The sequence below is a fragment of the Arachis hypogaea genome, chromosome 12, assembly GCF_003086295.3.
Source record: "Arachis hypogaea cultivar Tifrunner chromosome 12, arahy.Tifrunner.gnm2.J5K5, whole genome shotgun sequence".
Taxonomy (NCBI): domain Eukaryota; kingdom Viridiplantae; phylum Streptophyta; class Magnoliopsida; order Fabales; family Fabaceae; genus Arachis; species Arachis hypogaea.
In genome coordinates, this window is record NC_092047.1 from 5,825,428 (window position 1) to 5,897,516 (window position 72,089).

General features: G+C 32.7%; 2 protein-coding genes, 3 long non-coding RNA genes and 1 pseudogene across 6 annotated transcripts; 1 reads left to right on the forward strand and 5 right to left on the reverse strand.

Moving 5' to 3' along the window:
* Nucleotides 1-1,713: 1,713 nt before the first annotated feature.
* Nucleotides 1,714-3,454, reverse strand: LOC112726563 (uncharacterized). The gene has a single exon (XM_025775992.3). It carries the CDS (start codon nucleotides 2,880-2,882, stop codon nucleotides 1,902-1,904), a length of 981 nt encoding a protein of 326 aa, XP_025631777.1. The 5' UTR covers nucleotides 2,883-3,454; the 3' UTR covers nucleotides 1,714-1,901.
* Nucleotides 3,455-26,178: 22,724 nt separating this feature from the next.
* Nucleotides 26,179-28,051, reverse strand: LOC112726564 (uncharacterized). Its single transcript, XM_025775993.3, has one exon. The coding sequence runs from the start codon at nucleotides 27,356-27,358 to the stop codon at nucleotides 26,378-26,380; it is 981 nt and encodes a 326-aa protein (XP_025631778.1). The 5' UTR covers nucleotides 27,359-28,051; the 3' UTR covers nucleotides 26,179-26,377.
* A 3,232-nt stretch (nucleotides 28,052-31,283) lies between these two features.
* On the reverse strand, nucleotides 31,284-32,013 carry LOC112729559 (dof zinc finger protein DOF3.4-like; annotated as a pseudogene).
* Nucleotides 32,014-37,576: 5,563 nt separating this feature from the next.
* On the forward strand, nucleotides 37,577-39,948 carry LOC140176947 (uncharacterized). The gene is made up of 4 exons (XR_011868205.1): nucleotides 37,577-37,739; nucleotides 37,831-37,885; nucleotides 37,974-38,102; nucleotides 38,599-39,948. It is a non-coding gene; the product is annotated as an uncharacterized lncRNA (long non-coding RNA).
* Nucleotides 39,949-61,041: 21,093 nt separating this feature from the next.
* LOC112726571 (uncharacterized) lies at nucleotides 61,042-62,837 on the reverse strand. The gene is made up of 3 exons (XR_003165307.3): nucleotides 62,374-62,837; nucleotides 62,132-62,199; nucleotides 61,042-61,382 (listed from the first exon to the last, which is right to left on the reverse strand). It is a non-coding gene; the product is annotated as an uncharacterized lncRNA (long non-coding RNA).
* Nucleotides 62,838-66,845: 4,008 nt separating this feature from the next.
* Nucleotides 66,846-67,767, reverse strand: LOC112726569 (uncharacterized). Of its 2 annotated transcripts, none has more exons than XR_011869088.1 (2): nucleotides 67,589-67,767; nucleotides 66,846-67,390 (listed from the first exon to the last, which is right to left on the reverse strand). It is a non-coding gene; the product is annotated as an uncharacterized lncRNA (long non-coding RNA). The 2 variants fall into 2 exon arrangements; XR_003165305.2 differs by having other exon boundaries at nucleotides 67,487-67,749.
* Nucleotides 67,768-72,089: the final 4,322 nt, after the last annotated feature.

Sequence of the window (72,089 nt, forward strand, 5' to 3'; positions counted from 1 at the left end):
GACGTGAGACTCAAATTTGAGAGTCAAGATTTTTCATGGTCAAAGACAGGATCATGGCCTAAGAAAAAGGAAGAAGTTAGATCGTGTCAATACAATTCACTCTTTATAACCTATAAATAAAAGAAGTTCAAAAAGATTCAGGAACTTCAATCTAAATATTACACTACCACACAAAATTTTACAAAATCTAAGTCATATTGATGTCAAAGAAAAATATAAAATATCAGTACAAGTGTCTGGAGTCATTTTTATTATATTATTTTTTTATTTCTTCCTTTTATTTCTCTTTTATTTCCAATTTATTTTATTGCTTTGTTTTTTTTCTTTTAGTATTTTAATCTCCTTTTTCATTTATTTTAGAGTTCAAGTTGTTTATCGTTTTACTTATAGTCTTCGTTTATTTCATTTACCGTTCTTCTTGTTATTTATATTTTTATGTTATTTTATTCATTTTCTTCAAGTATTTTATTTTTAAGTTTGTATATTGTCAATTATATATTGTGAGCTTTATCTATTCTCTTGCGATAGAATTTATTACAAGTATTTCGACATAAGTTGATTCAACATTAATGCTAAATAATTCTCGAATCGAGCCTATTCTTTTTTAAATAAGTCATATCTATTTGCAGAATTAAGATTTTGATACAAACTTGATCGATATTTTGTGTCGAGGTCGAAGAAAAAGCAAAATCCAGGCAAAACAAATATTATGCAAATAAATTAAACAATTACATCCATCATATTTTAAGTAATTTAGTAAGATAAATATAATTAATTAATTAGGTAAAGTATGTATGAAATTTATTGTAGTTTTGAAGTGAGTAATATGGTATAAATCCTTACTTTTACTACCAAACACAAATGAATCTCTTTGACTTTGATTTCATTAGAAGTAATTTTTTTTTCAATGGTAAATCTTGCAAGTTTAGGACTAATTCATCACAAATTTAAATTCTATTTATGAGTTTGTTATTAGTCAATAGATATAAAAAATAACATTCGAATCTTCAACACTTGTTTAAGCGGACAAGTGAACCGACCACTTGACGAATCCTTAGGAATCGTAATTCTTTTTTTTGGTAGAGTAATCGTAATTATTTAATAAGTAAAAACTAACCCTTTGTTAGTTTCATAATGAATAACATTTTTTTTTTCGGACCTGAATAACATTCTTTTTATATTGACCGTGAATAAATAGCCTTCAATTCTTGGGCCGAAAGCCTATAATAAATTCCTCTACTTTTGGTCCAGTTCCAACTCAAAACTCAGCTCGTTTTCTCTCCTTTGTTTTTTCAAAACTTCTAATGTTTTTGTTTGGATATTTCTTATCTCTTTTATGTTTGGGTCTGGACTGACTTGTGTTTAGTTCCGAAATTACCCCTATACTGTATTTTTGGGGATAAAGACTCATATAAGGAGACCCAATTATATGTTGTCCAAAAAGACCAATTCAAGTAAAGAGGAAGTCATACTATATACATAGCTTTTGCTTAGTTTTTCTTTGTGTTTGTTTTTGGGCCTCTAACCGTTTTTTTTTCAATATAAACATTTTCTCCGAATTCCGAAAATCATACAACCTTAGTTAATGAAAACATCTTCTGCTTTCATCCCTCTCATTCTCTTTCTCTCGAAACACTTACATATATAGACCCCAAAAAATCAAATCTATGATTACGATACATATCTACTTATCAACCATGTATTGCTGAGAAGTTAATCTTCCAATCACTATCATATCATATAAGATCGAATAGCAATAAAATATCACAACAATGTTTGTGAAAATATCCCGTACTAGTAGAATTACAAAAAGAAAAAAAAAATTAAAAAGAAAAAAGTAAAAGTATGTATATTTGATTTTAAAAAGAAAAAACTATATATATATTTTCCTATCATAGAATTTAAGTAGAGTAAAGAACCCAATGTTGACCGTCGATTTTAATCTTAAGACCATTGACTTTTGCAAATAAGTCAACGGCTCTTCTAACACCTCTATTATCCGCCGCAGTAAAATAATCATGGCCGAATATAATTCCGCCGGGTCGGAGGATTCGATACCCACGGGTTATATCCGACCAAGCAGAGAAGAAGTCATGACCCGCATCTATTTCTACGAGATCCGCATACACGCCCCATTCACATAGCTTTATTAGTGCTGACCCGCTTGAAAAAGGTACGGGTAAAATTGACCCGGTTTTGTTAAAATTTACCGCGTTCATTAAAAACTGGTAATACAGCAAAACGTCACCGTTTACCATCGGGATTTTACTGAACCGGTCTCTGAACCCGGCCCAACCGCGAAAATCATCGATGCACAGAATCTGAGTCGAGAGGCCGAGTCGCTGAGTCAACTCGGCCATGTGTATCGCCGACGCGCCTAAGAACGTGCCAACCTCGACGATGACGCGTGGCTTCACGCGCCTTATGAGATTCTCAAATACGGCACCGTTTGAGCCCCATCCTTTGATCTTCGTCGTTCTCCGGAGAAGAGGAGCGGCGTGCGGCGGCGGGAAGTTGCTGAATGGTGACGTACCGTTGAAGAGACGGTCGACGAGAGTACGTCTAACGAGTTCCGGTGAGATCGGATCAGCGCACCGAGTCGTGACTCGGAACGAGTCGAGCTCTGTGGAGTTGACTGTTACTCGAATAACAGAGTTGGAAGTTGAGTCAAAATCAGAAGAAGAAAAAACGGCATTTAACGGCGTTGACGACGCAAACGGCGGTGCTTGCTGTTGCGGTGGTTGTGATGACGTGGCAGAGGGAGCGGAGAGGTAACCTATGGCGTAAGTTAGCAGAAGAAAGATAAAATACGCCGCGGGCTTTGCTGTTCTGAGAAGTGAAGAGAGTAGTCTCTTATTATTGTTGTGTTGTTCGGTTTTCATGATTTAATTGAAGTTTGTGAGAATTGTTATAGTAAGGTCTTATTTGTTGAATCTGTGAAGAATAAGGAAAGAAACATAGGAATCTACGACGGTGTTGTTGTTGTCGTCGTTGTTGTGAGTAGCGACAACTATTGAGAGTTTGAGACCACAAAAAAGAACGATGAAGATGGAAGATATAGGTAAAGTACTGATTACTGAAGTTGAAGGTAGTTATTCAAATTCTTTCTTTTGTGTCAGCGAATGGTAGAGATCAGATTTCTTTGCTGTTTTGGATTTTTATTTATTCTGGTTAATTTGCATGGATTTGACCATTTAAAAATTAAATTAGGTGGGGGGTAATGAGTAATGCCGTATATGGTTGGAATTAATTATATAGTTATGATTATGATATAGTTTTGATTTTGGAAAAAGATTTTATTTTAATTTGTATGATTATGATACAGTCCTGTTTCCATATTTTTCCTTAGAATATGTAAATGAACATATATGTAGTATTCTATTGTTTTAAATTTTCACTATAGACTATAGAGTTAGGCATATTTGAGATAGAATAAATAAAGGAAAGTAGTTGGTGAATGTGACTGTATTTATCTTCCACCTAGATGCTCTATTTGATTTTTTTTTTTTGAAAAAGAAAATGCATTTATGCATTGGCCTTTTCTTTATCTAATGTGAAATATTTAAAACTTTTCTAAATAACAACGTCTTTACTAAAAAGTTGGATGAATTCAAATATATGAATTATATTAGATTTTATTATATTTAGATAAATCAATTATAATCTTAACTGAAAGTGATTGTAACTGTACCTGATTGAATAATAAAATATTAAATCTTAAATTTAATCTTAGCTAAACAAAATAACAAATTTAAACTAATAACAAATTTATTATATATCTTTAACACTAAATACAAGATAATTGAATGTACACAAAATTTAATTTATTAATTTATCTAATTTATTAATTTGAATATCGTCCTTATTATTATTTCTTTCAGTTACGTATAGTTCATTTGTTTAATAAAATAAATTAATGAAACTGATTAAGCAATCAAAAGAATTAAAATATGAAGAATATCCTCCCCCCTCTCTCTCTCTCTCGAATTTAGTTAATGAAAATGAAATAAATAATATATTATATTATACAATTAAAAAAAATGCAGGCCAAAAGGCGATAGAAATAGAGTACAATATAAGCATTTGGAAATATGTACCAACCTATGCATTCTATTCTCCAGAAATTAAAAAAAAAACCTCATATAACAGTTTTAGAAATGTCCAAATCCAAACCAATTCAAATTAAACAACTCATCTAATCCGATCCAAATCGAAAATATATTAAAACTGCACTAATTCGAATTTGAATGAATTTTATCTTTTGCAAACTACTGGATCGGATCGAATTTCGAATTTACTTTTTATAACCGATCAAATCAAATCCAAACCACACCAGTCACCATGTGCTATAAAATTATTATTTTATTATTATATTCACAATTATATTTATAGCATTTTTAATTTGTTATATATTTTTATATTATTCATGTATTATTATTGAATAAATATTTTATGTTTAAAATGTTATTTATTTATTTATTTTAATTAACCTATAATTTTATTTCTATTATTATGTTATCGTTGATTTTTTAAGATATTGTTGAGACTTATTATGTTATTGTTAATTATTTAAAATTTAATATTAAAATTTATTATATGTATTTAATTTTTTAGTTTACAGAATCGTAAATTCAATTCAATTCAATTCAAACCATTTAAAATTGGATCAGATCGGATCGAATTTTTTTTTTTTAAATCATCTAATTCAAACTGCATTACAAATAAAATTAATGTTCGAATTAAATAAATTTTTGACTCAAAATTTGTCCAAACTGCATTGCCAACACTCTTAACCAGCTCATCTTTAATTTGTCTTCCATCCCAAAAATAAAGCACATAAGACTTTGAGTATGAAAGAGGCAAGTCGAAGCTATTATCTCAATATATATCACATTGTAGCTACGTATCCCTCACCCTAGCTAATATATAAATCAACTTTTAATTAATTAATATTAACCAATTTTTTACTTTATTGTAGATTAACGTTTTTAATGCCTTTTTTTTTTGGGAAGATGAGAGTTTAAAATTTAGAGTTTATAATTTATGATTAAAAAGATCGATAGATATTGACTGAAAAAAAAAATTGTTGATATATAATAGTTTTTTTTAACTATTTTTAACATGACATGCTCATGGACTCTCATAATAATAAATTTGCCGTTGATTTAATCATTTATTAATTATTCACTCTTGATCCTGTTTAATATTGGTTTGCTTTTTTTTTTTTTGGTGAGTATTTGTTTGCTCTTTTTAAAACTCTTGTACTTCCTCTACTTTTCTAAATAATTGTACACTTCGAAAATTTAGTTTGTTCACAAATAGTTATTTATTTGGAAAATTGAAAATTTTATTCAATCCTTTATTTTCTCAACCATACCTCTAAGAATTACATAACTAGTAATGAATTAAAAAAAATATTAATTGGATGTAAAAGAGAAGAAATATAAAAAAATTAATTTAAGATAATTCTATAAAATACTTCTCAATCGTTTTCTTAATCTAGGCAGGGATGGCAGAACTCTGCGAGATGCGAGGATCCTTGTAGAGACTGCCTCAAATGGGGATCCGACTGTGGAGAATTTTTCCCCCGAGAATAGAGATAGGAGACAAAATTCTCCCGAGACAAGCGCGGGACACACACACACACTATTTTTCTCATATATGTGTTTTAGTCATTTCACACACACCCAAAACTCTTAATCCTCATTTGTATAACCATTTTTCAATTCAAAGATCCCTAACGCTGTTTATACTCCATCCAACCTCTCTGCAGCCACTCCCTCGCCACTCTCCCTTCTCACCGTATCCTCACACTTCACGGTGCCATCACCCTCACTGCATTGTGCTCTCTATTTATGGCGTCCCTTTCCGTAACTATGTCGTTGTGTCCATTTTCCTCTCTGATGTCGCGTCTCCTACCTCGTCTACTGCTTTGTCCTCTAGTTCGCCGTTGCGTCCCCCCACTACGTCATTTTGAAAGAAGTAATCATCTTGTCGTTTAGGTTTTTTGTATAAAATCTTGCTATTTTTGTATAGGATGGATACTTACAGCTCTATTCATATGAAAATTAATAATTAGTTAGAACTATCAGATAAATGAGAAATAGGGTCCCTGCAAGGAATGGAGATGGGGAGTAATATTCCCCCACAACGGGGAACGAGGGCGGGGACGAGGAGCAAATCTAGGGGCAGGGATGGGAGCAGGGTGGCATCCCCCGCCCCCGCCCTGCCCATTGACATCCCTAAATCTAGGTGAAGATTTAACAATGAATATTATTTGAAAACAGAAAGAGTGCATAATAGATGAGGTTCACTTGCCTTAGCAATTAATTTGTAGATAAACTATATTTTTTTATCTCAAATATTTGTGATTTTTTAAAAATATTTTTAATATTTACTTTTATTTAACTTATTCTTAATATTTTTGGTTTATTTTAAAATTATCCCTTACTGTTAATTTTATATCTAAAATATTAGGTGCAAAATTAAAAATATTTAAGAATAATTTTGACAAATCTAAAATATTAGAAATAAAATTAAATAAATAAAAATATTATAGATTAAATTGAATAAAATTAACAGTTAGGAATATTTTAAAAAAATCATAGATATAAAAAAAGTATATTTAATTTTATAATAAGTAGTAAGCACTGGTAATTTTAATCTACGTCAAACACTTTTTTTTTTTGTAAAAGATAGGGGTTAATGACCCTAAATAGAAAAAACAAACTAAACAAAAAAAATTAGAAAACATTCCTAATTCTAAAACAACTATAGCTATCAAAAGATAAGCCAAGAGATATATTGGATGGAGGAATATCGAATAAATGAAGACTTAAGGGTAAGTCCTGTCCATTCTTTGTAAGTTGATCAGCGATCGAATTAGCTTCTCTCAAGGTGTGACGCCAAATGATCTGCAGAATGCGATTAGCAAGAATTTTGATATCTTCTACAAGGGGTTACAAGGGTAAAGAAGAAGGCATCCTTTAGAGATAAATTTAATAGCTATAGCTGAGTCAGATTCTACAATGAGATGGTTATACTTCTTTGTTGATGCAATTTGCAAGCCTCTAATTATTGCCCAAAGCTCCGCATGCATGATGGAGCAGCTGCCCATATTACAAGAAAAGCCATTGATGAATCTTCCAAAATTGTCTCGAAAAATGCCGCCACAAGCTGCACTTCTTTTTTGTGCAAAAAAGGAGCCATCAACGTTTACTTTCATCCAATGATTCGGAGGGGTAATTAGCTAATTAGCCTATCATGAGAAAATTAGTGCGTATTCTTTGGAATAATCTTCAAGTCCAGTAGTTTGGTAATTTTCATAATCCACATTTTGATTGACTCCACAACTGCCAAGGGAGAGGTGCCAGCTCCTTCTTCAAAGACCAGTTTATTACGTTAGTACCATAAGGAGGATATAGTCACTCCAAACATAGTGTTCTAATCAGTTTGGTGAGATAGATTTTGCAAAAGCCACTCCCAGATATTCAGGTTAAAGAAGTTTTGAACTTTCTAGTTGGCTTGTAAGAGATTCCAAATGATGGTTGCAGAGGAACAATTGCGGAGAACATGTAGAGCATCTTCAGTAACAAAGTTACATTGATGACACCTTGCATCAATAGTTAAGTGTCTTCTTTTTCGTTTTGTATTCGTCAGAATAGTTTCATGAGCAACCAGCCAGATAAAGGATCGAATTCTTTCGGGGCCATTCCACTTCCAAGCAAGCTTGAAAAGATGATCTGCAGTTCCTATATTATTTTAGAGAGAAGAATAGGGTGATTTCATATTGAAAGTGCCATCCGATGAAGCTGCCCAAACAATCTGGTCTTGACCTTTCTTCGGGGATGGTGGAGAAATGGTTAGAATTCTATTCACCACTGGATCTGGAAGCCATCTTCGAAGTTTATCGACATCCCACTCACCTCAAACCAAAAGGAAGTCTATTAGTCCATCATTTGAATTATAAGGCTGACTTACCTGGGCAACATAATTGTTGAGAGGACTGAGACTTGGCACCCATTGGTGGTTCCAAAAGTTTATATTGTTCCCATCACCAATGTTTCAAATAGAATTCCTTTGAACATCAAACCAAGAAGCATACACTCCTTTTCATATATTTGATTGTTTATTCTTTTTTTTCACTCTTGGGAGAAGGTCGCTTCCACAATTATATTTTGATTGGAGGACTTTGACCCAGAGAGCATCTCTTTTTTCTATAAGGCTCTAGCCAATTTTTATCATGAAGGCATGGTTAAGCTCTTTGGTATGCCAGATACCAAGCCCATCATTAGTATTAGGTTGACTGATAGTCTTCCAATTGAGGAGATAGATTTTCTGTGATTGATCTGTTTCTTCCCAAAGGAAGCTCCTGCATTTACAGTCAATAAGGTTACAAGTAGATGCAGAAAGAATAGAAGTTTGCATAGTATAAGTAGGAATATAGAAAAGGATAGATTTCACCAGAATTGTTCTTCCTGCAAAAGATAGAGTGAAAGCTTTCCATCCATTCAGCGTAGAGTTGAGTTTGCCAATAATCTCATTGTAGGTATTGCAGTTGGTTCTTGTGTAAAGAAGGGGGACTCCGATATATTTTCCAAGATCATCCGTTCTTGTGAAATAGTGTTTCACTAATCTCTTCCTAACATTGTTGCCCATATTATTGGAAAAGAAAATTCGGGTCTTATCATTATTTACTTTCTGCCCGAAACTTGTGCAAAATTTCTCAGGTATCTTGTTGATAATCTCTGCTTGGTCCATGCTAGCTTCAGCAAAGAGAATGAGGTCATCTACGAAGCAAAGATGGGATAGATCGGGGTTATCCCAATTAAGTCGTATGGGCTTCCAAAAGTAGTTTTTCACAGCTGCACTGATAAGGTGGGTGAGACGCTCCATACAAAGAACAAAAATGTAAGGCAATAGGGGGGTTTCCTTGCTGGATACCTCTGGAAGGAAGAAATTCATCCAAGGTTTCACCATTCCATAAGACCTCCATCCTGGCTGTGGAAATGCACGTACAGACCAAATTAATAACGTGAGCAGGGAGTCCGATGTCAACCAGAGTATCTTTTATAAAACTCCATTTGAGCATGTCGTAAGCTTTTTCCAAGTCAATTTTTATAGCCATCCACCTTGTGTTTCCCTTCTTTGTCCTCATGGAATGAATTACTTCCTGCGTAATGATAATGTTGTCAGAACTTTGTCTACCAAGAACAAAGCTATATTGGGTGGGTTTAACAAGATTTTCTATAACCATTCTCAATCGCTTAGCAAGGATCTTGGAGACCACTTTGTATGAAATGTTGCATAAGCTTATAGGTATCATGTGTTTTAGCTTGAGACTGACTCTACCTTTGGAATTAAAGTGATAAGCGTTTCATTAACCTCGCTAATTTTACAAGGTTCAAGAAAAATAGCTTTCACCAGATTACATAGGTCAGGATCGACTTTATCACATTGATTATGATAGAAAATGACATGTATACCATCTCTACTTGGTGCTTTCAGACCACCAATACTAAAAACAGAATTCTTAATTTCCAAGGCAAATACATTATTCCCAATATTGATTAGCTCATCATGAGAAAGAGTAGGAAAATTACCATGGAGAATATATGGACAATCAGAAAGGTCATCCTTGTATAACTCAGAATAGAAATTTGTCACCATATTTTCAAGAGCATCATCATCTGAGATCCAATTTCAATCACAATCTTAAAGAGAAGTCACTTTGTTTCTCCTTCTTCTAACCATAGTGATATTGTAGAAGTACTTGGTATTTCTGTCACCCAAATTAATCCATTTGCACCGAAATTTTTGTAACGATAACATCTCTTCTTGAATAAGTATCTCCTCATACTCCCTCCAGAAATCTTTCTGGAGTTTCTCCAAGAAGATATTATTTCCAGTAGGATTCATGTTAGTTGTAATTTCTTGCAATCTTCTTATGATTTGGTTTTTTCTTTTGAAAATATTACCAAACACCCTATAATTCCAGTCCTTCAAAGCATTTTGAAAAGTAACCATACCCATATTCCAAAACCCCTGCATAATCCAATTATTATTGATAAGGTTCCAAAATCAGGATGAGTAAGCCATGCGGCAGTGAATCTAAATGGTCTCATTCTTCTGTTAGTCGGCATCGAAGACGAGAACTGAAGGCACAGGAGAAAGTGGTCGGACTTGAACATGGGAAGGTGCATTATCCTAGCTTCTGGAAAGGTAATATTTCAGTCCAAATTACCAGACCTCTATCAAATTGTTCCATCAAATTACCTCTTCTCCAGGTAAAAGGCCAACCGAAGTAGCCGAGATCCATTAATCTACAATCGAAGATGAAAGTTTGAAAATCTTCGCAAGCACCTCTGTCGTTATTTTCGGTACCTCCTTTGTGTTCATACTCGTGGAGCAAATCGTTGAAGTCACCCAAGGCATACCAAGGCAGATAAGTATTTAAACTAATGGCTCTGAGAATTTCCCAAAGAATTTTTTGATTAGCGCTCTATGGACTTCCATAGCAAGCTGTTAACAGCCAGAAAGTTGAAACACCATTAGTAACCATCATATGAACAAACTAATGATTATGAAAAATAATGTCTACCTTCCAAATGCCAGGATCCCAAAGGCACCTTATATCCCTTGAGTAGCCTCTTACTTCCTCGATATAACTAGCATCAAAATCCAAATTTCTCCAAACAGCCCTACTTTTGGTATTCTTTTTTCATATCCTTAATCAAAGAAATAAATGTTTTACCTCTAGCACCCTGCAGCTCTAGATTATCAGATTCATTGGACACAACGATAAGATAGATTAGATCACCAGACCTAAGATCAAGTATGGTGGATAGAACCCATTTTCTGCTTTAGATCCTTGCCAGCCACTGGTGCGGAATTTATAACCACAAACTAACCGACAAGTGCACCGGGTCGTACCAAGTAATACCTTAGGTGAGTGAAGGTCGATCCCACAAGGATTGATGGACTAAGCAATAATGGTTAAATGACTTACTTAGTTAGACAAACAGAAAATAGTATTTGAGAGGTCAAAAAGCATTAAACAGAAGACAGGCAAATAAATAAGTTGGGAATAAAATATGGAGAAAGCAGTTAAGGCTTCAGAGTTATCTATTTTCCGGATTGACTTTTCTTATTAATTTATTCTAATCATGCAAGATTTAATTCATGGCAAACTATATGTGACTAGATCCTAATTCCTTAGACCTTTCTAGTCTCCTCTAAAATTCATCGACCGCCAATTCCTTGGTCAATTAATTCCAATTAGGGGGTGAAGTTTAATTCTAGTTATTATGCCACAAAAATCCTAATTACCCAAATATAAGAGGATTATATGTCACGTATCCCGTTAAATCCAGATAATTAGATATTTAGGAGAATATGTTTTCAAGCTGTTGTTCAAGTAAAGAGCTTTTCCAAGTTATACAAGAACTCAATTAGAACATGGGTCATACTTCTGTTCCACCCAAATTCATAATATAAAGAAGGAAAATAATCCTTGAAATATAAATCAGTACATGAATTAAAATAGAAAAATAATAGTATCAATCCATACAATAGACAGAGCTCCTAACCTTAACAATGGAGGTTTAGTTGCTCATGGTTCAGAGTGGGAAACTAGGATTGTAAATTGGGTTGAGGTGGAATGAAAAGTGGAATAATGTTGGAATCCCCCCCCAGAAGAGAAGTTTCTTTTCTCTTTTATATCTAATCCTACTTAATTTAAAATCTATTTTCTAAAACTAAAATAATATCTTTTCCTATTTTCAAATAAAATAAAGTTTAAATCAGAACTAATAGGAATCAGCGTTTTCTGCGTTTTTTGTACGCGGCGCATGTCACGCGTACGCGTCAAGTACGCGCACGCGTCAAGTAAGCGCACGCGTCGCTGTGCATCTTCGCTTTTCACGCGTACGCGTCGCTCCTCGCTGGTCAACTCTTTTAATTCTTATGCTCCTTCCATTTGTGCTAGCTTCCTCTCCATCCTCTAAGCAATTCCTGCCCTATATAGCCTTCTTCTCTTTTTCTGTGGAAGCTCCATCAAATCCAACCAAATGCTACCTAAAATAAACAGAATTGCACAAGACTCAAAGTAGCATACATAGTGGCTAAAAGATAATTAGTTCTTGATTAAACTTAACAAATTAAATGCAAATTCACTAGGAAAAGATAGAAAATATGCTCATGCATTAGCCACCAAATCCCCATTTTTTTCATCAGGTGGTTTGCTGGAAACCGACACAATACCACTTGTCGGAGGCGTAGGGTTACTGGTAATAGAGGATTTCTAATTAAGAAAGCTGTTATTGACAACATGATTTTCAAGCACACAACCAGCCATTATCTTTGCTTCAAAAGTATCACGTTTCTGCGGCTGTATCCGCCTCATATATTCAAGCATTTCCCATTCCATAGCCAAAGAGTTCGGATTTTTATGATGGGTCTTATCTCCTAGTTTCAAATTAATGGAATCGTCTTTGGAGGAACTATTTTTTTCTCCTGCCTTAGTTGGCTTCATGATCTTTAATTTCCTTTAATAATGGGCCCAAATTTTGCATTAGTGGGCCTTTTTTTATTTAGGAATTTTTTCCAACTCCATGTTTAAGGATTTTTTTCACAACTTGATTTGATGGCCCAAGTTCCTTAATAGGCTCACTCCTCATAGGATTAATATTCATGCATATGTTGTGGTAGGGCTCCTCATGCCTATTTGTGTTAGGTGTAGTATTTAATGTTTTCTCAAATAGGATATTATATTTTGATCTACTTTTCATATTTTGCTCAAGATTAATACGAAAACCTTCCTTGTTAATGTTTTAATATTTCCTAAATTGGGCTTCTTTAAATGTTACAATTCTTTTCTCATGCCACTTCCTTAGCTGTTTCCTCACCATCATCCAAGGCTCGAAATTAGGGGCCTCTTGAGTAGTTACCAACTTCCATTGAGAGTCTTGATTTGTCTCCATATTTGACTGGTAATCCGAACTATCCATATTGGGAGCTTGATTGCCTTGATTTTTGTGGTTACCATTCACCATGACCTTGGCTAAAGTCCCGGCACTAGTTTCCGACTGGTGATCGTGTCCTTTCGCTAGAGGGTTGTTACACTAATCGGTTCTATGACCATAGAGACCACAATTAAAGCAAATGAGTTGTAGCCCCTCATATTCAACATTCAGGATGCTCTCCCATGACAGAAATTTTTGGAACAAATTTTTTTGTAAGATCAATCTCCACATAAATTCTGGCAAATCGGTCCCGAGAGTGAATTGAGGTTGTCTTGTCGATCTTGAGCATGGCTTCTATAGCCGATCCAACCCTCCAAACGAAGTAATAGTTATAGAGTTTAATTGGAAGATTCGGGATGCGAATCCAAACCGCAATCTTCCAAACTGCTTGTTCATATGAGAGAAAAAAGGATCTCCATCTCTGGATGATTAAGTAATGTCTTGACACCATCCAGGGTCCTCCACTAAGAGCTTCACGATAAAGGCTGCTCACCATGTGATTTGCACCATTCTATGAATTTCTCTTTAGTTACGTTAATAATTGGATAAGGGTCAAAAAATTTTTCTTCCTCCACGTTAGCTTCGGTTTCCTTGTATCATTTATCCTCCAGATTTGGAGTGGCTTCATCGATGTCTTTATCATAATCAGAAATTTCATCGATTTCTGAGCCAATTGGTTTCAATAAAGAATCCTTATAGGATGATTTCGGTATAGAGACAACTTCATTATGTGGATTTAGAGCTATATCAACCTTATCACTGAGCTGGTTAAGATTCATTTTCTCTCGAGATTTAACTTTTTTCGTACTTTGTTGCACTTGATCTGTTTCTTGAGGAGTTATTCTCAATGAACGTTCATGAGAGACCATAACAAAATTCTTTTGCCTTGATGAAATATTAATTCTCCTAAGTCAAACACTGGATAATACTTTTCTAAAATTAAGCAATAAAGAAGAGTACATCAACCATTGATTGTTCAATCTTCTTTGGCGCTTTTTATCTTTGCCCCTCTTTTGAGAATCATGCAACACTCTTTATACGTTCTATCTATTTCTTCCTGTTCCTACTTTCTATATATATATATATATATATCCTTCAAGATCACAATATATGCAAGATATATGACCTTCCAATTCAACAACAAATTTTTACATATTTTCAGAATACTTTTAATACACATATTCTAATTAAGAATAGCTACCACTACTCTCTTTAGACTTTTTAACTGCAATAGACTTCTTAACTTTTTAATTATAAATTTAGATGGTATTGATACTTTAATTAACTGCAATATATAAATTATGTAGTATTGTATGAAAATTAAATAGTTGGAAAAAAAAAAAGAAAATGAAGAACCTGATGGAATTTTCCGGTAAAACAAATTATATGTAAATGGTGGCGGTTCAAAACTTCTAACAAATGTGTCTTGTATGTTGTAAGATTTGCAACAGTTCAAAAGCGCTGCAAAATCAAAATGAAAATTTAAACAACTGTTGCCAAAACTCCTACAAAAGATACCATTTTTTAAGGACTAGAGCAATGAGCCTGGCATTCTAAAAACCGTTATAGAAAATTGTCATAGGGTATCATTGTGAATCTCAATTGGCAGTGATTTTGTGACCAACTAATCACTATAGATAACAATGGCAGTAGTTTAAAATTGTTGTACATAAAAGCAACTCTATACCTTTTTGTTGCATTATTATGTGTCCTCATCCTCATTCACCTTCTGTAAAGAAAGATTTCAAGTGGCAATTTTTTTTTAATTGTACATTGAGATAATATATTTCAGTTCCATTATATTGTGTCCTTCTTTCTCTGTGTTTCAATACAACCGTACCAAACATATTTTAATTCTAATATGTTCATGTATTTTGTGCATATAAACTATAAAGTATAGACTCTAATCAAATATAACCTAAATCTTAGTTAAACCTTCATTAGGCTGATGGATTTTGTTGAAGGCCAACAAATCCTCCGCTATGTATGTATGTATGTATGTATGTATGTATGTATGTATGGTTATTAAGAGATTGTAATGTTGATTCAACTATGAAATGTTGGTTCTTCGTAGGAATGGTAATACCACCCGAACTCGCGGGTACCCACCCCACCCCTACCCGCTCGGAGCAGATAATTACCCGCCTCGTACCAGGGCGGGTTTTTAGCGGGGCGGATTTAGGTAATACCCGCCCCGCTATATATATAATATATATCATTTTAATATATAATATGTATAATATATGTAAAACAATTAGTAAATGATTAATAATATTGTATTATATTTAAATTTTTACTTTAATTTATGTTATGTATGTGATGATGGTTATATAAATTTTGAAATTTAATTTTATTTATTGAATTTTAATAATTATAGGGACGAGTAGGGGTGGGGCGGGTACCCGCAAGGGCAGGTTAGGATTCAACGTTTTACTACCCGCGAATAGAAGCGGAACGGGTTTTATGCGAGTTGTTATACAGCGGGACAAAATCGAATAGAGTAAAAATCCGCCCCTACCCACCCCGTTGCCACCCCTAGTTCTTCATTCTTCTCTATTATGTTTAATTAGAGTTTTTCTAGTGAAGAAGATTATTTGTCCCCAATTGCATCCTGTTTTATACCCGGCTTTACAATAATGTCATATCAAAACTGCACGCAATTTCAATGATTAACATTTCATATGCTATTTTTTCCCTTTGTCTCCATATTTTTGTGCATATATATATATATCACTAGCTAGGATTGTATGTGGGATTTGATTGATCAAAATAACTGTCACTACCATGTTTTCTAATCTTTTTCGATTAGTGTCACCATCAATCCGATTTTTATCTTGCACTTAATGGTATGTATTCATTGAACAAAAATATAGTAATAACATGTCAAAATATTAAGTCCAAAATTCAGATTCATTATTGTTTACGCCCAATAATTGCCACATGCATGAAGATACATAAATACACAACACATTATTATCAATCCTTCCAAGCTTCCACTGAATTTTTCATTTTTTCCAACCCTCCAAATGGATCTGATATAAATATATATATATATATATATATATATATATATATATATATATATATAAAGTGACAGTAGCATATTTGGTTTTTAGTTTGATTTTTTTTTAGAATTTTAAACATGTTACGTCACTAATTCGTCTTGCATGACAATTATGTGATCATAGATTCTATATATATGATCACTTGATTAGAATTTCAAATAATGCGACTTAATTTATAAAGGTCAATAAGTAGGTATTAGGTCTCTAAACGCGAAAAAAAAAAAAAAAAAGAGAGTATCCCAAGATTCGATTAAAAACTGAAATAGTTAATTAAGGGGGTAAATTTTCTGTCTCTCTAACCAATCTCACGTTAATACTAAATTTTCGGGTCCAACAATTTTTTAAAATTTAAATTATAAATCTTAAATTTTATATTCTATACTAAATTCTAATCTTAAACTCTAAATTATCCAAAAAAAATCTTGCAATTAAAAACAAGTAACGTTAATTATTTAAAAATTAATTTTCTATATCTATATATACAAACATAATAGAGCAATAATATACAATCAAATTAAATACTTCAAAAATAATAATAGAAAAAGTATAGGTACCAATATACTATCTGCCAACTTATTACCAACAATAATTAATTATTATATTTTAAATACATGTATAAAAAGACACATTTAGGAAATACATTTATAAAGACACTTTCATTAAACACAGCTATAAAAAAGACATTTTTATTAGACACATCCGCAAAGACACTTCCATTAAACACAGTCATAAATAAGAGTTGGCAGAAGTTGGCAGAAATACTGTTGGTAACGTACGTAGCGGGATTGATAATAATATTACTCTTTTAGCCTTTTACCTCTTTTTTTTTACAATTCTGTTTCATCTTTCTGCATAATCACATTGTTCTTTTTATACCTTGCACATCAAGAAACTTCACACTTACTATTGGGAATTCAACTGATATGATCTGAGAACCTATAACTACAAAATTTAGAAAGATTTTGTTCAGTTCAAGAGTTCAAATAAACTCGAAATTACTAAGAAGAAAATGTACTTCTGTATCACTCCACTACCTTGGTATAGTTTTTCTCTTACGAATGTAACATATTGCTTTAAGATTATTAGGAATATTTTATGCAATTTTGATCAAATATCCTTTCCCTTGTATAACTAACAAATTTGAAGAGAAATTCAACCTCGTGCTAGAATAATGATCGGCTAAGACGAGCCATACCATAGTAAGCACAATTTGAAATTTAATAATTTATTAAATATATAATCATTTATTACATACCTTTATTTAATAGTTTTTTTTTGGTGGTAAATATGTAATTTTATAACATAAACAAACTCTTTCATTATTGTTTACATACCTTTATATTTATATATCTTTAATACTATATTATTATTTTTTATATATAATAAATAATGATATTTAAATATCTGTTCATACAAAGGAAAAAAGAATTAAAAAAATGAAAGAGACATGTTTGAAAATTTTAATTTTAATTTTCGTATATATATTTTTGTAGTTCTCATCTCTTTTTTTAAATAAAAAAAACCTATCAACCTTCGTATTCACCCTGTCAAATCCTGCAAATTTGGCAAGTTCAAATTTTCATCCTAACCCACTTTACTTTTTTGATAAATCGGCTTGATAATTTTGACCTATTGTCTCCTCTATTCACAAATCATAACAACTTAATTGAAAGCTCTTCTAAATGTTGACCAACCAACTAATCCTAACTAAGCTGATAAATAAGCTAACACTAACTAAAGACCCTTGTGGTGAAAAGGTATACAAAAATGCAGAGGAGAGAATGTAATTCCTTGGAATTATTGAATGAGTGTATTTCGCTTTAGTTCAATTAACCTCGACACATGTGTTGATTCAAGCTTAGTTTGTATCAATGATTTTAATTCGAAAAGCAGATACGATTTTTTTTTAAAGAAATAAGCTCCACCCAAAATTTATTAATTTTAATGTCAAAACTAATTTTACAAGTTTCGGAATAATAAAATGACAATAACATTATATAAATAGGGATTAAACAAACACAACAATTAAAATGAATTCAACTAAACATAATATGCAACTAAAATAATTTGAAGGGTTAAGTACAATTTTGGTCTCTTTAGTTTAGGCTGAAAATTTTTTAGTCTTTAACTTTTTTTTTTTTTTGCATACAAAATCGTTCTTAAAGTTGAACTTAGTTCTAAAATCGTTTTTCGAACAATTATATCCTCAATATCATCATCTCCATCACACCTTCAGAAGAGAGAGAAGTAGAAACTCAGAGAGAAAAAAAAAAACTCAGAGAGAGAGAAGGAGAGAAGGAAGCCTCACCTCGCCCTCGTCCTCGCCTCGCCGCACCTTGCCCTCACTGTCGCTTGACCCTGGCCCTCGCGGCGCCACGACTTGCGTCCTATCCTCGCCGCAACTCACCCTTGCCGTCGCTTGGCTCTCGCCCTCGTAGCACCACGACTCAAGCCCTAGCTTTGCCGTGACTCGCCCTCGCCTCGCCGCGACCCACCTGGCCTTGGCCCTCATGTTCCTCGTCGTCATCGGGTAAGTAGTGATAGTAGTCGTATTCCTCGTGTCCTCTAGTAGTCCAGCGGTGCCTTTATTTTCACAAACAGTATTTCTTTTTCTGGCAACCAAAAAGTACCTTCAAAACCAGCAATCAAGAAAAAATGTAATCTTTTAAAAATGTTAGGTACAAACAAAAATTGAAAAAAAAAACTTCATCTTCCTTTTTTTCCTTCTTCTGCAACAAGTGTTTTAAGAGGAATCACAATCTTCAGCTCCATCGAAGGGATCGCAACCTTTGGATATGAGTTTTGTTAATTGTATTTAAGGATTTTTATTTTTAAATTTTGCTAATGATAGAAAAAAAAGTAGTAAGTTACTAACTTGTATTTGGTAATTAGATTTATGAATTTTTAGTTCTTGTAATTGAAGATGAATTTAGAAATTTCTGATTCATGTAATTAGATCTGAGTTTTGTTAATAGAAGAAGAAGAATTTTAGTTCTGAGTTTTGTTAATGGTTCTGAATTTTATTAATGGAAGAAGAAGAATAATGAGGAGAACAAACCCTAATTTTTGAACATGGATTATTGTTGCTTTTATTAGTTCTTTGATTTTGGTGAAAAATTGGAGGAAAAACAAGTTGTTTGTTCTTCTTGTCAATGGCTAATTTTTTGTTAATGTTTGTTTTGATGATGACGATGATATATTTTTTTTTTTGTTAATGATGATGATTTTGGAGATGAATTGTTATTTTAGTTTTGATTTATTTGAGGTTGTTGTTGAAGGTTGGATTTTCTTATTGCATTCATGAATAGATGGTGATGGGATGGTAGTGAGTGGGGTGGTACAGATATGATAGAGTAGTAGTGGGTGGGGTGGTGGTGGTGGTGAGAAGAGAGAGAGGAGATATTTTTGTCATTTAAAAAATTAATCTGTCTAAAAAGACAATTTTAAAATTACTTGAATTTTAGGGACAATTTTGTATGTAAAAAAAAAGTTAGAAACAAAAAAAATTTTGGCCAAAACTTTAGGGATCAAAATAATAATTAACCCTAATTTAAAAATAAATAGAAATTACTTAAACGTGAATAAAATGATAAACAAAAATAAAGTTTAATGAAAGAACTAAACTGAAAAAAGGAATAAATAGAAATAAACAAAATAAATTTTTAAGTGTGACTTAAAAATTTTGCAAAGATTTAGTTTTTTTCTTTTTTTTTTAATCAAAGATAGAGGGATTTAAACTCGCGACCTCTTAAATAAGTATGAAAAACTATGTCATTTGAGTTATAATTGATTGGTTTCGATTCTTTACTTCTTTTATTTATAGAAAAAGAAATTTTCTTATACTGAATAGTTATTATTCTTTTACTTTATTTATTTTCCAAGATTAATAACTACCCACTTTCTTACGACATCTTAAGAGTCAAGTAATAGTCTCTACATTCAAACTAAAATTTATCCTTTACAAACCAATTTATTTTCCACATATTATTTGCACCCTTTCTTAATTCGACTTATCCCTTTCATACTTCGACTATACCTCTGTATCGTCATCCATATCTTATGGTCGAAATAATTAACTGCTTTGTCGACAGAATGAATATATAAATACACTGGGTCACATGCTTCCTTATATACATATAGTGCTAAGCATAACTAACTTACTACTTTGATGTATAATCTGTTCTTAACCTTCAGAGAAAAAATTGAATGCAATTGCTTAACGACAATCTCAGTTTCAATAGAATGATTTCCAATGATCATGACATTATCCATCTAAGCTAATAAGTAAATGACAAATTTGGATTTTTCTGATAAATAATGAATCATCATATATGGAGTTGGAAAATCCAAATCATTTCAATTTGGCAGAGATAGTAAACATGTCCGTTGGCTTCTTATAGATGACTTTGTGTAGTTTACATACCAAAAATGATTTTTCACTAGTGAAATCTTAAAAGTTAGACATATAAATTATAAACGTATTTTTATTAAAATTAATAATACATATTAAATAAGATAAATTTTAATTATTTTTTTTATTATTATTTTTTTAATAATTATTTGAGAAGATATTATTTAAGTCAAACTGTTTTAATGACCAATTTATTGATAGAGTTAGACTAATAATAATCACTTGAACTATTTGAAATTTAGCACATGCACCCGAATTTGACAAAAAATTATCTCAAAATAAATTCAGTTAAATAGAAAAGACTTTCATTGCATAATTAATATGTATAATTTTATATATTTTATATAATATATGTTTATATCAAAATAAATTATTTTAATAAAAATAACATTGTGTAATATAAAAAACATTTTATGGTAAATTATGTATTTTAAATTTTTAATTACAGAACACCCTTACGAATGGCCGTGGTTGTCCTTGTCGTGATTGTGGGTGTGATGACGTGGATGCAAGTGTGATAATCATAATCCTATAATTCCAACCTTAGGATCTTGTTTAATTTCAATTTAGTTTCTCTTTTATATTAATTTTTCATTTTCATAAAAGATTCAAAACAAAGAAAAAAATTAGATAGACAAGCTAAGGCGAAAACATTTTTATAATGCAAAATCCATTTAAAATAATTTGTAACCGAAAATGAAATTATAAAACAAATTCTGGTGAAATTTTCATCAATGACCGAGTCGAAGATGAATTATTTGATTCCTCATGATGAAATGATTATTAGAAAGAAGGAATATGCTTACTTCATATTCAATTCACAGTTTCATACCCAAATAAGCTAAACATTCTGGTAAAATGTCACATAAAAGAGATTTTCGCTAGCTGGTTTGTAACCTTTTAAAGTAACAAAATTATTCAAATAAAACGACCTCAATTTTCGTACCCATTATATTGAATCAAGTGGCAATTATTTTAATGCGAAAGTTGTTAATCATCATTATTGTGATGGACTAATGTCTTCTCAAATGATGGATTCTCCTATTGGTTTTCGTCTAATATAATAATAATAATAACACCAAAATTAATTTAGCACCCTTGGTTGAAGGATATATGGATAGATTATTTAAAACCCTACGTCTCGTCATCAACAACTAACTCATTAAATATAGTTTAATTTTATAGTATTGTTGAGAGTGATGAAAACATATGATTTGAGGCCTTAATATATCTTGCTGTTTTTCTTTAAAAAAAAAATTGTTTATCTTTTGACACTAGTGACTAATTCTTTTACAATAAGAAAATTCTTCAAGAAATTAATAGATAATTATTAAATATACTTTATTCTGATCGATAAGATTTAAATTTTGAGAAAATTCCACTCCCCTTCTCTCTATTTATAAAATATACATTTTCCTCCCTTATAACTTTTAAAAAATATCTTCTTTAATCCATTTTAATTTTTTTTTGTTAACTAATTTTAACTTTATCTATTTTTCAAAAAAAAAAATTTTATAAAAATATCCTTTAACAAAAATTTTATTTTTTGTCATTAATTTTACTTACTAAAATATCCTTTAATAAATTAACTTTTATTGATTAAATTGTATTTTTACCAAAATATTTTTTAAAAAATTTAATAATTAAATTATTTTTTCTAAGATACCCTTCAATAATTTTTTAATTATTAATTATAATTTTATCAAATTTTTTGTTAACAATTTTTTTATATTTTACTATTAATTTTTCGATATCAATATATATTATTTTAACATAAAATAAAAAATTCTTACCATTGTTAATATGTATAACAATTAATATATATTGATATTGAAAAATTAACAAAAATTTTGGTAAAATTATAATTAATAATTAAAAAAATTATTGAAGGGTATCTTAGAAAAAATAATTTAATTATTAAATTTTTTAAAAATATTTTGATAAAAATACAATTTAATTCATAAAAAAAATTTATTAAAGATTATTTTGGTAAGTAAAATTAATGACAAAAAATAAAATTTTTGTTAAAGGATATTTTTGTAAAAAAAATTTATTTTTTCTTGAAAAATGAATAAATTTAAAATTAGTTAATACAAAAAAATTAAAATGGATTAAAAAGAAAGTTTTTTAAAAGTTATAAGGGAAGGGAATGTATATTTTATAAATATAAGGGAGAAAAGTGTCATTTTAGCATCTCGCAGGAGAAGGGAGTGAAATTTTCTCTTAAATTTTTTTATCACGTGATATTTATTAAGAGAGAATTGAACTACCACATTATAAATAGTAATTATAAAAATATACATTATTAAATATTTATTTTTTTAAGATATATATTTTTGATCTAACAGGTCATGAATTAATCTACTACGGTTCTGAGTTTTATTTAAAAATTTATTGTTGGCTCAATGAATTGCTGTATGCACAAGGAGACAAACTTTAAATAAAATAGAATTAAGTATATAAAATAAATTTAAAAAATAATTAAGAAAAATAGTAATTATAAAACCTAATCTCTATTGTATATTCAAAAGATCCTTACATAAATTGACAAACATTAAAGGTAAAAAAAAAAAAAAAAAAACAGTGATAAACATTATGTGATAAACATTATGTAAACGTGATTAATTGAGAAAGTGGGGTTATACTTTTAAATTGACCTTTTCTTCCTCAATATAAACACAACCATTAGTTAAAACACATAAGTATAACCCACTTGAATTTCTTTTAGTCACTTTGAAAAGACTTTTCTTTCCCATCATCACACACGGTTAAAAGGTGTAAGTTTATCTAAGACACATTACTATGTATAATCATTATTAGTGTTTAATCAAACTATTTTTTTCCCTTAACTATAAGCAACCTCTCTAAGCTACTGTTTAAAACACTTTCAATGTTGAGAGACAGAATCTTCTTTTATAAAAATAAATAAATAAAATTAAACAAACAAACAAAAAAACACCTAGATTTTCTCTTTGAAACGTACTAAATCCAAATTAAATAATGTTTCATAACATGACAAATATTATTTTCAGGGAGTGAAAAATGTGATATAATTTATTTTGGAGGAGTTAATGGGTAGAATTAAAGACCTGCAAGTGATGTCAAATAATCAAAATGTAGTGCATTGGATATCAAAAATAGACTACAAACAATAGAACTTTAATTTAAAAAAAAAATAACTTCTTGAATTTGCTGCATAATTTAAAAATTTTAGATTCATTTTACAAATTTGATCGATTTCAAGCACTTTAGTATTTGGAGAAACTTTACAAAATTTGAAGATTGTCAAAGAATTTATTGGTGTGACCGTTTTTGGTAATGTAGTTGCTGCTAACAATACAGATTTTTCTGAGTTGTGTTTGGTTCTATTCTCTTTTTATCTTGATGGCCATGTCGAAGGAACTTTAGAGTTTGGGATAAGTTATCCCTTTTTTAGTGGAGTGGATTGTATTTTGTTTGGAGTTGTTTGATAGAGGGTGTTTTGTTTGAAGTGTTGTATTGTACTTGATCCTTCTTATACTTTGGTTATGGTTGCGTTGTTTGTTTGGCATCTATAGTGATGCCATCTCTCCCTTTGTGGTCGGGAACCTTGCAAAAATTGATAAAAAAAAATGAGCAAAAAATTAGAAAGTAAACATATTAATCATTGGAGTTTAATATAATAATGTTAGTGTAAAAATTCGACATGGTAAAGAATTCGATCATAGTGTAACAAACGGTCATTCGACCCTTACAAATAATTGAGTCGATGGTATGCAAATCGAAATATCATAACAGTGGGTTATTCCATGAGAACGTTAGCACATAGGGTTCAACTTACTATGCAAAGCGGAGTCGATATAGCAAGTGTCCATAGTCGAGGCATGATAATCACATGTGACGTGATCCATAAGCACCATATCAAACGTGTGGTCTAAAAACTAAGGTAAGAGAAGACGTGAGACTCAAATTTGAGAGTAAGATTTTTCATGGTCAAAGACAGGATCATGGCCTAAGAAAAAGGAAGAAGTTAGATCGTGTCAATACAATTCACTATTTATAACCTATAAATAAAAGAAGTTCAAAAAGATTCAGGAACTTCAATCTAAATATTACACTATCACACAAAATTCTGCAAAATCTAAGTCATATTGACGTCAAAGAAAAACATAAAATATCAGTACAAGTGTCTGGAGTCATTTTTATTGTTTTTTTTTTTTTATTTCTTCCTTTTATTTCTCTTTTATTTCCAATTTATTTTATTGCTTTGTTTTCTTTCTTTTAGTATTTTAATCTCCTTTTTCATTTATTTTAGAGTTCAAGTTGTTTATCGTTTTACTTATAGTCTTTGTTTATTTCATTTACCGTTCTTCTTGTTATTTATATTTTTATGTTATTTTATTCATTTTCTTCAAGTATTTTATTTTTAAGTTTTTATTTTGTCAATTATATATTATGAGCTTTATCTATTCTCTTGTGATGGAATTTATCACAAGTATTTCGACATACGTTGATTTGACATTAATGCTAAATAATTCTCGAATCGAGCCTATTCTTTTTCACATAAGTCATATCTATTCGCAGAATTAAGATTTTGATACAAACTTGATCGATATTTTGTGTCGAGGTCGAAGAAAAAGCAAAATCCAGACAAAACAAATATTATGCAAATAAATTAAACAATTACATCCATCATATTTTAAGTAATTTAGTAAGATAAATATAATTAATTAATTAGGTAAAGTATGTATGAAATTTATTGTAGTTTTCAAGTGAGTAATATGGTATAAATCCTTACTTTTACTACCAAACACAAATAAATCTCTTTGACTTTGATTTTATTAGAAGTAATTTTTTTTTCAATGGTAAATCTTGCAAGTTTAGGACTAATTCATCACAAATTTAAATTCTATTTATGAGTTTGTTATTAGTCAATAGATATAAAAAATGACATTCGAATCTTTAACACTTGTTTAAGCGGACAAGTGAACCGACCACTTGACGAACCCTTAGGAATCGTAATTCTTTTTTTTGGTAGAGTAATCGTAATTATTTATTTTTTTTTTTTTTGGTAGCTATAATCGTAATTATTTAATAAGTAAAAACTAACCCTTTGTTAGTTTCATAATGAATAACATTTTTTTTTTTCGGACCTGAATAACATTCTTTTTATATTGACCGTGAATAAATAGCCTTCAATTCTTGGGCCGAAAGCCTATAATAAATTCCTCTACTTTTGGTCCAGTTCCAACTCAAAACTCAGCTCGTTTTCTCTCCTTTGTTTTTTCAAAACTTCTAATGTTTTTGTTTGGATATTTCTTATCTCTTTTATGTTTGGGTCTGGACTGACTTGTGTTTAGTTCCGAAATTACCCCTATACTGTATTTTTGGGGTTAAAGACTCATATAAGGAGACCCAATTATATGTTGTCCAAAAAGACCAATTCAAGTAAAGAGGAAGTCATAGTATATACATAGCTTTTGCTTAGTTTTTTTTTTTTTTGTGTTTGTTTTTGGGCCTCTAACCTTTTTTTTTTCAATATAAACATTTTCTCCGAATTCCGAAAATCATACAACCTTAGTTAATGAAAACATCTTCTGCTTTCATCCCTCTCATTCTCTTTCTCTTGAAACACTTACATATATAGACCCCAAAAAATTAAATCTATGATTACGATACATATCTACTTATCAACCATGTATTGCTGAGAAGTTAATCTTCCAATCACTATCATATCATATAAGATCGAATAGCAATAAAATATCACAACAATGTTTGTGAAAATATCCCGTACTAGTAGAATTACAAAAAGAAAAAAAAAATTAAAAAGAAAAAAGTAAAAGTATGTATATTTGATTTTAAAAAGAAAAAATTATATATATATTTTCCTATCATAGAATTTAAGTAGAGTAAAGAACCCAATGTTGACCGTCGATTTTAATCTTAAGACCATTGACTTTTGCAAATAAGTCAACGGCTCTTCTAACACCTCTATTATCCGCCGCAGTAAAATAATCATGGCCGAATATAATTCCGCCGGGTCGGAGGATTCGATACCCACGGGTTATATCCGACCAAGCAGAGAAGAAGTCATGACCCGCATCTATTTCTACGAGATCCGCATACACGCCCCATTCACATAGCTTTATTAGTGCTGACCCGCTTGAAAAAGGTACGGGTAAAATTGACCCGGTTTTGTTAAAATTTACCGCGTTCATTAAAAACTGGTAATACAGCAAAACGTCACCGTTTACCATCGGGATTTTACTGAACCGGTCTCTGAACCCGGCCCAACCGCGAAAATCATCGATGCACAGAATCTGAGTCGAGAGGCCGAGTCGCTGAGTCAACTCGGCCATGTGTATCGCCGACGCGCCTAAGAACGTGCCAACCTCGACGATGACGCGTGGCTTCACGCGCCTTATGAGATTCTCAAATACGGCACCGTTTGAGCCCCATCCTTTGATCTTCGTCGTTCGCCGGAGAAGAGGAGCGGCGTGCGGCGGCGGGAAGTTGCTGAATGGTGACGTACCGTTGAAGAGACGGTCGACGAGAGTACGTCTAACGAGTTCCGGTGAGATCGGATCAGCGCATCGAGTCGTGACTCGGAACGAGTCGAGCTCTGTGGAGTTGACTGTTACTCGAATAACAGAGTTGGAAGTTGAGTCAAAATCAGGAGAAGGAAAAACGGCATTTAACGGCGTTGACGACGCAAACGGCGGTGCTTGCTGTTGCGGTGGTTGTGATGACGTGGCAGAGGGAGCGGAGAGGTAACCTAAGGCGTAAGTTAGCAGAAGAAAGATAAAATACGCCGCGGGCTTTGCTGTTCTGAGGAGTGAAGAGAGTAGTCTCTTATTATTGTTGTGTTGTTCGGTTTTCATGATTTAATTGAAGTTTGTGAGAATTGTTATAGTAAGGTCTTATTTGTTGAATCTGTGAAGAATAAGGAAAGAAACATAGGAATCTACGACGGTGTTGTTGTTGTCGTCGTTGTTGTGAGTAGCGACAACTATTGAGAGTTTGAGACCACAAAAAAGAACGATGAAGATGGAAGATATAGGTAAGTACTGATTACTGAAGTTGAAGGTAGTTATTCAAATTCTTTCTTTTGTGTCAGCGAATGGTAGAGATCAGATTTCTTTTGCTGTTTTGGATTTTTATTTATTCTGGTTAATTTGCATGGATTTGACCATTTAAAAATTAAATTAGGTGGGGGGTAATGAGTAATGCCGTATATGGTTGGAATTAATTATATAGTTATGATTATGATATAGTTTTGATTTTGGAAAAAGATTTTATTTTAATTTGTATGATTATGATACAGTCCTGTTTCCATATTTTTCCTTAGAATATGTAAATGAACATATATGTAGTATTCTATTGTTTTAAATTTTCACTATAGAGTTAGGCATATTTGAGATAGAATAAATAAAGGAAAGTAGTTGGTGAATGTGACTGTATTTATCTTTCACCTAGATGCTCTATTTGAATTTTTCTTTTTTTTGGAAAAAGAAAATGCATTTATGCATTGGCCTTTTCTTTATCTAATGTGAAATATTTAAAACTTTTCTAAATAACAACGTCTTTACTAAAAAGTTGGATGAATTCAAATATATGAATTATATTAGATTTTATTATATTTAGATAAATCAATTATAATCTTAACTGAAAGTGATTGTAACTGTAACTGATTGAATAATAAAATATTAAATTTTAAATTTAATCTTAGCTAAACAAAATAACAAATTTAAACTAATAACAAATTTATTATATATCTTTAATACTAAATACAAAATAATTGAATGTACACAAAATTTAATTTATTAATTTATCTAATTTACTAATTTGAATATAGTCCTTATTATTATTTCTTTCAGTTACGTATAGTTCATTTGTTTTATAAAATAAATTAATGAAACTGATTAAGCAATCAAAAGAATTAAAATATGAAGAATATCCCCCCCCCCTATCTCTCTCTCTCTTGAATTTAGTTAATGAAAATGAAATAAATAATATATTATATTATACAATTAAAAAAAATGCAGGCCAAAAGGCGATAGAAATAGAGTACAATATAAGCATTTGGAAATATGTACCAACCTATGCATTCTATTCTCCAGAAATTAAAAAAAAAAAAAAAAACTCATATAACAGTTTTAGAGATGTTCAAATTCAAACCGATCTAAATTAAACAGTTCATCTAATTTGATCCAAATCGAAAACAAATTAAAACTGCACTAATTCGAATTTGATTGGATTTTATTTTTTGTAAACTACTGAATCGAATTGAATTTCAAATTTATTTTTTATAATCGATCCAATCCAATCCAAACCACACAAGCTATCATGTATTATAAAATTATTATTTTATTATTATATTTACAATTATACTTATAATATTTTTAATTTATTATATATTTTTATGTATTATTATTTAATAAATATTTTATGTTTAAAATGTTATTTATTTAATTTTAATTAACCTATAATTTTATTTCTATTATTATGTTATCGTTAATTTTTTAAGATATTATTAAAACTTGTTATGTCATTGTTAATTATTTAAAATTTGATATTAAAATTTGTTATGTATATTTAATTTTTTTAGTTTACAAAATCGTAAATTCAATTCAATTCAAACTCTTTAAAATTGGATAAGATAGGATCGAATTTTTTTTTTAAATCATCTAATCCAAATTGTATTTTGTCCAAATTGCATTGCCAACACTCTTAACCAGCTCATCTTTAATTTGTCTTCCATCCCAAAAATAAAGCACATAAGACTTTGAGTATGAAAGAGGCAAGTCGAAGCTATTATCTCAATATATATCACATTGTAGCTACGTATCCCTCACCCTAGCTAATATATAAATCAACTTTTAATTAATTAATATTAACCAATTTTTTACTTTATTGTAGATTAATGTTTTTAATGCCTTTTTTTTTTGGGAAGATGAGAGTTTAAAATTTAGAGTTTATAATTTATGATTAAAAAGATCGATAGATATTGACTGAAAAAAAAAATTGTTGATATATAATAGTTTTTTTTAACTATTTTTAACATGACATGCTCATGGACTCTCATAATAATAAATTTGCCGTTGATTTAATCATTTATTAATTATTCACTCTTGATCCTGTTTAATATTGGTTTGCTCTTTTTAAAACTCTTGTACTTCCTCTACTTTTCTAAATAATTGTACACTTCGAAAATTTAGTTTGTTCACAAATAGTTATTTGTTTGGAAAATTGAAAAATTTATCCAATCCTTTATTTTTTTTCAACCATACCTCTAAGAATTACATAACTAGTAATGAATTAAAAAAATATTAATTGGATGTAAAAGAGAAGAAATATAAAAAAATTAATTTAAGATAATTCTATAAAATACTTCTCAATTGTTTTCTTAATCTAGGCAGGGGATGGTAAAATTCTGCGAGATGACTTGCGACTGCGGGGACTGCCTCAAATGGGGATCTGACTGTGGAAAATTTTTTCTGCGGGAATAGAGATGGGAGACAAAATTTTTCCGAGACAAGCGCGAGGACCTGAGCGGGGATCCCTGCCCCATCCCCGCTAATCTCCGAAATTCATAAATTTACTGAATTGTCCTTAATAGTTTATTTCTCATATATGTGTTTTAGTCATTTCACACACACACACACATATATATAAACCCAAAACTCTTAATCCTCATTTGCATAACCCTTCTTCAATTAAGAGATCCCTAATACTGTTCATACTCCATCCAACTTCCAACCTCTCTGCAGCCACTCCCTCGCCACTCTCCCTTCTCACCGCCATCACCTTCATTGCATCGTGCTCTCTATTTATGGCGTCCCTTTCTGTAATTATGTCGTTGTGTCCATTTTCCTCTCTGTTGTCGCGTCTCCCACCCCGTCTACTGCTCTGTCCTCTAGTTTGCCGTTGCGTCCCCCCACTACGTCATTTTGAAAGAAGTCATCATCTTGTCGTTTAGATTTTTTGTATAAAATCTTGCTATTTTTGTGTAGGATGGATACTTATAGCTCTATTCATATGGAAATTAATAATTAGTTAGAACTATCAGATAAATGGGGAATAGGGTCCCCGCGAAGAATGGGGATGGGGAGCAATATTCTCCCACGACGAAAAACGGAAGCGGGAACGGGAAGCAAATCTAGGAGCGAAGATAGGAGTAGAGAGGCATCTCCCGCCCCCGCCCTGCCCTGTTGACATCCCTAAATCTAGGTGAAGATTTAACAATGAATATTATTTGAAAACAGAAAGAGTGCATAATAGATGAGGTTCACTTGTTTTAGCAATTAATTTGTGGATAAACTATATTTTTTATCTCAAATATTTGTGATTTTTTAAAAATATTTTTAATATTTACTTTTTTTTTAACTTAATTCTTAATATTTTTGGTTTATTTTAAAATTATCCCTTACTGTTAATTTTATATCTAAAATATTAGATACAAAATTAAAAATATTTAAAAATAGTTTTGATAAATCTAAAATATTAGAAATAAAATGGGTTAAGTACTGAAATCGTCCCTAAGGTCTAGGGTGAAAATCAAAATCGTCCCCGACCTTTTTTTGTTATTAAAATCATCCTCAACGTTACAAAACGTTATAAAATCATCCTTTTCCACTTCAATTTTATTTTTTTTACCATATTACCCTTCATTATTAATAAAAATAATTAAAAATAATATTAAAAAAATTAAAACAAACTCCCCCCACCCCTCTCAACCCTCACCCCTTCCCCCTCCGGTAACTCCCTCACCCCTCACCCCCATCCCTCACCCCCTCACCCACTTCCTCACCCCCTCACCCCACTCCCGTAACCCCACTCCCCCTCACCCCACGTGTGCCCAACACCGGAGCCCGCAACACCGCCGCCAATGCTGCCTCCGTCCGCCACCACGCCCGGGAAGGCCCAACCGCCTCTCCCCATCCCCATCCCAAATCCAACATCTTCGAGGCCAGGCCCAAGACCAAGCCCGAACCCACCCAGAGCCAGAAACCCACCAGGACCCTGCTGTGTGTTGCTCAGCAACGAAGTGAAGCTCCCACCGCACAAGCTCACGTTATTACCCTTTGCTTCACCATCCATCGAACTGCACGGGTGCTCCGGGGTGGTTGTTCCCGGCCACGGGAACCATGGTGAGCGGGGTCACAGAAGAAACCGAGGTGACGGCCGCACCCGCGGAAGAGGAGGTTGTGGCGGTGGAGGCTGAAGGAACGGTGCGAGAGCGCTTGGCGTTTTTACGGCTTCCACCGCCGACGGGGATGTCACGGAGAGTGCCGCCGTGGGTCCAGTAGCGGCGGCAGGACTTGCAGAAGTGGCGAGGCTGAGAGAAGTTGTAGTTGTTGTAGTAGCAGAACTTGGTATTAGTAGAGTCGCATGGAGGGCACGGCAGGTGCTCTTGCTCGGCCGGCGGTGGGGCTAGGGAAGTGTTGTGAAGCTTGGCTGATCGACGGCTTTCGCCAGAGTCGGAGGAGGGCATGGCGTTGTGAAATGGGGTGAAGGTAGAAATAGTATATAGTTGAAATTGTATGGGTGAGGGAGTGGGTGAGGGGGTGAGGGGTGAGGGATGAGGGGTAGGGGGTGAGGGAGTTACGGGAGGGGGGAGAGGGGTGGGGGGAGGGGGAGGTTTATTTTAATTTTTTAATATTATTTTTAATTATTTTTATTAATAATGAAGGGTAATATGGTAAAAAAAATAAAATTGAAGTGGAAAAGGACGATTTTATAACGTTTTGTAACGTTGAGGATGATTTTAATAACAAAAAAAGGTCGGGGACGATTTTGATTTTCACCCCAGACCTTAGGGACGATTTCAATACTTAACCCAAATAAAATTAAATAAATAAAAATATTATAGATAAAGTTAAATAAAATTAATTGTTAGGAATATTTTTTTTTAAAAATCATAGATATAAAAAAGTATAATTTAATTTCATAATAAGTAGTAAGCACTTGTAATTTTAATCTAAGTCAAACACTTTTTTTTTTTTTTGTAAAAGATAGGGGTCAATGACCCTAAACAGAAAAAACAAACTAAACAAAAAAAAATTAGAAAACATTCCTAATTCTAAAACAACTATAGCTATCAAAAGATAAGGCAAGAGATATATTGGAGGGAGGAATATCGAATAAATGAAGACTTAAGGGTAAGTCCTGTCCATTCTTTGTAAGTTGATTAGCGATCAAATTAGCTTCCCTCAAGGTATGACGCCAAAAGATCTGCAGAATGCTATTAGCAAGAACTTTGATATCTTTCACAAGGGGGTTACAAGGGTGAAGAGGAGGATATCCTTTAGAGATGAATTTAATAACTATGGCTGAGTCAGATTCTACAATGAAATGGTTATACTTCTTTGCTGATGCAATTTGCAAGCCTCTAATTATTGCCCAGAGCTCCGCATGCATGATGGAGCAGCTGCCCAGATTACAAGAAAAACCATTGATAAATCTTCCAAAATTGTCTCAAAAAATGCCGCCACAAGCTGCACTTCTTTTTTGGGCAAAAAGGAGCTATCAACGTTTACTTTTATCCAATGATTCGGAGGGGTAATTAGCTAATTAGGATATTATGAGAAGATTAGTGCGTATTCTTTGAAATAATCCTCAAGTCCAGTAGTTTGGTAATTTCCATGATCCACATTTTGATTGACTCCACAACTACCAAGGAAGAGGTGCCAGCTCCTTCTTCAAAGACCAATTTATTACGTTAGTATCATAAAGAGGATATAGTCACTCCAAACATAGTGTTCCAATTAGTTTGATGAGATAGATTTTACAAAAGCCACTCCCAGATATTCAGGTTAAAGAAGTTTTGAATTTTCTAGTTGGCTTGTAAGAGATTCCAAATGATAGTTGTAGAGGAATAATTGCAGAAAACATATAGAGCATCTTCAGTAACAAAGTTACATCAATAGTTAAGTGTCTTCTTTTCCGTTTTGCATTCGTCAGAATAGCTTCATGAACAACCAGCCAGATAAATGATCAAATTCTTTTGGGGCCATTCCACTTCCAAGCAAGCTTGAAAAGACGATCTGCAGTTCCTATATTATTTTAGAGAGAAGAATATGGTGATTTCATATTTAAAGTGCCATCCAATGAAGCTGCCCAAGCAATCTAGTCTTGACCTTTCTCCGGGGATGGTGGAAAAATGGTTAGAATTCTATTCACCACTAGATCCGGAAGCCATCTTCGAAGTTTATCGACATCCCACTCACCTGAAACTAAAAGAAAGTCCATTAGTCCATCATTTGAATTGTAAGGCTGACTTACCTAGGCAACATAATTGTTGAGAGGACCGAGTCTTGGCACACATTGGTGGTTCTAAAAGTTTATATTGTTCCCATCACCAATGTTCCAAATAGAATTCCTTTGAACATTAGACCAAGAAGCACACACTCCTTTTTAGATATTTGATTGTTTATTCTTTCTTTTCACTCTTGGGAGAAGGTCGCTTCCACAATTATATTTTGATTAGAGGACTTTGACCCAGAGTGCATCTCTTTTTTCTATAAGGCTCTAGCCAATTTTTATCATGAAGGCATGGTTAAACTCTTTGGCATGCCAGATACCAAGCCCACCATTAGTATTAGGTTGACTGATTGTCTTCCAGTTGAGGAGATGAAATTTCTGCGAATGATATTTCTCCCCAAAGGAAGCTCCTGCATTTACAGTCAATAAGATTACAAGTAGATGCAGGAAGAATAGAAGTTTGCATAGTATAAGTAGGAATAGAGAAAAGAATAAATTTTACCAGAGTTGTTCTTTCTGCAAAAGATAGAGTGAAAGCTTTCCATCCATTCAGCCTAGAGTTGAGTTTGCCAATAATCTCATTGTAGGTGTTGCAGTTGGTTCTTGTGTGAAGAAGGGAGACTCCGATATATTTTCCAAGATCATTCGTTCTTGTGAAATAGAGTGTTTCACTAATCTCCTCCTAACATTGTTGCCCATATTATTGGAAAAGAAAATTTGGGTCTTATCATTATTTACTTTCTGCCCGGAACTTGTGCAAAATTTCTCAGGTATCTTGTTGATAATCTCTGCTTGGTCCATGCTAGCTTCAGCAAAGAGAATGAGATCATCTACGAAGCAAAGGTGGGATAGATCGGGGTTATCCCAGTTAAGTCGTATGGGCTTCCAAAAGTGGTTTTTCACAGCTGCACTGATAAGTTGGGTGAGACGCTCCATACAAAGAACAAAAATATAAGACAATAGGGGTTTTCCTTGCTGAATACCTCTGGAAGGAAGAAATTCATCCAAGGTTTCACCATTCCATAAGACCTCCACCTTGGCTGTGGAAATGCACGTACAGATCAAATTAATAAAGTGAGTAGGGAGTCCGATGTCAACCAGCGTATCTTTTATAAAACTCCATTTGAGCATGTCGTAAGCTTTTTTCAAGTCGATTTTTATATCCATCCAACCTTTGTTTCCTTTCTTTGTCCTCATGGAATGAATTACTTCCTGCGTAATGATAATGTTGTCAGAACTTTGTCTACCAGAAATAAAGCTATATTGGGTGGGTTTAACAAGATTTTCTATAACCATTCTCAATCGCTTAGCAAGGATCTTGGAGACCACTTTGTATGAAATGTTGCATAAGCTTATAGGTATCATGTGTTTTAGCTTGAGACTGACTCTACCTTTGCAATTAAAGTGATAAGCGTTTCATTAACCTCGCTAATTTTACAAGGTTGAAGAAAAATAGCTTTCGCCAGATTACATAGGTCAGGACCAACTTTATCACATTGATTATGATAGAAAATGGCATGTATACCATCTCTATTTGGTGCTTTCAAACCACTAATACTAAAAGTAGAATTCTTAATTTCCAAGGCAAATATATTATTCCCAATATTGATTAGCTCATCATGAGAAAGAGTAGGAAAGTTACCATGGAGAATATATGGACAATCAGAAAGGTCATCCTTGTATAACTCAGAATAGAAATTTGTCACCATATTTTCAAGAGCATCATCATCTGAGATCCAATTTTCATTACTATCTTGAAGAGAAGTCATTTTGTTTCTCCTTCTAGCCATAGTGATATTGTAGAAGTACTTGGTATTTCTGTCACTCAAATTAATCTATTTGCACCGAGATATCTGTAACCATAACATCTCTTCTTGAATAAGTATCTCTTCATACTCCCTCCAAAGATCTTTCTGGAGTTTCTCCAAGAAGATATTATTTCCAATAGGATTCATGTTAGCTGTAATTTCTTGCAATCTTCTTATGATTTGGTTTTTTCTTTTGAAAATATTACCAAACACCCTATAATTCCAGTCCTTCAAAGCATTTTGAAAAGCAACCATACCCATATTCCAAAACCCCTGTATAACCCAATTATTATTGATAAGGTTCCCAAAATTAGGATGAGTAAGCCATGCGGCAGTGAATCTAAATGGTCTCATTCTTCTGTTAGTCGGCATCGAAGACGAGAACTAAAGGCACAGGAGAAAGTGGTCGGACTTGAACATGGGAAGGTGTATTATCCTAGCTTCTGGAAAGGTAATATTCCAGTCCAAATTACCCAGACCCCTATCAAGTCGTTCCATCAAATTACCTCTTCTCCAGGTAAAAGGCCAACCGAAGTAGCCGAGGTCCATTAATCTGCAATAAAAAATGAAAGTTTGAAAATCTTCGCAAGCACCTCTATCGTTATTTTCGGTACCTCCTTTATATTCATACTCGTGGAGCAAATCGTTGAAGTTACCCAAGGCACGCCAAGGCAGATAAGTATTTAAACTAAAGGCTCTGAGAGTTTTCCAAAGAATTTTTTGATTAGCGCTCTATGGACTTCCATAGCAAGCTGTTAACAACCAGGAAGTTGAAACACCATAGTAACCATCATATGAACAAACTAATGATTATGAAAAATAATGTCCACCTTCCAAATGCCAGGATCTGAGAGGCACCTTATATCTCCTAAGTAGCCTCTTACTTCCTCGATAAAATTAGCGTCAAAATCCAAATTTCCCCAAACAGCCCTATTTCTGGTATTCTTTTTTTATATCCTTAATCAAAGAAATAAACGTTTTACCTCCAGCACCCTGCAGCTCTAGATTATCATATTCATTGGACACAACGATGAGATAGATTAGATCACCAGACCTAAGATCAAGTATGGGAATTAGCCCCTTCCCCAAAATCGGTATCTTGGTTGGGGGATAGAACCTATTTTCTGCTTCAGATCCTTGCCAGCCACAAAATCCCTCTTTTTTCATCAGGTGGTTTGTTGGGAACCGGCACAATACCACTTGTCAGAGGCATAGGGTTACTGGTAATAGAAGATTTCTGATTGAGAAAGTTGTTATTAACAACATGATTTTCAAGCACACAACCAGCAATTATCTTTGCTTCAAAAGCATCACGTTCCTGCAGTTGTATCCGCCTCATATATTCAAGCATTTTCCATTCCATAGCAGAAGAGTTCGGATTTTTATGATCGGTCTTATCTCCTAGTTCAAATTAATGGAATCGTCTTTGGAGGAAGTGTTTTTTTCTCCTGCCTTAGTTGGCTTCATGATCTTTAGTTTCCTTTGATAATGGGCCCAAGTTTTGCATTAGTGGGCCTTTTTTATTTTAGGAATTTTTCCCAACTCCATGTTTAAGGGCTTTTTTCACAACTTGATTTGATGGCCCAGGTTCCTTAACAGGCTCACTCCTCATAGGATTAATATTCATGCATATGTTGTGGTGGGGCTCCTCATGCCTATTTGTGTTAGGTGTAGTATCTAATGTTTTCTCAAATAAGATATTATATCTTGATCCACTTTTCATATTTTGCTCAAGATTAATACGAGAACCTTCCTTGTTAATGTTTTAATATTTCCTAAATCGTGTAAACCCCGATTAATTAGTAGATAATTAGTCAATAAATTAGTTTTTAATAAAAAAGATTATAAATGTAAAAATTATATCAAATTAGGATAGAGCTCGTCGAAACGAGAATTTTGACACCAATTTCGAAGAAAACGGCCCAAGATTGGACTAAACGGACCGAACCGGTTGAACTGGGCCCGTGGGACCAACCGGACCAACCCATTACATGAGCTTAAAAGCTCATTTCTTTCTTCCAATGCAGCAGAAGCACAACGTAACAGGGGGAGGGAGAAGAGAAATGTACCGAAACCCCTGCGTCAACTCCCGAACGCCGTAACTTCTTCGTCCGAGCTCCGATCGCCGCACCGTTTGCGGCCACGCGTCCACCTCGTCGAGCTCTACATTTCTACCGGAACAATTTCTTTGGTAAGCCACTAATCACTTCCAGCCATTCTTTTCCCCCAATTTTCAAATAATTGGAAGAGATGTTGAATTCCTTTGATTTCTGATATTTTAGGATCTAATTAACTTGAGGAAAATATTTACTCTTGCTTATGTGAAGCTTGGGTAAGGTGAGGATACCATAATTCTATTTTAATTTTACTGAATTTGAGCTTTGAGTATTAAATTGGGTATATATATGTTATAAATGTGTATTAGGTTGTGAATAAATAATTGGAGCTCGAAATTGTGAATACTGGAACTTGGAGGAAGCGGATTAGTTGAGGTTTTGAGGGCTGTGTTCTTTAGAAAAAATTATCTTGGAATAATACTTGGGAATCGGCTAAGGTATGGTTTAGGTTTCTTGCATTTAATATATAATGTTCTGTGAAAACTTAGGCTAGATGACCATAGGAAAAGTTGGAATGCAGGTGTATGTTTAATGTTTAGTAATTTTTTGATGAATATATTTGGTTGAAGTTTATTGGATAATTAGTTATTAATTTTGGATGGTGAATGTTGTTATGTTAATTTGGAGAGAATTATGGTTGAATGTTATTATTGATGAACATGGTTGGTTTGGTGTTTGTTGATTAACTAATGATTTGATGAATTATTGATTTGAGGTATAACTATTATGGAGGTTGTTGTGATAATGAGGTATTTTATGTTAGAAGCCTAGGATTAGTGAACTATGATCCTTAGTTGAATTTTGGTTGTTGGATTTGAATATTGTTTGAGTATAACTGTTTGTTGAGTTAAGAAATTAATTAATAGAATTGATGATGACAAACATTTAATTAGTGGGCTAATCACCAAATTAATTTGGATTATTTTTGATAAGTGATGCAGGCTAAAAACAAGTGTTGCAGCAGCCAAACATCAAACAAAAGATATATGCTAATGGGCTGAATGGTAAGTGAAAATAAAGACAAGCCCGAGTCATTCATCTCAAGCAAAAATTCTTCAAAGAAGCAAGGCAAGGCACCAACGGGTTGTTTAATGGAAAACCAATCCAAGCCCGTATCCATCCCACAAAGCTTCTCTTGTAAGATTGAAGTCTTCTTTCTTTCAAAGTGCAACATTCATCTCTATATGACCAAGTCAAATCAGCCTCAGAAAAGTAAGAAAGAGAAAGAGAGAAAGAGCTTCTTCACCAAGATAGTCACCAAAGAAGCAAGAAAGAGAAACTAAGCTTGAAAGGCAGAAGTCATCTCAATAAATCCAAACCAAATCAAGCTTAGGTTATAGGTAAATATTTTCCTCATACATGCAACTCGGTTACATCTCTTCTTCCCAACTCTCTGCTCTATTCGAAATGGGATACAAGGGAAAGAGGATTTCTGTTCTTCCCTGCTGTGTATCTACGGTCTTAAACAAGACTTGGGGACCAAGTTGGTTTTCAAGGGCTCAGATCAAGTTGACCTTTGGAAGATTTCTATGGTTGCTGTTTCATGGCTTTCGGTCAAGATGAGGAAGTCATAAGCAAAGTTTCTACTCTAAGGTTTAATGTGAAAAAGTGAATCTGTGGGTTGGTGAAGCTCAAGGCTCAAGGTGTTGACCTTGGAAGAAGAACCCAGCAACATGCAAGGAGATAAAAGAAGTTTGCTGCTCATTCAGAAAGTAAGGAGAAAAAACCAGAGTTTATGAGTTGTGTTCTGAAGAAGTTCCTCTACTTGGATAATGCTTTCTTTCAAAGAAGCATTCGGCCAATACTGAAGAACTGTATCTGAGGTTTGCGAATCTGATTTTGCACATAGCAAAGAGGCTGCTGATGAAGTCAATCTCCTTCATGTTTTACTGATTGTAATGTACTTTTCTAAGTTTATCTTTCTGTAATTTCTTGTGAGAAAAGGCATTGTGAGAAAGCTCAAGTAAAAGCCATGAGTGGAAAAAGGCTGAGAGAAACACTTGAGAGAAAAGCCTAGAGTTATTTTCAGATTTCTTTAGGTATGTTTATGTCTTGTATCTTGTACCTGTAAGGTATCCCTTTTTTAGTTGGGTTAGCACTAAGAGTGATTAGTTAGGTATTAGCATAGCTAATGTCAAGTTAGGTTAGAACTTGAGTGTGAAAGGATTGGGTCAATCCTGTGAAATTGATGTATGTAATACTGTTAACTATAGTGAAATTCTTCCATATTTGTGGAGGAGACTGGATGTAAGTTGCATAGCACAAGGCAACCGAACTAAGATACATGCTGGTGTTAGCTTTTCTCTTCTCTACTGAGTTATGTTTTTTGATATTCATGAGACAAAAATAAATTGTCTCATAAATTTCCGCTGCTGAGTTCAAACAAAACCTGAATTGAAAGTTTGTTTTAAAAGGGTAATAACAGCAATTAAGAGGAAGGCATAGATTCAACCCCCTTCTCTAAGCCTACCACAACCTTCAATTGGTATCACGGTCTCAAGAATCAAGCTTAACCGCTTGGAGCAAAGATCCAATGGCGAACAACTTGGGCACAACCACAGTTGCCTACACCCTCACTGAAGGCCAGTCAAACAACCGGCCACCTTTCTTCAACGAGAAGAACTACTCCTACTGGAAAGAAAGGATAAGGATTTTCATCCAATCCATTGACTACAACATATGGAAGATTGTTGTGAGCGGTCCCAAGATTCCAACAAAAACAAGTGCTAATGGAGTGGTGACTCCAAAAGAAGAAGCTGAATGGAATGAAGATGATAAGAAGAAGATAGAGCTGAATGCCAAAGCCATCAACCTTCTTCACTGTGCTATCAGCTTTGAAGAGTACCGGAAGGTGTCTAGATGCAAGACAGCCAAAGAAATCTGGGAAAAACTCTAGGTTACACATGAAGGCACTAAACAAGTCAAAGAAACGAGGATTGATATGCTGCGAAAAGAGTACGAGATGTTTAGCATGAAGGATGGAGAAAGCATTGATGAAGCGTTTGAGAGATTCTCAATCATAATCAACAACCTTGATGCTATGGGTACAAACTATACAGAACAAACCTTGGTGAGAAAACTCCTTAGAAGCCTCACAAAAGAATGGGAAACCACTGCCACTGTCCTAACCGAAAGTAACAACCTAAGTCCCATAACCTATGATGAGCTGAGAGGAAAACTCCTTGCTAATGAAGCTACACACACAAACACAGACTCAAAGAAAAAGGGAATAGCCCTCAAGTCACAAATAGAACCAAAAGAGAGTGAGTCTAGTGATGGTATTTCAGATGACGAGCTTTTGTTTTTTGCTAGGAGATTTAGAAGGATGATGAAGAACAAGGGCAAATACAAGGGTTCAAGTTCAAAGGAACACAAGATCGACTTGAGCAAGGTGACGTGCCATCACTGCAAGGAGGCTGGACACTTCAAGCTAAACTGTCCAAAGCTCAAAAAGGAGGACAAAGGAAAGAAGGAAAGGAAGAGAGTACTCATAGCAGCTTAGGAGGATCTTGAGAATGACTCAAATGAAGAAGAAGAATCTGAAGGAGATGACAAAGACTGCTTCATGGCTGGAAACAACAATCTTGATGAGGTAAACTATTATGATTTGACCATTGAGGATTTGCATGCTATTATTGATGATCTCACTTTAAACACATCAAAACTGCTTGATAAATACAATGAATGCAGATCTGAAAGAGATGTGTTAAGAGATGAAAATGATTTTTTAAAAGAAAAAGTGAAGGAAATTGAATGTGCTTTGGACATCATTGAAGAAAACAGATTTCTAAAATCTGAACTTGAAAAATTAAAAGGAAAGCACATTGTGGATCCTTCTCATGAGTTAATTGCTGAAAATGAAAGATTAAATGATATGATTAAAAGACTGAATGGTGACTTAGCAAAATTTGCTCAAGGTTCTAGCAACTTGGACAAATTACTTGCAAGTCAAAGACCATTGTTTGAAAAATCTGGTTTAGGCTACATAGCTAAGGAAGATGCAGTTTCTAATACTTCCTCTATAAAATTTGTGGCTTCTTCATCAAATACCAAATCCATACCAAGCAAATCAGGTATCGGATATGTTTCAACTTGTGAAGAAAAATTTGATGAAGCATACACAAGTGAAACTGAGCCTTCACCAAGAACTGATCCGAGTTCAAACCGGCCAGGTTTGGGTTACATTTCGAAAAATGAGGCTGTTTTCAAGAAACCACCATTTTACAACAAAACCTCATATTTGAAAGGTAAAAATGTTCAAAGAAATTCTGGTGAAAATGCTTTTGCAAAGAGGAACAACTTTAATAAAAATCAGTTTGTCATAAGAAATGCATCTCCTCCAAAAACCAGAAAATTTCAACACTTTAATCATTTCAAGCAATATAACTCACCTCAATTTCAGCGACACACATCTGAAAATCATTGTGTCAATTGCAAGAAATTTGGTCACTCATATGAACAATGTTTCATTGAAAAAAGAGTTGTTGGAAATTAAGTTTACAATGTTGTCTATGATTTCAATGCACTTGGGCAACCAAGATGGATTAACTTCAAAGGATCCAAATTAATTTGGATACCTAAGGCTACTTGAAACTCATCTTGCAGATTTGCCTAGCATCCAAGAACAAAAAGGACATGTGGTACATGAATAGTGGATGTTCAAGGCACATGACTGGAAGGTCAACCTACTTCATCAAACTAAATAAGTATGATGGAGGTTTTGTGACCTTTGGAGATGATGGTAAAGGTAAAATCATTGCTGTTGGAAAAGTAGGTAATGAGCAATCTACTTTCATTGATGATGTACTTTTGGTATGTGGTTTAAAGCACAATCTTTTGAGTATAAGTCAGCTGTGTGATTTAGGATATTTAGTTGTTTTCAAAAGGCTTGAATGTTGTGTTGTTAATGAAAAGACAAATGAAGTGATGTTTGTTACCAAGCGTTTCAATAATATGTATGGACTTACTCTTGATAAACTAAAGGATCAAAATGTAGCTTGTCTTCACTCTAAAGAATCTGAAAAGTGGTTATGGCACAAGAGATTGGGCCATGCAAGTATGTTTTAAATAAACAAACTTGTAAAGAAAGAATTAGTAAGAGGTCTTCCTTTGATAAAGTTTGACAAAGACATCACTTGTGATGCTTGCCAAATGGGAAAACAAACAAAAAGTTCTTTTAAACCAAAGGAAGACATCTCTACTAAAAGACCACTTGAGTTGCTACACATTGATTTATTTGGTCCAACAAGAACTCAAAGCCTAGGTGGTAAACATTATGGTTTACTGATTGTGGATGACTATACTAGGTTTGGTTGGGTTTTATTTCTTGCACACAAAAATGAAGCCTTTTCGGCCTTTGAACCTTTTTGCAAGAAAATTCAAAATGAAAAGGATTTGAAAATCTCTTCTATAAGAAGCGATCATGGAACTGAATTTGAAAATAATTTGTTTGAATCCTTTTGTGAGGAATTTGGAATATCTCACAACTTCTCTTGTCCAAGAACACCACAACAAAATGGTGTTGTGGAAAGAAGAAATAGAAGCATACAAGAGATGACAAGAGCTATGCTTTGTGAGAGTAATGTTCCAAAATTCCTTTGGGCTGAAGCGGTAAACACAGCTTGCCACATTTTAAACAGAACAATCATAAGGAAATTTTTGAAGAAAACCCCTTATGAACTTTGGAAAGGCTACCCACCAAACTTAGATTACTTACACATCTTTGGATGCAAATTTTGTTTTAAATAATAAAGAAAATTTGGAAAAATTTGATCCAAAGGCTTATGAGTATTTGTTTGTAGGATATTCCACAACTAGTAAAGCATATAGGGTTTATCATCAAGATGCTAGGATTATTGAGGAGTCTATACATGTTACATTCTGTGACACTAACTTGGTACAAAGCATTTTGGAAGATTGTGATGCAGGAAATCAAGCTCAAAAGGAAGTTGAAACTGTGCAAAATCAAGAGAAAGGACATTCTGGTCAAACTGAACCAGAAACTGCAACTGCTGAAAATTCGAGAAACAATTCCATTTTGTCTCATGAATCTGAAGGAAATCCTGAAGCCAGCAGCACCCAGAATCCCTTGGTATCTCAATCTGCATCCAAGTCGACCAGACCTCGTGAATGGAGATTCTTGAAGAATTATCCTAAGAAATTTGTCATTGGGGACGTCTCTCATGGAGTGCAAACAAGGTCTTCCACTAAAAAGGAAAATGAAGGATCAAACATTGCCCTTCTTTCACAAATTGAGCCTCAAAACGTCAAGGAAGCACTCAGTGATCCCTCTTGGGTTAAAGCTATGGAGGATGAGCTTCTTGAGTTTGAAAAGAACCAAGTATGGACTTTGGTTCCAAGGCCAAGTGGAAAGAAAGTGACCGGCACCAAGTGGATTTTTCGGAATAAGTTGGGAGAAGATGGTAGCATTGCAAGAAACAAGGCAAGGCTAGTGGCACAAGGTTATGACCAAGAAGAAGGAATAGACTATGATGAATCCTTTGCCCCTGTTGCCCGAATGGAAGCCATAAGACTTCTCTTAGCTTATGCTGCATATTGTGGTTTTAAATTATATCAAATGGATGTGAAATGTGTATTTTTGAATGGAGTAATAGATAGAAAAGTGTATGTGGAGTAGCCTCCTGGTTTTGAAAATAAAGAGCATTTTGATCATGTTTTCAAATTATCTAAAGCTCTCTATGGTTTAAGACAAGCTCCTAGAGCTTGGTATGAGAGACTTAGCTCTTTTCTTTTGAAAAATGGTTTTCAAAGAGGCACCACTGACACAACTCTATTTATTAAGAACTCTAATGATTCTTTTATTCTAGTTCAAATATATGTTGATGACATTATTTCTGGATCTGCCAATGAATCCCTTTGTTCTGAATTTGGAAAACTCATGACAAGTGAATTTGACATGAGTATGATGGGTGAACTTAATTTCTTCCTTGGGCTGCAAATTAAACAATCTGAAAAAGGTATTTTCATTCATCAAGAGAAGTATGCCAAGGAATTAGTTAAGAAATTTGGTATGGAAAATGCCAAACCCATGGAAACTCCCATGCATCCTAGTTCTAAATTAGATAAGGGAGAAACTGAGAAAGATGTTGATGAGACTAGGTATAGAGGAATGATTGGTTCTCTAATGTACTTAACTTCCTCTAGACCCGATATTGTGCAAAGTGTTGGATTGTGTTCTAGGTTCCAATCCAAACCTAAAGAGTCACATCTTTCTGCAGTTAAAAGGATCATTAGATATGTTCATGGCACATCCAATTTTGGTTTATGGTATCCTAAGATTGATGATTTTTCTGCAGTTGGTTATTGTGATGCAGATTTTGCTGGTGATAGCGTTGATAGAAGGAGCACTTCTGGTTTATGTTACTTCCTTGGGAAGTCCTTAAATGTATGGTCAAGTAAGAAGCAACCAACAGTGGCCCTTTCCACTGCAGAGGCTGAGTATATAGCTGCTTCTTCTTGTTGTTCTTAGCTTTTATGGTTAAAAACACAGTTTGCTGATTACAAATTAAATGCTGAAAATATTCCTTTGATGTGTGATAATATGAGTGCCATTAATATTTCTAAAAATCTAGTTTTGCACTCTAGGACTAAGCATATTGAAGTGAAATTTCACTCAATAAGAGAACATGTCCAAAAGGGAGATATTAGTATTCAATTTGTTAAATCAGAGGAGCAATTAGCAGATATTTTCACAAAACCATTAGCTGAGGATAGATTCTGCATGCTTAGGGATAGTCTAGGAATTCTGAGTTATGATTCTTTGTTTGAAAAATGCTGATGTATTTGCTGGAGCTTTTTGTCTCATAAACAGGCATGAGACAATTCTGGGCAGGTGATGAACATTTCCCTCAAGTCAGCGTGTTTTGGGCTTGTTTCAAATGAACCTCAATCTGAGCCAACCTCAAAATTCAGATCATGAGTGGTCCAAACCTGTTTCCTTAAGTCCAACATCTCTGGGCCCAAATATGAATGTTACATTTTTTGGTTAATTTTTGTTGACCTGTGTGTTTAATTTATTTGAAAAAGTTTTCTTTTATTTTTTTTTTAAAAAAGGGGATTTTCAGTTTAATTTTTTTGGATTTCAAAATTTTAAAATTAAATTTTTAATCAAATCAAAACTTTCTTTTATGAGGTCATGTCTTTTCAAGTCTTTTCAAATGGTGATGCAGTTGCATGGTTTTGGAAATCCACTTTTGGGTACGGTTACCAACACTCCCTCTCTTCCCTCCATAACTTCCCCTCACACTCTTCGGTTTCTTCCCACTCACTTTACTGCTTCTCTTCCCTCAAAAGACTGAAACTAACCAAATGAGGAAGAAAACCATTGCTAAAAGGCCTCCTCGTGAAAAAGTTTACAAACTTCCCTCAAAACCTTCCACTCGCTCCCAAGACCGGACCTTTACTCCATCTCCTTCTCCTCCTCGCTCTGTTCCCATGGCGCGAACCAAAACCACTCCAAGGTACCCTGCTCCTGCCAAGCCGACGCCACCACCTAAGACGACGCCCTCCAAACCAAGCTCTTCGAAACCTGGCTCATCCAAGGGGAAGCGTCCTGCTGTTGAAGAACCTGTTCCTGAGACAGCAAAACCTAAGTCAAGGTCTGTCCCTGTTCGATCACAAAGAGGTAACCCTCATCGCCCTCTCAAATCTATTAGAGAACCAGACATTGATCCTTTTGCTCACAAATCACACTACATGACATCTCACTCAGACTTTAACCCCATCATTTCAAATCTGCCATGAACCACAATTTTTATGAGGGAGTTATTCAATATCGTACTCTATGTCCATCTTTTCTGTCTGATTTACCTGATTTGAAAAAGAAAGATTTTCCTTTTGTTGAAAATTTGGAATTTTTAGACTGGAATCACCTTTTCAAAATCAAAAAACCTGTATATCCTCAGTTGGTCAAAGAATTTTATGCAAACATGACTTACCATGAAGGAAGTGTGCATTCGTATGTTAAGGGTAGAGACATTATCTTGAATAATGAAACTATCAGTGACTCCTTGAAGTACACTGATGTTGGGCCGTGTGCTTATACATCTGTAAAGTGGGATGATGAGGTTGGTATCTCTTACCATGATGCTTTGGCTCACATTTGTGAACATGTTTCCTTAATTGATGGTATCACACCTACTCACAAAGTCCTAGGATATGAACGTGCTTAGTTGCACCGAATTGTTAATCACATCTTGATTCCTCAAAGTGGTTCATATCAAAGGGTCTCTTACACGGACACACTTATTTTGTATGCCCTAATCACTAAAACAGAAATCTCTTTTGCCTATTTGATGGCTAGATACATGTTTGATTCTGTTAGAAGTGTGAAAGATAAAGCACTACCTTATGGCATGTTTTTAACTTGCATATTTGAGAATTTTGGTGTTGATCTGTCAAATGAGGCTTATGAAAACAGACATTCATACCTAAAAGGAGATGGTTCAGTGAAACAGCAAAAAGGACCAACTAGATCTGAGAGAGTGGTTCTAGATGATGATGATGAAGAGTTCATTCCAGATGACTCTCCTCCTCCTTCCACCGAGGATACTTCCATCTCCACTGGGAAGAAATCTGCTCTGCTGAATGTGGTCAAGGATGTCGCTCAAGAGTTTGTTTCCAATCAAATCATATGATTGCCATGAGCAAGGAACAAAGGAAGCTAGCTAGCAAGCATGAGAACTTTCTGAGAAAATCAAGGGACAGGGTGGCTGTGCTCATGACCTTCATTGACAACCTTCACAATGATGAAGACAATGCCACTGATGTTGAAGAGGAAGCTGCTTCGGAGGGGAATGGTTCTGATGCCTAGGATTTGTCTCATGAAAACTGTTGTTGCTGCTCTCTTTTTGTCTCATGAATTCTATTTCTTTAGCTACTTTTGAACTGTTTCATTTTGGATGACTGTAATAACTCTAGATATTGCTGCACCTTTGGTAGTTTAGTCAGTAATTTGCACTATGGGCTAACTCTTTTCTGCAGGATGCAAGACTTTGTCTTTGTTGATCTTGCTTATTATCCGCCCTTGATGACAAAAGGGGGAGTAATAGCTATTAAAAGTTGATTCAGTTGATTCAGTTGATTGATATTGCCTTATACTGCTGCTGATTTTTCTGATAAGACCTGAACTTTGTTTTGCAAATTGCTTTTGTACTGAACTTTGTTTTGCAAATTGATTTTGTTTTACAATATGCTTTTGCTGTCATCATGATAAGAAATACTGGGCTGAATCTGTGTTGATGATCCCTTAGTCAAGTTACATCTTGAATAGCTCCTTTTAAGCTTAATGTAAACAGGAACAAAAAAGAAAGAGCATAAATTCAGGGGGAGCTACTGTTGAAAAGGAAAGGAGGAGCAACACATTAGCAAGCAACATCATTCAAAGGGAGTTTCTAAATCTTACTCAAACTAAACTTCTTTTGATTATTAATTAAATCATGTTTGTCATCAAGGGGGAGATTGTTGAGTTAAGAAATTAATTAATAGAATTGATGATGACAAACATTTGATTAGTGGGCTAATCACCAAATTAATTTTGATTATTTTTGATAAGTGATGTAGGCTAAAAACAAGTGTTGCAGCAGCCAAACATCAAACAAAAGATATATGCTAATGGGCTGAATAGTAAGTGAAAATAAAGACAAGCCCGAGTCATTCATCTCAAGCAAAAATTCTTCAAAGAAGCAAGGCAAGGCACCAACGGGTTGTTTAATGGAAAACCAATCTAAGCCCGTATCCATCCCACAAAGCTTCTCTTGTAAGATTGAAGTCTTCTTTCTTTCAAAGTGCAACGTTCATCTCTATCTGACCAAGTCAAATCAGCCTCAGAAAAGTAAGAAAGAGAAAGAGAGAAAGAGCTTCTTCACCAAGATAGTCACCAAAGAAGCAAGAAAGAGAAACTAAGCTTGAAAGGCAGAAGTCATCTCAACAAATCCAAACCAAATCAAGCTTAGGTTATAGGTAAATCTTTTTCTCATACATGCAACTCGGTTACATCTCTTCTTCCCAACTCTCTGCTCTATCCGAAATGGGATACAAGAGAAAGAGGATTTCTGTTCTTCCCTGCTGTGTATCTACGGTCTTAAACAAGACTTGGGGACCAAGTTGGTTTTCAAGGGCTCAGATCAAGTTGACCTTTGGAAGATTTCTATGGTTGCTGTTTCATGGCTTTCGGTCAAGATGATGAAGTCAGAAGCAAAGTTTCTACTCTAAGGTTTAATGTGAAAAAGTGAATCTGTGGATTGGTGAAGCTCAAGGCTCAAGGTGTTGACCTTGGAAGAAGAACCCAACAACATGCAAGGAGATAAAAGAAGCTTGCTGCTCCTTCAGAAAGCAAGGAGAGAAAACCAGAGTTTGTGAGTTGTGTTCTGAAAAAGTTCCTCTACTTGGATAATGCTTTCTTTCAAAGAAGCATTTGGCCAATACTGAAGAACTGTATCTGAGGTTTGCGAATCTGATTTTACACATAGCAAAGAGGCTGCTGATGAAGTCAATCTCCTTCATGTTTTACTGATTGTAATGTACTTTTCTAAGTTTATCTTTTTGTAATTTCTTGTGAGAAAAGGCATTGTGAGAAAGCTCAAGTAAAAGCCATGAGTGGAAAAAGGCTGAAAGAAACACTTGAGAGAAAAGCCTAGAGTTATTTTCAGATTTCTTTAGGTATGTTTATGTCTTGTATCTTGTACCTGTAAGGTATCCCTTTCTTAGTTGGGTTAGCACTAAGAGTGATTAGTTAGGTATTAGCATAGCCAATGTCAAGTTAGGTTAGAACTTGAGTATGAAAGGATTGGGTCAATCCTGTGAAATTGGTGTATGTAATACTGTTAACTATAATGAAATTCTTCCATATTTGTGGAGGAGACTGGATGTAGGTTGCATAGCACAAGGCAACCGAACCAAGATACATGCTGGTGTTAGCTTTTCTCTTCTCTGCTGAGTTCTGTTTTCTGATATTCATAAGACAAAAATAAATCGTCTCATAAATTTCCGCTGCTGAGTTCAAACAGAACCTGAATTGAAAGTTTGTTTTAAAAGGGTAATAACAGCAATTAAGAGGAAGGCATAGATTCAACCCCCTTCTCTAAGCCTACCACAACCTTCACTGTTGATCTAAGGTGGATTTATTGTGGTGACTGTTATGATGATGAAGAAGGGTATGTTGAATTGAAAAGAATGCAGGTTTGGACCCGAAAAGGGTGGCAAAGTCCGAGTTTTAGAGGAGATGCTGGAAAAATTTTATAAAAATTAGAGATTTTATTTATATGATTATTTAAAAATATTTATATTCAAAGGTTATATGGTTTGATTTTGAGTTATTAAGAAAATGAGCATGTTTTAAGTTTGATTCATTTAGAAAAGAATGAATTATGTTTTGGATTGGAACTATTGATGGACGGAATGGGAGGTGTGATAATGAAGGATAAGGATTGAATATGATTGATGTATGATGATGAAAGAGATGCGATTGAGAATAATGTGGATGTTGATGAATTATAATTGAATTATTTATATGGCTTGAATAATTTAATGATCTGAGATACGAGGTTCCCTGGATTAAGTGCCGTGGCTTGCCACCACGTGTACCAGGTTGAAAACTCGATACTCTGTTGACCCTACGACGTAAGTGTGACTGGGCACTATATAAATTCCCGGGAATGTTACCCCCATTGAGTAATATTGATTATTTGAGATAAAGCTATGCATAGACTCTTGGGGATGCACGTCAGGGGACAGTCTAAGGACAATTCAGACTTGTCGGGTTGGCTGGATAACCGACAGATGAGCCTCATCAGCCATAGGACAGGCATGCATCATATGCATAATACATGAATTACTTGCTTGTGCTTTAATTGGGTGTGCCTATATGTATTTGCCATGTCAAATGTGTATTTGTTACCTGCAGTAATTGTAACCTTCTTGTGCTTGTCTTTATCTGTCTATTTGTCTGTGAAAATGCATGATGAAGTTGGAGGTATGGAGTAATGGCAGTATGGGACTTAGATTTTGAGGTTAAGTTAGGTTTAAATATTCTTAGAAAACCACCTCTTATGGCTTCTGTTTAATACTTTAAGCTCTATAATCTGAGTGTCGGCATTCTAGGATTGCCTCTGGCATTCCCAGGACCTTATATATTATGTGTGTGGCACCTTTACCATACTGAGAACCTCTGGTTCTCATTCCATACTATGTTGTTGTTTTTCAGATGCAGGTCGAGAGGCACCTCGTTAGGCGTCTGGACTCTTAAAGCGGAGTGGTTACCAGGTAGTTTTGTTGTACAGTGATGAATATATATGTACTTAGCTTTCTCTCCGCATAACTTGTTCTTTTTGATCCTCTTAGAGGTTTATGGAGAGGCATGATTGTGTATATGTACTTTTGGGTTTTGGATATGTATGTACATATGTGTAAATATTCTCCGGCCAGTCTTGATTCGCAGGCTGAGTTAGGAGCTTGTTATTTTGTATCTTTAGCACTCTATTCCTACTTCTATTACCATATGTTTAATAGTTATGGTTTTCTTAGCACGCAAGTTAACTCGTTCTTTGAGTGTTGCACTTTTATTTCGCGATTTTTATTTCCTCTATTCTTCAAGGCTCCTAGCATATTATAATTCTTCTGCTATTATATATATACATTTTATTTTAGAGGTCGTAATACCACACCACCTCTGTTTTACGACTTAAGCGTAAAGCTCTGTGTGGTAGGGTGTTACAAATCGGGCTTCTTTAGATGTTACAGTGCTTTTCTCATGCCGCTTCCTTAGTTGTTTCCTCACCATCATCCAAGGCCCGAAATTAGGAGCCTCTTGAGTAGTTACCAACTTCCGTTGAGAGTCTTGATTTGTCTCCATATTTGACTGGTAATTCGAACTATCCATATTGGGAGCTTGATTGTCTTGATTTTTGTGGTTACCATTCACCGTGACCTTGGCCAAAGTCCCAGCACTAGCTTCCGACTGGTGATCGTGTCCTTTCACTGGAGGTTTGTGTTAGTGTTGCAAGTATGAGGAGTGTTGAAGTTAGTCCCACATCAAAGAAAGTAAGGAAGAGTGAGGAGTTTATAAGATGAGAGACCCATTTACTTGACACCTTAAGGTTTTGAGTTGGATGTGGTGTCTTCTCATCTTATGTTCTCTCGCTTGATTTCTCCCCGAAATCTCTCCGGTGGTCGAGAGCTCCCCACGGTTGGCCTAACAAAGTGGTATCAGAGCCGATGGTTTAATCGGTCTGGTTTTAAGGGGTATTCTAAGGGGTATTCAAGGTGAAGCATCAAAAGTCTTCCCGGCAAAGATGGTCCGGACGGCGTGTCCCGTGGTGTTTTGCGGCTGTGTGATGGACGAATACTCATATGTGGTGGAGGAGCTAGAGGGGAGTTGATGCTTGATGTGGAGGCTCACACTTGAGGGGGAGATTGTTAGTGTTACAAGTGTGAGGAGTGTTGAAGTTAGTCCCACATCAAAGAAAGTAAGGAAGAGTGAGAAGTTTATAAGATGAGAGACCCATTTACTTGACACCTTAAGGTTTTGAGTTGGATGTGGTGTCTTCTCATCTTATGTTCTCTCGCTTGATTTCTCCCCGAAATCTCTCCGGTGGTCGAGAGCTCCCCACGGTTGGCCCAACAGTTCGTTACACTGATTGGCTCTATGACCATAGAGACCACAACTAAAGAAAATGAGTTGTAGCCCCTCATATTCAACATTCAGGATGCTCTCCATGACAGAAATTTTCGGAACAAATTTTTTTGCAAGATCAATCTCCACACAAATTCTGGTAAATCGGCCCCGAGAGTGAATCGAGGTTGTCTTGTCGATCTTGAGCATGGCTCCTATAGCCGATCCAACCCTCCAAACGAAGCGATAGATATAGAGTTCAATTGAAAGGTTTGGGATGCGAATCCAAACCGCAATCTTCCGAACTGCTTGTTCATATGAGAGAAAGAAGGGTCTCCATCTCTGGATGATTAAGTAATGTCTTGACACCATTCAGGGTCCTCCACTAAGAGCTTCACGATAAAGGCTGCTCACCATCTGATTTGCACCATTCTTTGAATTCCTCTTTAGTTACGTTAATAATTGGATAAGGGTCAAAAAAATTTTCTTCCTCTACGTTAGCTTCGGCCTCCTTATATCATTTATCCTCCAGATTTGGAGTGGCTTCATCGATGTCTTTATCATAATCAGAAATTTCATCGATTTCTGGGCTAACTGATTTCAATAAAAAAAAATCCTTATAGGATGATTTCGGTATAGAGACAACTTCATTATGTGGATTTAGAGCTATATCAGCCTTATCACTGAGCTGGTTAAGATCCATGTCCTCTTGGGATTTAAGTTTCGTACTTTGTTGCACTTGATCTGCTTCTTGAAGAATTATTCTCGATGAGCGTTCATGAGAGACCATAACGAAATTTTTTTGCCTTGATGAAATATTAATTCTCCTAAGTCAAACACTGGATAATACTTTTCTAAAATTAAGCAATAAAGAAGAGTACATCAACCATTGATTGTTCAATCTTCTTTGGCGCTTTTTATCTTTGCCCCTCTTTTGAGAATCATGCAGCACTCTCTCTCTCTCTCTCTCTCTCTCTCTCTCTCTCTCTCTCTCTCTCTCTCTATATATATATATATATATATATATATATATATGACCTTCCAATTCAACAACAAATTTTTACATATTTTTGGAATATTTTTAATACACATTCTAATTAAGAATAGCTACCACTACTCTCCTTAGACTTTTTAACTGCAATAGACTTCTTAACTTTTTAATTATAAATTTAGATGGTATTGATACTTTAATTAACTGCAATAGATAAATTATGTAGTATTGTATGAAAATTAAATAGTTGGAAAAAAATGAAGAACCTGATGGAATTTTCCGGTAAAACAAATTATATGTAAATGGTGGTGGTTCAAAACTTCTAACAAATGTGTCTTGTATGTTGTAAGATTTGCAACAGTTCAAAAGCGCTACAAAATCAAAATGAAAATTTAAACAACTGTTGCCAAAACTCCTACAAAAGATACCATTTTTTAAGGACTAGAGCAATGAGCCTGGCATTCTAAAAACCGTTATAGAAAATTGCCATAGGGTATCATTGAGAACCTCAATTGGCAGTGATTTTGTGACCAACTAATCACTATAGATAACAATGGCAGTAGTTTAAAATTGTTGTACATAAAAGCAACTCTATACCTTTTTGTTGCATTGCTATGTGTCCTCATCCTCATTCACCTTCTGTAAAGAAAGATTTCAAGTGGCAAATTTTTTTGAGTTGTACATTGGGATAATATATTTCAGTTCCATTATATTGTGTCCTTCTTTCTCTGTGTTTCAATACAACCGTACCAAACATATTTTAATTCTAATATGTTCATGTATTTTGTGCATATAAACTATAAAGTATAGACTCTAATCAAATATAACCTAAATCTTAGTTAAACCTTCATTAGGCTGATGGATTTTGTTGAAGGCCAACAAATCCTCCGGTATGTATGTATGTATGTATGTATGGATGGTTATTAAGAGATTGTAATGTTGATTCAACTATGAAATGTTGGTTCTTCATAGGGATGGCAATACCACCTGAACCCGCGGGTATCCACCCCGTCCCTACTTGCTCGGGGCGGATAATTACCCGCTCCGTACCGGGGCGGGTTTTTAGCGGGGCGGGTTCTTGGAAGGGGTGGGGCGGGGCGGGGTCGGGTTTAGGTAATACCCGCTATATATATAATATATATCATTTTAATATATAATATGTATAATATATGTAAAACAATTAGTAAATGATTAATAATATTGTATTATATTTAAATTTTTACTTTAATTTATGTTATGTATGTGATGATGGTTATATAAATTTTAAAATTTAATTTTATTTATTAGATTTTAATCAAGGTTCCGAAAACCGAACCGGTCAATGAACCGGTAAGGTGACTGGTTTAACGGTTCAACGGTTCAACCAAGGTTCAACCGGAGTTCAACCGGTTTAATTAAATATAAAATATTTTTATAATCAGCAACCATCACAAACACAAACACAAACTTGCACAAATTAAATACAATCAACAACTAAATATGAATTATTAACAAAAATTTATACAATTTTTAATCACATCAACAAACCAACATACATGCAATTTCAGAACACATTAACATTTAACAATTACATCCAGAAATTCAGAAGCAAACTCAGAAGTTAAAACCTAAAAACTACATGCAATTTCAGAACACAATCAACATTTAACAAGTACATCTAGAAATTCAAAAGACAAACTCAGAAATTAAAAGATACATGCAATTTCAAAACACAATCAACATTTAACAATTACATCCAGAAATTCAGAAGACAAATTCAGAAGTTAAAATCCATTACAATTGGACAATAAAATCAGAAATCAACAAAAAAATTAACAAAAAACATCAACAATCAACAAAATTATTTCAGAAAAATTAACTCAAAGCTAGAAAAATTAACTCAGTCAGAAGGACAGTGGACTTCAACAACTGTCGGAGGATGAAGGTGAAAGCAAGGGTTGCTACTGTGAGTAAGCAACCGTGGGAGAGATACAGAGAGCTTGAAGAGAGAGATGCGACGGTGAGAAGAGCTCCGAGCACGGCGACGGCGAGAAGAGGGCCGATCTGAAGAGTGGATGGTGGCTGGGTGTTGCTGTGGAAAAAGGATTATGGTTGGGTTCAAGATCTGAGAGTGGAATGCGTTCTCTGGAGACTCGTGTGCAAGGCCTTGAGTTTGCGTTGGATGAGATCTCTTATGATTTGGCCGTATCAAGTGGAAGAATGTCTAAACCTGGTGCTCCTAGGTATGCATGTTGCTTGCTACCAGGTTCTGAAATTTTAAGCGCTAAGTTTTGGAAGAGAACACAGAGCCGGTATTCATCCTCCCAATTATCTAGATCTGACGGCACCCAATTGCTTGCCGCAGTCCTCCATCAAGATGACATGAATGCTGAAACCGAGTTGAGAAGCCATAGACTCAGGCTTCATAGCGATGGAGGAAGCTTCATAACCAATCCTCTAGCAGAGATTAATACTAATTCCAAGAAGATATCTGGTTTTGTAAGAGCAAAGCCAAATTAACAAAACAGAGGGAGGATGGTGGCTGTGGCTTCCAAGGGGGTTTGGGGCTGGATTCTTCTCCAGAGGTCAAATTTCAGAGAGGAAGAGAGGGGTGGGATGAGGGTAAGAGAAAGAGAGGGGTGGGATGAGGGTAAGAGATAGCGGCTAGGGTTTCAATCTTCAGGGTGTTTTTGTCATATATATGACACTAGAAACGACGCCGTTTTGAGTGTAGCCATGAACCGGAAATCCCTTAAAAAAACCTGACCGGTTCTGATGGTTCACCGGTTAACCGTCGGTTTGACCGGTTTTCTGACCAATTTTTTGCTAGCCGATTTTTAGAGTTAATCAAACCGACCATATGACCAGTTTCCGGTTGAACCGGCCAGTCCGGTTCGGTTTTCAGAACCATGATTTTAATAATTATAGAGACGGTAGAGGCGGGGCGGGTACCCGCAAGAGCGGATTAGGGTTCAACGTTTTACTAGCCACGAATAAAAACGGGACGAATTTTATGCGGGTTGTTGTACAATGAAGCGGGATCGAGTAGAGCAAAAACCCACTCCTACCCACCCCGTTGCCACTCCTAATTGTTCATTCTTCTCTATTATGTTTAATTAGAGTTTTTCTAGTGAAGAGGATTATTTGTCCCCAATTGCATCCTGTTTTATACCCGGCTTTACAATAATGTCATATCAAAACTGGACGCAATTTCAATGATTAACATTTCATATGCTATTTTTTCCCTTTGTCTCCATATTTTTGTGCATATATATATATCAATAGCTAGGATTGTATGTGGGATTTGATTGATCAAAATAACTGTCACTACCATGTTTTCTAATCTTTTTCGATTAGTGTCACCATCAATCCGATTTTTATCTTGCACTTAATGGTATGTATTCATTGAACAAAAATATAGTAATAACATGTCAAAATATTAAGTCCAAAATTCAGATTCATTATTGTTTACGCCCAATAATTGCCACATGCATGAAGATACATAAATACACAACACATTATTATCAATCCTTCCAAGCTTCCACTGAATTTTTCATTTTTTCCAACCCTCCAAATGGATCTGATATATATATATATATATATATATATATATATATATATATATATATATATATATATGATCACTTTATTAGAATTTCAAATAATGCGACTTAATTTATAAAGGTCAATAAGTAGGTATTAGGTCTCTAAACGCGAAAAAAAAAAAAAAAAAGAGTATCCCAAGATTCGATTAAAAACTGAAATAGTTAATTAAGGGGGTAAATTTTCTGTCTCTCTAACCAATCTCACGTTAATACTAAATTTTCGGGTCCAACAATTTTTTAAAATTTAAATTATAAATCTTAAATTTTATATTCTATACTAAATTCTAATCTTAAACTCTAAATTATCCAAAAAAAATCTTGCAATTAAAAACAAGTAACGTTAATTATTTAAAAATTAATTTTCTATATCTATATATACAAACATAATAAAGCAATAATATACAATCAAATTAAATACTTCAAAAATAATAATAGAAAAAGTATACGATACCAATATACTATCTGTCAACTTATTGCCAACAATAATTAATTATTATATTTTAAATACATGTATAAAAAAACACATCTAGGAAATATATTTATAAAGACACTTTCATTAAACACAGCTATAAAAAAGACATTTTTATTAGACACATCTGCAAAGACACTTTCATTAAACACAGTCATAAATAAGAGTTGGTAGAAGTTGGCAGAAATACTGTTGGTAACGTACGTAGCGGGATTGATAATAATATTACTCTTTTAGCCTTTTACCTCTTTTTTTTTACAATTCTGTTTCATCTTTCTGCATAATCACATTGTTCTTTTTATACCTTGCACATCAAGAAACTTCACACTTACTATTGGGAATTCAACTGATATGATCTGAGAACCTATAACTACAAAATTTAGAAAGATTTTGTTCAGTTCAAGAGTTCAAATAAACTCGAAATTCCTAAGAAGAAAATGTACTTCTATATCACTCCACTATCTTGGTATAATTTTTCTCTTACCAATATAACATATTGCTTTAAGATTATTAGGAATATTTTATGCGTTTTGATCAAATATCCTTTCCCTTGTATAAGTAACAAATTTGAAGAGAAATTCAACCTCGTGCTAGAATAATGATCGGCTAAGACGAGCCATACCATAGTAAGCACAATTTGAAATTTAATAATTTATTAAATATATAATCATTTATTACATACCTTTATTTAATAGTTTATTTTTTGGGGTAAATATGTAATTTTACAACATAAACAAACTCTTTCATTATTGTTTTCTATAAGAAAAAAAATAGTTGTTTTAACATGTGTTGGATTTCATGTCAACCGTTAAAGTCTTTTCTTTTTAATTAGGGTAAAATACTAATTAAAATAGTACTTAAAAATTTATTTTATTGACAAAAATAATTCTAAAAAATATGAACAATAGATAAATTCAAATAAAATTTAAAAACATGACAAAATATAACTAAATAGTAAATATATATTTAAAAAAAAACTTTAAAAATCAGATTTTAATGTGTATTTTTTGTAAACATGGTTAAAGAAATAAGATTAAATTTTGCGATTTTATGCTAAGTAAAATTTTTTGTAATTTGCTTTTGTGAATGACAAATTTTTTTTTTTAAATTGATAAAAAAAATTCTAGTAATTGAATTTTATTCTATTTTGTGATATGCACCTTCTAAATATTTATTCAAGTCTTTTGTAAAAATTCTAATCAAATAAACAAGTCATTTGTTAATAATAAAATTTGTGTGATACTTATAAATGAAAAATAATATTTTTTATTTTTATCCTGTTTTTAAATTTTCAAAATTTATTTATTATTTATGTTTTTCAAAATTATTTTTATTAATGAAATAAATTTTCATATATCATTTTGATAATTTATTATTTCAATTATTATCGTTAAAAAATAATTGTTATATATGTTTGTTCTATTTATTCTCAAGACACATCATAAAAATTTATCACTTCTTTGGTGCATATTATTCATATAATAATAAATTGTATGTATCCATGTCCAATAATATTATTTAATTATATTAACAATTTTATTCCTGGTGAAGGCTGCGCCGCCTTCCACAACCAAAGTGCTTGTTCCCCGTTGACCATATTCAACTAGCTCCAATTGTTTGGATAATACAATGGGATGGCTTTTAATTAATTAATTTAAAACGTTATTAGTTGGTTAAATGGAATCAATGACTTCTAGAAAAAAGCATATAGTGTCATTTTCTTTTATGGATAACTATTGGGCCATGGCTGCCTTGCTTTCTAGCCTACTTGCGGCTTGGGCCACAAGATTTTCTTTCTAATATACTTTTCAATAAATTACTCTATCAAAAACCAACTTGAGTTGGTCGAGTGGTCAGCTCACTCGTCCTCTTAAGCAAGTGTCGGGGATTCGAATCCCGCCTTGTGCATGCAATAACCCATTGATCAGCGGCAGACTCTTAAATGGAGCTCAGATCCGCGACGGATTAGTCCTTGACCTGTCGGGTTGGGGGATACCGTGGGAAACAAAAAAAAAAATTACTCTATCAAACAGCTAACTCTACTAATCAGTGGTCACCTAAAAATTTCAGATTCAAGTTTTACTTGTTGCAACCGATTCTATTTTATAATACAGTAATTTATTGACCGAATCATAATAAATTAAAAAAAATTGATAAAATTTTAAAATAAAAAATTAATCATTTTTAATCTAAAATAATAAAACTCATATATAATAAAAATTATAAATTTAAATGTGATTAATTACTCACTTTATTATTTACCCATCAAGAATAATACAAGTGATAATTGGTTGGATTGCTTAAGTGTTATGCAGAGTTTAATTCTTAAGGACATCATGTAATAATAGATTTTATGACCAGTCTTCTACTATCGGAAAATAAAATAAAACATTATTAAAGATTAGTTATTAGCTCATGATTAACTTAATATTCAAAAATTTACTCTTAATTAATGACCTAAACAAGCAAATTACCATATCATGTTATCATAGTATATGGCCATTTTTTTTATTGTTAAGTTATAGCCTCGACTTAAATAAAGAGAATAGTTTTATAAATAACTTATGGTTGATTATATAATTCTTTTGACAGTCTCATCAAAGTTACATAAACATTTCACAAGTCCTCTAACATGTTAAAAAGACAAAGTATTTCGATGTAAATATCAAAACAGAATAAAAGAATCAAAATACAATGCCAATCAATACATAATTTTCAATCTGAGGAGTTCTTCTATAAAAAATTGAATATGTTCTTAGTTTTTTTGTGACATTGAAACCAAACCTTGATGCTTAGCACATAACTAAAAAATTCTTCTCACACCTAAGTTAACGATGACTCTTAATTATATCAACGCAACAAATATGTTTAGCTACCACAATCTCTTCTCTTTAAAATTGAGGTTCCAACTTCCGTTATATATATGTTTGTTGTTCATTATTATTATACTAAATTTTGACTATTTATAATAACGATTAGCTCTTTTATTGTTATTATTGCTTCTTCAAGTATAAATATGGACATTCTCTTATTATAACTTACACTACCACAAAAGCGGTGGTTAGCCACGAAAAAAACTGTGGCTAACATCAAGAAAATCCGTGGCGACTAAGCGTTAACAACGAATACATTTCCGTGGCTAACAAGGGCGACGCCTTTTTCGTTAGCCACGGTTTTCGGCCGGTTAGCTACGGTTTTATGATCCGTGGAGACATCTAAATAGCCACGGTTTTTATGTTATTGGCCACACTCTAAACCATGGCTAAATGACAACAGTGTAACTAATGAGTATAGTTTTGTCACAATTTTTCCGTGGCTAATATCGATAGGCTGGGCTTTTTTTGCCACATTTTTTTTGTGGCTAAACGTTGTTGGGTAATTTAGCCACGATTTTTTCTGTGGCAAAAAAAACCATGCACAAAAAATATTTGATAGGCTGGGCTTTTTTTTCCACGCTTTTTTCCGTGGCCAATATTATGGGTTATTTACCAACACATTAATCCGTAGCTAATTTTTTTTCAATTAAAAAAAAAACTCTCAACTATAGTTATCAATTGAATATTTTTTTAAATTAATATTGCATATATATATATATATATATATATATATATATACATATTAAAATAATTTTATAACAAAATAAACAATCAAAGCAACGATAATAACATTAAAATAAAAAAAATAGCAAACTAAGTAATAAGAGTAAATTAAAGCATATGCATTGTTCATATATATAGTAAAGAAATAACAAAAACCAAGTTTTATAATTCTGTACGACAAAAATATAAGTAACTCTAATAACAGTATAAATTAGACATAAATTAAAATTAAAATAAACATGACATGAGATACATCATTTCGACTCAATGTGTGGCATAGAATCAGAGAAGGTAGGTACTTCATCGTCCATCTAATAATCATTGAGACTTATTTGTTCCAACCCATCTTCCGAACTCAAGTTTATGTCTTCACTTTGTCTTCGTAATTCTTCAAGGATTGATTGTCCGCTGATATTACGTTTATGTTTCATAGTATTCTAAATGCCTGCGACACAAAGTTATAGACAGCGTAAAAAGAATTCAGAAAAAATAAAAATCAAATAAAACAGACATAAAATAGTTCATATAATTGAAACACAAGAAGTTAAATAACATACAAAAAAAACCATAGAGCATATTTAACAAGTCAAACTTAAATTCAGTAAGTTAACTAAATTAAACATTAATAAGCATAATCCAATACAGCATATTCAGTAAGTTAATCATAGAGCATATTTAACAAGTCAAATTTAAATTCAGATTCAGAATATTTCCAAAATTTTATCATTAATAATTGAAAGAAATCAGTCATATCTAACCATACTAAATCAATAATTTCCTATTTAGAAACTAGTAAATATATCTTTGGTTAAGTTGGATAATGTTTCTCCGACCTTCTATAATCTCTTAAGTATAAAACCGAAACATAAACATCAAGAGTATTGATCCATATAACTAGATTCAAGAATATATGATTCATGAGAAATGAAAGGAAATTTTTGCAGTAAATAAAAAGTTTTTAAAATATGAACAACTATATCCACTTTCATAATAACTAGTTTAATAGCAGTAAATTTTATATCAATAAATAAGATTAGCATTCAAATTATTATATAAGTAAATTGAGAAGCCCAATATAGAAAAAAATCCCTATAGTAATGATGACTATGATTCCATTATGTGTTAGTGATATCAAACTATTTGCTTAAAATGTCACCTATAATATGCATCATGTTAAAGAGAAAATTATCGTACCGTATTAGGAATTCTAAGTGCTAGGTTGCTCCTAGTCTTGTGCCAATCTTAAATTTGCAATTAATACTCTGTATGAGGGAGGCAACAAAAGGATAATTCCTTACAACATCAAATCAAATAATACAGAACATATGCCCGTTTCTAAACCATCATCTAATCCCTTCTTTTTTTTTTTTTTCTGAAATACATAAATACCAGATCAAATAAAAATTTACAAAGGATTAAATTTGAAAAAAAAAAACCTGGAGAAGTTCTTGTTGTTGACGACAACGACCTTGAGCAGTGTGACCAAGTAAGACCTGTGACCTGTGAGCGCAAACCACGACTGTGAATGTCGCTTGAAGTGTAATGTTGGAGGCTGCCGGAGGTGCGAGGTCTGAGATCGGAGGAGGCGACCACAGGCAGGAGGTACAGCAGCGTCAGCGAGTGAGAGATGTGACCTGTGCGCGCGTATCATGAGCGTTGATGTTGCCAGCAGCGCGAGATCGGAGCCTAGCGGGGGTACGAGATCTGAGCCCGAGGAGACGGATACATGCAGAGGCGGATTAGGGCCGGCGAGCGAAAGCTTGAATGAGCTCCGAAACTGAAAATAAAAAGTGGGGCGGTTTTGATTCAAGCTTGGGTTTTTGGCGTGACTTGAATTAAGCTCGATTTTTGGCGCAAATTCTCAAATTGAAATAAAATTATGAGTTTAGTTTCTTTGTTTATTTATGAAGAATTATCATTTATGTCAATATATAATGACTCATTTTATATATAAAATTCATTTATCTAAGTTTATAGACTGCTTTAAAAAAATTATATTTAAATAATTACTTTATCTTTTAACTGTTTTATATTTTGAAATTTAAAATTTTATATTTTTATCTCTATTCAAAGTTTATTTTTATATTTTATTTTAATTATGTTAATCAAGTATAAATACTAATTTTTATTTTTAATTTTTAGAATAAATAAAAAGATGGAATTTTTTTATAAATTAAATAATTAAAAAATTTATTTATTATGGAATAAGATAAGTCTATTTCTTAATTATAGGAATACATATAATTCACCCTTAGAAATAATTAAAAAACATATAAATTTTTTTTATTTTTTTTATTTATATTAATTATTAAAATTATGATATAATAGATGTACTCCTATAAATAAAAATGAATATGACTTCATAAGTATTTTTTTTGGTTGGGAGTAAACATCACTCAACAAGTAAGAGGTCTAACTTAAACGACTATAAAAAAGTAAAATAAATAATAAAAATCGAACATAACATTTTTTTTTGCAGATATTTGCTATAAAAATAAATAAAATCAAAATAAAAAATAATAATGTTAAAATAATAATAAAATTAAAAATAATTAAAGATGTTTAGTATAAGAATAAAGAAATATTTTTTATCTATTCAAATTATGCATAAAGATAAAAAATATTTTGAATATAAATTTTTAAATTTGTTTCAAATTAAATAACATTGAAAAAATAAATAGATTTGATATATAAATAAGTAATTTGTAAACCATGTCCCTGAATCTTTATGTTAATTTTATTATATACAATAACAACGTAACTTTTTTATCTTTTTCAATTTAAACTTAATTATTTTATATTTTTTGCATATCTTAAATAATTTAAAATATTTTATTTTTTAATAACTAATTTTTATATATTCCTGTTAAATTTATAATTTTAAAAATAAAAATATAAAAATATTTTTTAACTCAATAAAAAAGCGTCTGAACAATTAAGATAGTGTCTATTGAACCGCTAGTATAAGATAATTACATATTTTAAATTAAATTTTATCTAATTTTTGTTAACAAATAAAAAAAAATAAGATTATAGCATTGGTACCTAAAAGATAAATTCTAGAGCATTAATACTTAAAAGATAAATATTAAAAAAATCACATCTAAAATTATTATGTAATTATTTGAATTAAGTTGTTCTTTTAAATCTTCATTTCACATTTTAATTGAGAGCTTTTGAAATTGAATCTTAACCAATATTAAAGATTTTTTTCTAAGTTATATATAATTGAGGTTATTCTAGGAGAATGAAATTTTAAGCACGGAATTGAAAGTGGATATCGTTCCATTTTGTCACGGTGATCATTGGGTCTGTGGCAAATGAGATAATCCATCTCAAATTGGCCAGGGACAAACGAAAACGTTGGAAAACTCCATAAAATTTGGCCACAGAGATATAATACGTTGCCATTGGTTAACACGGTCATTAAATTTTGCTACTGTTTATCGTTCGTGGGTACCTTCCCGTTGGTAACTCCCGTATTTTTGGTAGTGTTAGATTTTGCTCTTCATTATTAACGCAAAATTTTGATTATTATTCAACAGTAAAATAAATGTTGATTCTTTAAACAAACGAAGCTTAGACATCAATTATTCACGATTCTCTATTCCATTAATAAACGTTGATCCTCTGAAAAAGTTTGAACATCAATCTCAAATAAATAATAAATTTGGTGCTAGAAATTAAAGATTTTGTTAATTACCTCAATGTACTTTTATACATGAACTTATTAATATTTGATTAATTTTATATTTTAGCGTATGAAATACAATTTAATTAAGATAAATTCTATTCAATTTTCTTTAAAATAACATGTAATTTATCTTCTATAATATTTTAATTGTAGTAGAATTATTTTATATTAATTAAGTTATTATTTAAAATAAATAATTATATAATTTTTTAAAATATTAATAACAAAACTGATCACCATCAAATTCACACCATACTCCACTATTTTTTTTATAGTATTAATAATTAGGTGCAGTTCAGTTTAAAAAAAATCTCATCTTTAAAATTTTAGTATAATTTATTTACAATAAGCTACTAAAATTAACACTTGTATTTATATTCAACGGCATATTAATCACAAACAGACACTTATTTAAGAAGTAGTTTTTGCGCTCCAACGCCTCTTTATAAAAAGTCGCAAATAAATAATAAGTAGCATTTTAAGCACAATCAATTTTATATATGAAATAATCTATTAGTTTCGTGGTATAGTTATATAATTTAATTAGAATTAATTTTTTATTGATAAAATTAATTAATTATAAGTAGTAAAACTGAGATTGAGATAAATAAATAAAGGACAATGGTGAAGCTTGGAAGGACGAGGATATATAGAAGATATTTTTTTAGGTAGAATAATTTAGAGAAAAGAGGAATTTGATTATTAATATTTTAAAAAATTATATAATTATTTATTTTAAATAATATTTTAATTATAAAATTATTTTATTATAATTAATATATTATTCAATTAAAACTTGACATATCATAAAAAATAAATTACATATTATTTTAAAAGTGATGGGATAAAATTCACCTTTAATTAATGACTTGACTCTTAAATATATTTTCAACGTTTCAAATAATAACCTAATCATATCCAAAAGTAAAAATATTAATATTTTTCTTGAAGTAGTTCATATTCTTCCCATGCATCCACATCCTTATTGGCTTTTTAGTTTTTATCCCTTTTAAGAATTTTTTACTTTTTATTTTTTCTCCCCGGATTGCAGATTTTTTCATTATTGGAAAGCCATCATGTCATCCTTTCTGGAAATAAATTGAAAAATCAGGGGACGGTTGTAAGAATCATGCTTTATTATTACTTTATGAGTTTGTATTGAAAGCTACCATTATGTTACAATTAGACTTACCAAATTAATTAATGTGCTTAATTAGTCTTTCAATTGGATATAATCTGGTGAAGCTAACAACTCTTAATTATTTTTCTATCACTTCTTTGTCAATTCTTATGTTGCTTGAACATCATGTTTGACTTAGATTATTCTCATATATTTTCGTTTCCCTCTTTTATTTTTTTTTAGTTACACATATTTTGTTTTTAATCACAAAAAAATGTATGTTATAATAAAACTGGAAAAATATCTTGTCCCAGATATCAACTCATAGAGATAAGCAGGAAAGGGAATATAAATTAATACTAAAAAAAAGTGATGGATCTGTCCTACATTCACTAATAAATCCAAATAAATAAACTTCACAAGTCTGATAAATTATCCTACAAGTTTATTACCAAATAATAATAATGGTTAGAATATAATTAGGATGAATTAGGATCGATTAGTATTATTTAGTATATCTGAATATTTATTATAAGAGATTATGTCTTTATTATTACGATTCTCTTAGTACCTATAAATACCCTTTTATATTGTATCATTCCAGACAACTTGAATAGACAACTTGAATACACTCAATAATACACAAATTCTTTCTCCAGTTTAGTCTCTTATTTCTAACATGGTATCAGAGTCATGGTATCCTCCTTGAAGAGAATAGGTTGTTTATTATAAAAGATTACGTCTTTATTATTACGATTCTCTTAGTACTTATAAATACCCTTTTATATTATATCATTCCAGACAACTTGAATAGACAACTTGAATACGCTCAATAATACACAAATCTTTTCTCCAGTTTAGTCTCTTGTTTCTAATAATAATAATAATAATAATAATAATAATAATAATAATAATAATAAAGGAAGAACTAGAGATAATAAAGTGGACTACAACATTCACCAAGAAACATTTTTGAAGTGTTTTTCAAGCAAAATTAAAATAATTTGTAATTAATTACTCCCTTCCTTTTTTAATTAGTAATCACTGCTATTTTGAGTGTTTTTTACACACTAATAAAATAAAATGCAGTATCATAACAAAGATTATGTCTAAATTTATTAATATACCCAAAAAAAAAAATCAAATGATCATTATTATAAACAATATATAGAGATACTAATAATAAATTACTTGCTAATTAATTGCACAAGTCAAAATGAAGAAAAGAACATAGACTGGAGGTTCCTCAAAGTGATTGATCCAATGGATGAATTTGATGATGATTCATCATCACCATTCCTTGTTCTTGTTTTTGCTCATCATCAATCTTGGAAATACAAAAGTCAGAGATGAATATTGAGAACCAAACAAAGGCTGGTGTGAGGAAGAGAATGAGACTAAAGGGTACCATCCAAAGATGCTTATTTGATGGATGATACTTATGTAACCACCATCCAAGCATACACCCTCCAAATATGCTTATCAACAAAGACAACAACAAAATCATCATATATGTCTTTTTAGTTATCATCCTTTCTTCTCTTTCTTTGTAGTAATCTCTGATATTCTTCATTCCTTTAGACTCCGATTGAATACTGTCTCGAAACACGACTTTAGTACTTGTAATTGCTTCTGTCATCTGATAAATAAGAGGTTTAGTCAGTCGATCAGAAATTAAATAAAACCTAGCTGCTTCGTAAATTAGATTTTGAATTGCAAAAAATAATAATCCTACCTATTTTATGCAAAATTATGTGTCTTAATGTAAAGATATTTAGTATTTTTTGAAGAAAAGTTAGTCCTCCCTCATGATGAATAAGGACACAAGAAAACTTGCCTGCAAAAGGTGCTATATATAAGAGGAAGAATTAGATGAAGTATATAGAACATGATCAAGGAGATAGGGATGTTGAAGATCTAAATATGAAGGGACAAGAGAGAGAAAAAATAGGAACTTATTAGGTGCATGAATTTCAGGGATATATGTGCTAAGGAGGCAAGAGGGACATGAAGTGTGATGTTGCTTTTGTGCAAGTAAGTTCCTATTGAGGAATTGTAATTATGTGGGGATGTTAATGTTTTAGATAATTCTAACATTTTATTATAATATAAATTTAATTATGAAATTTGATATAATATAAAGACTCTAATATATATATATATATATATATATATATATATATATATATATATATATATAAATTTAATTATAAATTTAATAAAATTATAGACAACCAATAAGTTTAAAGACATATTAATATATTATGACATTAGATAGAAATAAATTTTCACTTTAACCTAATTTTTAGTTTGATCATACTTAAAATACGGAAAAATGGTGGAATATGATTTGTGATTAGGGGCTACTACAACACCATTTTAATTTAATTTTGAAGTTCCGCAGATGCAACGAAATGTCACTCAGTTGGAACTTACGTATAAAGCATAAGTATGGTATAATTAATATAATTAACATGTCAGCTAACCCAACCATATAACTTGTCATTAATTAATCATTTTTATATTAATAGAATAAGGATACACTCTGAAGTCTGAAATGGATTTGGGATGAGATTTGCAGAGATATGGGGTGCACACCAAAAACACAATGGCCATTTGTAAATTATCGTCTGATAAAAATATCCATGAACGTACAAAATTTGTCATGAAAAATAATAGTTATTTATATTTATGTATATTATTTTATATATAATTTTTAAAATAATTTAAATAATTAAATCTATTGTGACAGAATAATTAAATTTTGGTAGTTGAATTTTAATATATATATATATATATATATATATATATATATATATATATATATATGATTGATTTCTTAAATTCTATCCCATATTATTATTTTACATAAATTATACTATTGTTAACGCTATATCTTAAGTAGGAGTGACAAACAGATTATGATTTACCAGATCGACTGTCTAATTTATTAAAGAAGATTGGCTACTAAATCAAAAAGTTGAACTCACTAAAAATAAAAATTCGTCCAAAGTGAAAAATCACTTAACCGGCAGACTTTAATTTAAATTTTTTTATTAAATATAAAAGCCAAAATTTCAATGCTTATGTTTTTATTTATTTTCGCACACTACCACCATTAATTCTTAACATTTTATCAAGCCAACATTCTTTCGGTTTTTTTTTTTTTTTTTAATAGGGAGAAAGACAAATAGGTCCCTATCCTTTTAAGTTTTTGATAAATACATTTCTAACAAAATTTAAATACAAAAAAGTCTTTGAATTTTATAAACGGAGGACAATTTTATCCCTCCATCTATTCGCCTCTCACAAATCAAACGGAACTGGTTGACGTGATTGTAACGGTGTCCAAGTGTCCGTTACGGTGCCATGCTAGAAGGAGGCTAAAGTTTGCAGGACAAAAAAGTCCCTAGTCATGAAAATGATGTCATTTTGCAAATTTTAATTTTTTATTAAAAATCTTTTTGAAAGATATAAATTACCATACATTGTCCTAATCCCTTCACAAAAATCAGAATTTTCTTCCCTCCAAAATGAGACTGAAGTGCCATCGAGAAAGGTGGAGTAGGAGAAACGAAACTGGTGTACTGAAGTAGTTTAGTCATCAAGCAAGGTAAGCAAATCCCTAACCTTTTTTATTTTTTTGCGTTAGGTTCCATATAATGTAGGGTGCGAAGAATGCAAATGCCTAAGTTTTTTACTTTGCTTTTTGTTTGAGTTTTGTTGAGAAAAAGTTATTTTCTCTTCAATTTAAAGATTTCTTGAGTTTTGAAGTTTGTGGTTTGATTTTATTTTTGTTAAAAAATTTCAGATGGCTGAAAGATTTGTAATTCCTATTTTTCATCATGAAAAAATTTTTATGAGAAATGATGAGGGGGTCTTGTTTATGTGAATGAAAAAGTAGAAAATTTTTATAAATGGACATAGATTTTATTAATTTTGGTAATTTGGTAAAGTTGTTTGAGGGTTTAGGATATCCTGAATATAAGACAATATATTGGTTTGATAGTACGCGAGTGATATTGAGTCTAGGTTTCATCGTTTATCAGAAAATAGTGGGATTCGTGAATTGTGTGATAATTTGATGAGGAATAAAAAAAAGATGAGTTCTACATTTATTTTGATCATATTGTCAATAAACTTGAGTATGTAGAGGAAGCAGGAGCCGGGAATGCAGGAACTGAAAATGTTGAGTGTATAGAACTAGATGACATCTGTGATAATTTGATGACATCATCTTATGATGACGGTTACAAAAGCACGGAAGATGAACCTTACAAACTTCCACTTCCGAGGTATGATGATGACAGTGATAATGAGGAGAGCAATGGAGAAGAGAAATGTGCCAAAAAGAAGAGACATATAGCTTACAAGGGAAAAAAGTGGCTGTATCAAAGAGAAAAATGAAAGAGAATAAGAAGAATTCATTAAAGAGGAAGAATGCACCAAGGAAGAATAGATAAAATATTACTAAAAAAGACCCAATATACAACTAAATGTTGGGCCTAGTGTAGACCAAAGAGCTGGGCCTTCTTTGCAAACTAGTGGGCCTAGTAATGGGCCTACCGTACACTCAAGCTCCACTGATTCAAAGTATGACTATGAATATCATTCAGAGAATTTACATACCCTTGTTTCTTCTGATAAAGAAGCTGAAAAGCAGCATTGGTCCGAGTTCAATGATGAGTATGGATTTGAAGAAGGGCATTTTGAAGCAGACACCAAGTCTGTAACTCTTGATGATTTTAAAGAAGTGGTGAAGAACTTGTTCATATACGAGGGCAGGAAGCGTCAGTGAATTAAAAACGATAAGGAAAGGATTCGAGTGGGTTGCAACGGAGAAGAGTGTCTATGGGTTGTACATGTATCCTACAATAATTCTCATAGGTGCTTCCAGGTTAAAACTTTTAAATTTGAGCATACATGTGCAAGGGGCATGGGCAATAATGCTGCTGACCAACACTGGCTGAGTAAGAAAATTGATAAAAAACTAACTATCCATCCTCAGATGACTAGGAAGGAGGCAACTGATTTTTTGAAAGATGAATTTAGCATACATTCTCATGATAAGATAGTTTACAGGGCACTAAAGGAGGCAAGAGATAGAATTGTCGGAAGTGAGGGTGAGTAATATGAAAAGTTGAGGGGATTATCTATTTTAACTCCTACGCAGCAACCTTGGATCTATTGCACTCCTTGAAGTGATACCAATTCCATAATCCCCACCAATGTTTAATAAGATATATATATGTGTGTGTGTGTGCCTGGATGCATGTAAAAAAGGCTTCAAGGGTGATTGTAGACCTCTAATAAACTTTGGATGGATACTTTCTAAAAGGATACTTTGGTGGATAATTACTTTCGGTAATGGCACAAGATGTCAATAATCATTTCTATACCATTGCTTATGATGTTGTTGGATCAGAAACAAAGGAGTAGTAGAAAGAATATGGTATGACAATATTCCTATGTTATGATTTAGGTTGATTGAATGAATTATATATGCTTGTTTAATATTATAGCCCTTGCCTATGTTATGACTTGTTTCTGGCTTAGGTTCATTGAATGAAAATAAACATTAACTTACAAGCATTCTATATCTGTTCAAGACAACAAGATATGGATAATTCAAATCTTCATTCTTTCATTCATATTAACTAAAATAATCAACATACATAATTCACTACAATTCACATTTTTTCCATACCTTAAACAAACAAAGACCAAAAACTACAACAATTAAGCCTATAATTATGATCCAGAAGCTATTGCTTTTCTTGTTCTTTAGGTAAAGTATTTTGTTCTACATCAGCTATCCTGTTCTCTAATTCTTTCTTCCCAAAATATTCTTCAACATCTAAGCTCTGATCGCCATTCAATGTCATTGTTGGCTCCATGCACCTAATTCTTCTAATGTGGTCATCAACCCATACAAAGAATTTGTAACGTGGTTATTTCACCTAAATCAATTCAGATAGAATGAAAATGTATTGGTAAAAAGAACTCTCAACTTCATCCATATACATGAAAAATTGTGAGCTTACCTTGAAGAATGGGCATCCGAAAAATAGCTTGTTTGGGTTGGTGTTTGTCTTCGAGATGTAAAATATGACATACACCCCACAGAAGTGTTTTGGGACAACGCCATCTTTTTCATCCCCAGCTTGCACTGAACATGGGAACGCATTTACAACCGAGCCTTCTTGTCATCCGCCACCACCTCTGCGTCGTCTCGTGCTCGATGAGCCTCCATCACTGGCCATCAATATAAGCAACACCACCATGAACAACTATGAACAGCTGCTGCATATGTTACTTCAGAAAATTCAATTTAAATC

Excerpts from the sequence above, each read along its gene's own strand:
- LOC112726563 (XM_025775992.3), bottom strand. The coding sequence starts at position 2,882 with ATGAAAACCGAACAACACAACAATAATAAGAGACTACTCTCTTCACTT.
- LOC112726564 (XM_025775993.3), bottom strand. The coding sequence starts at position 27,358 with ATGAAAACCGAACAACACAACAATAATAAGAGACTACTCTCTTCACTC.